Here is a 72,089-nt window from a genome sequence, read left to right as displayed (position 1 = left end):
GCGCTGAGCTGTGTCCATCTGCATCTGTATCCTCTGCAAGGCATATGCCAATATTACCTGTACAACATGTCAGTCATGCAGAGAACCTAAATATCAGTGACTGAAAACTATGTTTGGGTTTATCTGCTCATATCGAAGCTAAGAGTGTTGATTCTCATTTAGCAATGGGCATGTGTGTCAAATCTGCTTTAAACCAGTCTAGTGGTTTAGCAGAAAACGATCGACATAAACACATACATAAAGACATACATGCTTTTATCCTGGTCAGTACCTCATTGACATAGTTTGAAGGATTATAAATCATTCTAATAAAACATTTTTAGTGTTCTCTATCTTAAGGTATAGAAAAGGAATCCATATACAATCACAGACAGTCTGTCTGTCAATCTGTTCAGAACACTCTTTCTCAAAAACAGGTCGACGTATCAAGTAGAAATTAGTGTCACTTACTAGAGTCTATGTTCCTTTGTGGTGTAATAAATCATTAATGTCATACATTTAATAACTCACTCCTGAAAATCTAAAGGGTACTTCCCACTGACTACAGCAAAGAAAAAACCAAAAAATTCTTAATTTGTAAATAAATTTTTCTTCTTCTTCTTGGTGTCATACACTTGTAGTGCGTCGGCTGATCACAGGCGGCGTTACGTTGCTTCTTGAACCACCTCTTCAAAGTTGTTGATGCCAGTCCATGACTTGATATTCTATGACCACGATGGCTTCCTTCGACCTGGTGGGCGCGTTCCTTCTATTCTGCCTTCTAGAATTAACTGCCGAAGTTCATATTTCTATCCTCTCGTAATGTCAACCAGCTACGATGTTCATCTGCTTTTAATTGTTCCCATAAGTCCTCTATCCACCTTGGCTGCACTTAGCACTTCAGCATTGCTCACTCTCTCAATCCATGGTATTTTTAGTAATCGGCGCAAGAACCACATTTCTGTTTTTTCTAACTAAAATACAAGGAAAAGTCTTTTCTCTCATTTGATATCCGACTTGAAATTGAGACAGTCACGGGTCCTGGAATCGATGCTGCACGATGTCTTTCCAGTACGTTTTGAGTCATCAGTCTTCTGGTTGCTTTGGTGCAGCTCGCCACGAATTCCTATCCTGTGCCAAATGCTTTATCCCAGAGTAGCATTTGCAGACTTCGTTCTCCAGATGTACTTCTCATTCCTTACGTTGTCAGTCCACCTAATCTTCAACACTCTTCCGTAACACCACATCTCAAATGCTGCGGTTCTCTTTTCTTCCGGTTCTCCTGCAGTCCATGTTCACTGCCATGCAATGCTGTGTTCTTACCGTATAGTCTCAGAAATTTCTTCCTATGTTTGATACTACGAATAGAAGTCTCTCATTGGCCAGGAATGCCATTTTTGTCAATGATAGTCAGCTTTTGATGTCCTCCTTGCTCCATCCGTCGTGGGTTATTTTGCCGCCTAGGTAGCAGAATTTCTTAACTGCATCTAGTTCATGATTACCAATATATATGTTAAGTTTCTCGTTGTTCTCATTTCTTCCACTTCGCATTACTTTCGTCCCATAGTCCTCAGAAACATTTGAACCATTTGAACTAATCAAACACGCTACTCTTAGACCATGGATGAACTCAATATCGATAACAGGCAAAAACAGTTGAGATTATAAATTCCTCGAATGGACGAACTGTCTACAAACATAAATAAGTTTATACAGAATCATCAGTGTCCTAGTCCTCCTCGACTCGCACCTGGTCAATTTTTGTTAAGGAACATACACATTTTGGGCCACGATTTATGAGTTATGCATATGGTCGTGACGTGCAATCCCACCTGGAGATCTGCTGCGCAGCTCCTAGTGAGGTGGTTAAACTATGCAGTCGTACGAGTCATGTGACGAATATCGGTACCCTAACATAAGAGACCTACACCAGAGTACCTTTGCTGCAATTGATGGACGCTTGTGAGAAACAGGGAGTTTTATTTTCAGATGATACCTTCTTTACACGTCACGTATGTTTTAACTTCAGAAACAACCATATCTGGAACTATGAAGATTCCCGTTAGATTGCACCAATGATGCTTGTCTGTAAACGTGTGGTCAGGAACTATGGGTAATAATAGTCTGAGACTTGTAACACTTCCACCTCCATAAACTTAAAATTCTTGTAAACCACGACCTTCTCCAGAGCTAAAGGGATTTTGACACAATAATATGCAGCATTTATAGAAGCACAGGGTTCATTGTTTTAGTGACTCATATAAATTACTCTCACAATATGCCTTATGTGCATAGAGGGCTCTGGTTCCAGCACGACGGTGCCTAAGAACATTTCCCTGATGATGTGCGAGCATGGCTAACTGTCGATTTTGGGGTACATTGGATAGGATGAGGAGGATTTGTCGTGTGGACAGCGCGTTCGCCTGACTTGACCCCTCTTTATTACTTTCTTTGGAGCATGTCTAAAGTAAGGTTTACGTTACTCCAACTGCCACTAGAGCTGAGCAGATAGCCAAAATCATTGACAAATGCGACCAAATTCCACAGTATTTTTACGTGCTCTCCAGAGCCAGATGGACATTAACTCAACGGTATGCACTGGGTGCATTGTTTGAATGATTCATGTAAATTACTCTTAGAGCATGCTTAATAATAACAAACGGAAATTTTTCAGCATATTCTTCATAATAACCTAAAGGATTTGTTTAAGATTACAGGATCCTTAATAATGAATTACCCGTGTGTGAGCTATCATTACTCAAAGATTGTCGGTCAGATCCTAAAACCTCCTCTTTCTCTCTCTCTCCCTCTCTAATGGGTTGTCTTCTTATACTTTACCACTATTCGTGTTGTTGTTGTTGTTGCGGTCTTCAGTCCTGAGACTGGTTTGATGCAACTCCCCATGTTACTCTTCCCTGTGAAAGCTTCGTCATCTCCCAGTACTTACTGAAACCTACATCCTTCCGAATCTGCTTAGTGTATTCATCTCTTGGTCTCCCTCTACAATTTTTATCCTCCACGCTGCCCTCCAATGCTAAATTTGTGATCCCTTGCTGCCTCAGAACATTCCCTACCAGCCGGTCCCATCTTCTTGTCAAGTTGTGCCACAAACTCCTCTTCTCCCCCATTTTATTCAATACCTCCTCATTAGTTACATGATCTACCCATCTAATATTCAGCATTCTTCTGTAGCACCACATTTCGAAAGCTTTTATTCTCTTCTTGTCCAAACTATTTATCGTCCATGTTTCACTTCCATACATGGCTACACTCCATACAAATACTTTCAGAGACGACTTCCTGACACTTAAATCTATGCTCGATGTTAACAAATTCCTCTTATTCAGAAACACTTTCCTCCCCATCGCCAGTATACATTTTATATCTTTTCTACCTCGACCATCATTACTTATTTTGCCTCCCAAATAGCAACACGCTTTTACTACTGTAAGTGTCTCACTTCCCAGTCTAATTCCCTCAGCATCACCCGACTTAATTCGACTACATTCCACGATCCTCGTTTTGCTTTTGTTGATGTTCATCTTATATCCTCCTTTTAAGACACTGTCCATTCCGTTCAACTGCTTTTCCAAGTCCTTTGCTGTCTCTGGCAGAATTACGATGTCATCGGCGAACCTCAACGTTTTTATTTCTTCTCCATGGATTTTAATACTTACTCCTAATTTTTCTTTTGTTTCCTTTACTGCTTGCTCAATATAGAGATTGAATAACGTCGGGGATAGGCTACAACCATGTCTCACTACCTTCCCAACCACTGCTTCCCTTTCATGTCCGACGACTCTTATAACTGCCATCTGGTTTCTGTACAAATTGTGAATAGCCTTTCGGTCCCTGTATTTTACCCCTGCCATCTTCAGAATTTGACACAGAGTATTCCAGGCAACATTGTCAAAAGCTTTCTCTAAGTCTACAAATGCTAGAAACGTAGGTTTGCCTTTTCTTAATCTTTCTTTCAAGATAAGTCGTGGGGTCAGTATTGCCTAACGTGTTTCAACATTTCTACGGAATCCAAACTGATCTTCCCGGAGGTCGACTTCTACCAGTTTTTCCATTCGTCTGTAAAGAATTCGCGTTAGTATTTTGCATCTGTGACTTATTAAACTGATAGTTCGGTAATTTTCACATCTGTCAACACCTGCTTTCTGTGGGATTGGAATTATTATATTATTCTTGAAGTCTGGGGTTATTTCGCCTGTCTCATACATCTTGCTCACCAGATGGTAGAGTTTTGACATGACTGCTCTCTCAAGGCCTTCAGTAGTTGTAATGGAATGTTGTCTACGCCCGAGGCATTGTTTCGACTCAGGTCTTTCAGTGCTCTGGCAAACTCTTCACGCAGTATCGTATGTCCCATTTCATCTTCATCCTCCTCCATTTTCATAATATTGTCCTCAAGTACGTCGCCCTTGTATAGCCCTTTGTATACTCCTTCCACCTTTCTGCTTTCCCTTCTTTGCTTAGAACTGGGTTTCTATCTGAGCTCTTGATATTCATACAAGTGCTTCTCTTTTCTCCAAAGGTCTCTTTAATTATCCTGTAGGCAGTATCTATCTTACCTCTAGTGATATGAGCCTCTACATCCTCAGATTTGTCCTCTAGCCATCCCTACTTAGCCATTTTGCACTTCCTGTCGATCTAATTGTTGAGACGTTTGTATTTCTTTTTGCCTGCTTCATTTATTGCATTTTTATATTTTCACCTTTCATCAATTAAATTCAATATTTCTTCTGTTACCCAAGGGTTTCTACGAGCCCTCGTCTTTTTACCTACTTGATCGTCTGCTGCCTTCACTACTTCATCCCTCAGAGCTACCCATTCTCCTCCTACTGTATTTCTTTCTCCCATTCCTGTCAATTGTTCCCTTACGCTGTCCCTGAAACTCTCTACAACTTCTGGTTTAGTCCCATCTCCTTAAATTCCCACATTTTAGCTGTTTCTTCAGTTTTATACTACATTGTGCTCATAGTCCACATCTGCCCCTGGAAATGTCTTACAGTTTAAGACATGGTTCCTAAATCTCGGTATTAACATTATATAATCTATCTGATACCTTTTAGTATCTCCAGGGTTCTTCCATGTATACAACCTTCTTTCATGATTCTTGAACCAAGTGTTAGCTGTGATTAATTTATGCTCTGTGCAAAATTCTACCAGGCGGCTTCCTCTTTCATTCCTTCCTCCAATTCCATATTCACCTGTTACGTTTCCTTTTCCTACTATCAAGTTCCAGTCACCCATTACGATTAAATTTTTATCTCCCTTCACTATCTGAATAATTTCTTTTATCTCATCATACATTTCATCAATCTCTTCGTCATCTGCAGAGCTAGTTGTCATATAAACTTGTACTACAGCGGTAGGCGTGGGCTTCGTATCTATCTTGGCCACAATAAGGCATTCACTATGCTGTTTGTAGTAGCTTACCCACATTCCTATTTTCCTTTTCATTATTATACCTACTCCTGCATTACCCCAATTTGATTTTGTATTTATAACCCTGTATTCACCTGACCAAAAGTCTTGTTCCTACTGCCACCGAACTTCACTAATTCCCACTATATCTAACTTTAACCTATCCATTTCCCTTTTTAAATTTTCTAACCTAACTGCCCGATTAAGGAATTTGACATTCCACGCTCCGATCCGCAGAACGCCAGTTTTCTTTCTCCTGATAACGACGTCCTCCTGAGTAGTCCCGGCCAGAGATCCTGACAAGTGAAACATAGATTAAACATAAAAATAAAGCTATTTCACTTCTATAAAGTTATTATTACCTGCATTTAATTAAGTATTCATATACAAAGTAGAAGAAGATGTTCTCAATGAATAATTTCAGATTGAATATAAAATACATTTTACTACTGCTCCTCCATTGTTATAATTGAACAAGGATTTTTTTGGTTGTGTATTGAACTTCTTCATGAACCTGTAACAGCTTTGTTAAAGAGAAACTAAATCTCTTCTTTTCTGGTACTGAAGCTGAAGAAATTAAAATCAGTAATGTTTATTAGTGCAAACGGCCTTGCCGCAGTGGTAACACCGGTTTCCGTCGGATCACCGAAGTCAAGCGATGTCGGCCTGGGACAGCACTTGCATAGGTGACCATCCGGTCCGCCGAGTGCTGTTGGCAAGCGGGCTGCACTCAGTCCTTGTGAGGCAAACTGAGGAGCTACTTGACTGCGAAGTAAACGCTCCGGTCTCGTAAACTGGCCAACTGCCTTTCCATATCCGAATCCAGTGACGCATGTATGCTGTAGATTACACCGCGGTACCGTTGCGCCTTCATGGCCTGTTCGGATGGAGTTTAGTGTAGCTAATGTTTATAAATAGTTTGGAGAGATCTATGTTTTTGAATCTAGAGTTACAATATCTAATACCCTGAAGAGGCACATAGAAGTTGACTGTGGCTGATCACCACATTTTAATTTTAAACTCCTTGGTTTTGAGCAGTCGAAACTGTAGTCTTAAGTGAAGAGTCACGCAAAAAGTGATGTTCTAAGATGATAATGTGTGGAAATACGTAGCTTATGTTGACAGTTGATTTGTTTGTTTTCCAAACTGCCAGCTATGTGAAGAAATATCATTGCTCTTTTTTAAACATAGGCTATTACATATAACATCAACAATATTTTCCATCCAGCTGACATTTTCATCAAAAAGTTAGCCCTAACATTTGGACATTCTATTATATTCACTGACCCCTGTTCAACAACCACATTAACTGTTGGTCATGTCCTGATTATTGTAAATAACTCAATACTTTGTATTTCTCCGAAATGGATGGAAAGTCGATTTGCAGTGCCTACTTATTAACTCTTTGAAAAACTTTATTAATAGTTTCTTTTTGCTGTTCTTCTACTTCATATGATATAACTTTTGTGATATGAAATAAGCACCAACGCTTCTTATGTATGTTCAGAAGAAAACCATGCAGGTATGAAGGGGGTAGGTGTGGACCCAAAATGAACCTGGTGGGACTTCAGTCACGATTTCTCAGCAGCCAAGATTTTTCTGCCATCCAGAATATTTAGCACCTAATTTTTCGTTTATGGTTTTGTTAAATACTTCTATAAATAATTCTATAAATTTGGGCAATATAGAGCGCATGCTCTGCGTGAGTCACTAATTTTTGAAAATCACATAAATAACACCTGGTGGTAATTTGGTATGTAATGTTTGACATTTGGTGACTTAATCTATAAATTTTATTCTCCCATCGAACAACCATTCTCGAATCCAACTGTTACATAATTAATCCCAAAATAAATCTATGAACAATTCACAGTGTGATTAATACTTTAAACATTTAATGTCGGGTTTCTCTGCCTTTATTGACTTATTTGTGTAGGTCAGTGGCCACTGTAACCAGTATAATTTGTGACACTTGAGACGTTTGAACGGTACGTTTTGAACGTTGCTGCCTAAAGAACGGATCACCATCTGCTGTTCAATGTGGACTCATTTTGTGACACTCAGAAGGGAGGTATGAGAGAAATCTTCTCTGATTTAAAGTAAATATCTTATTTTCAGTCACTAATGTCCTCTACTCGATAAAGCTCAACAGTTACCGTTTGCACCACTTTATTAAGCACTACTACCTAGTTCCGAGTGTTGTTCACTGTCAAGTGCATCTGTAAGCATAACAACACACCAAACTGATGTAGGAGTCAAAATATATAAATTTTGTTATACAGGGTGTTACGTTTATAGTTACAGATATTGTGAGAAATGGTACCTTAATATGTACCCACTTCAGTAGGTAAGTTGTTTCGTCTTTGCGTGAAACAGTCTACTCGCAAACACGCCACATAATTTACGTTTCGTGCATTGTCGTAACCGTGCCGCGAACTGGACAATTCCTGTCAGAACAGGTAATTCATTTTGTGTCCAAGTGTTCACACTTCAGTACCAGCCTTCTACCCAGGGGAAATTAAATAATAATGGCTTGTTTGTGCCAAGTGCACTTGGAGGCACTAACCTAACTAAAACCACAATTCTTATAATAGCTTAAATTTGTAGTCTGCAAATGAAGTAAATACTGATGTAACGTTCTTCAGTATAATGTCGTCGGTCATCAATTGAAATATCTGTACTTATACTCGTAAATCAATGTATTTTGACTTCTATTTAATTTTAATTCTATAATAAAATAACGAAGCAGAATTAAATATAAGTCATAATGTATAAGAACTTATAATTTGACTCTCATTTACCTCTGGTGTGCTGTGATGTTTGTGGATGAACTGGAAAAAGAGCGGAGCTCTAAACTATGAAGTACTTGTTAGTAAAGGATTAATTTACAATAATAACATGGTGGAAAGAGGTTACTCTTAAATACTCTAGAACACTCTGTCCCGAGATAAATCTGCATGAACATTATCTTTGTAGACAAATGTTCAGTAATATTTACCTGCATCCTCAAGCAGCTGCTTAGGGATGTAGGTATTGAAACATATTCACAGAACGTGGATTCTGTAATGGAATTTCTTAGAAATAATCAGTGGTATACAGTAATAACTAATGTTATCCATGCCCCCAGTACTAGGAAACAACGTTTCTTCTTTCACTCATCGTTAACATTAGCTTTAAATTCAACGAGGGCACGTAAACACTGCATCCGTAACCTATTATTACTTACTTTACGATATAAATTGTGTTGCCCAACACCCACCTAACGTAACGGAAAACTAGGTATAAAATTTTCTTCTTGACACCTTATTTTGTATTACGAAAGGAATTTTCTTACAATTCGTTATGTAGTTCAGAAGATTTACGGGGTTACTTTTGTTACTACATTACGTATTCTGTACATAACTATTACGCAGTCATATCTAGAAATAAACTGCATTACGTTGGCTATAAAATAACTATATGTCTCTGAATTTCATTCAAAAAATAAAGCAGCTCACTTGGTATGTTAAGCAGGAGGGAACGCCTTAAAGTCTCCTCAATCATTAATTGAATTATCCGTCTGTGCTTGGCAGCACTTGACAACGGTATGAAAAACATTCCTCATAATTACTTAATATGGTCACGTATTTGCTTTCGCGTCCTTAATCCGTCGTCTGGTAAAAACTAAATGTTCCGAACACAGATAAAATGGCGTGCGACATACACGAATTTTACTTATGCGGAAGGTACTAAACTGATAACGTGTAAAACTTTTACGAAGACCATACGGGATCCAGACTGCATTTTCACTTTGCAGAGGGGTGTGCGCCGATATGAAATTTCCTGGAAAATTAAAACCGTATCCCGGTCCGAGACTCGAACTTGCGATCTTTGACTTTCACGTGCAAGTGTTCTACCAAGTGATTTACTCACGCACGACTCAGAACCGTTGCCCACAGCTCTACTTGCGCCAATACCTCATTTCCTACATTCCAGACTTCACAGACGTTTTTCTGCAAAACGTTCGAGACCCTCTGTTACAACTTAAGAAGGTAGGAGATGGGAGATGAGATACTGTCGGAAGTAGAGCTGTGAGAATGGGGCGTGAGTCGTGCTTGGGTAGCTCAGTCGCTAGAGCACTTGCACGCGAAAATCAAACGTCCAGAGTTCGACTCTCGGTCAAGCACACGGTTTTAATCTGCCAGGAACTTTCAACATGCAGGAAGTTGCACCATCACATATGTCGGTAAAAAATTAAACAAAAGTTAAAGTCTCGCAGATATAGACGTCCGTTTTCCAGTATGGAGCCTTTCAGCTGGGAAGCTGACTCACTAAGAACTTTGCGCTGAAGCAACGCATTGTATACGTGCCTTATTATCTTTAATTTTGTAGTCTATAATTATTAGTTTTATGTGTATTTATTGTATATAGAATGCTAACTGCGTGATTTTTCTTTGTTTCATGGTTCAAACGGTGACTTGACAGAGGAGAAGGGAGCTTCCGCCGTAGTTTTGCTGAAGGGAAAGATAACAGACGGGTTTGCAGCGTGCCGACATCTGGATTACGCAAGAACATGTCTTAAATCTACTCAGGACTCCATTGAATATCATCATTGTCACCGGCAAATTGAAGAATGTGTAATACGTTATTAAGGCTTTGTGTCAGTCCTGAATAAGCCGCGCTTGCTTAGGCATGTGTAAGGCAAGGTTGAATACCCTGAGAATAGCATATTTTTGGCGTGGTATTTTAAGAATGTCTGCAGACTAAAGAGAATATAAACGTATTTGTCTGACGAATTATTTTGTAAATAGTTGATTATTTTCTGGAAAGCTCATTCCATGAAATAATTTTAGTGTTCCAAACGTAAAAATCTATTACGGCACTAAAGGAAAGCAGTTTGTTTATATCTAGTTTTAGAAATATGACGATTGGTCACTTTTAACTGTGAATACTCCTTTATATTGAGACGATAGGAACAAGAGAATCACTATCTGTGAAAAGTAATTAGATTTCTCATTCAGAGAGTGATTGGTGTAATATCGAACTTGTAAATAATAGGTTTGTTTTACTATGAAGTAAGTAATTAGCGACTCAGAGACAGTTGCCCACTCCCAGATCTGAGCACCCGCTGTAGAAATAACTACATTTTTATCTTTGGTATTTATAACAACCAGAGTCAACGGTGCTATAACATATAATAGCTTTAGTTGATTCAATTCAAACTTCTGCAATACAAAAATAAATCATTTGCTGCTCAGTAACAGGCGATAAGAGCTGTATGAAACTGTTTCAGTGATGTTTTTATTACTTCGGATGTCAGCTCGGTACGATTAGTGAGTCTTTTTGATAGCTAGCTGTGCTTATTTTATACACAGTGATAAACTTACTCCACATACATGACGGTCATACCACTGAAAATAACAACAGCATTTCAAACTTTCTGTTAAAACGTGGTTTGTCTAAAATTACGGGCAGTCACTATGGTCAGTCACGAAGGTTTATGGCAATTAGTTTATCTGAACATGAGAGAAGCTGGAGATTAAGGAACAAAGACTACATCTCTGTCTAACACGTTTTAACAGAAAAACCACCTTAACTATGTAGGTTGTGAAGTTAAGAAAAGCAGAGAAATTATCCTACTGGAAATACTTGAAATCAATCAAGAAGCGACACAGAGTGCTTGATTAGTATTAAACGCCCAACCTCACCTACCTTTCCCCCTTTGTTAAATTTAGTTTCAATTATGCAAATATTACATTACACTCGTAAATTCAGCTTTATTCTTGAGCTATCTTTAATTGTAAATGATACCCACATTAAAACTTTATTTTTGATTTGAAGAAGAATATAATGATTTGTGTGTGACATAAAAATGGAATTCGTTCCATTGTAAACACTCTATATCATGGCTTTTGTATCTTTTGTACCTTCTATGTAAGTAATATCTATGTAAGTCGCAAAATTAGTTCATCTGTGTTAGCGACGTTGACAGTAGAGTAAGAAGCCAAAAGACGTTTCGTCACCAAATAAATATAATTTTGCAGAATATCGGCAAACTGTTCCTGTTTAATATTTTTTTATATTCAATTAAACCTTCGCACAATTCCAGTATAAATTTCTGTTTTATTCAGTTCTGTTTTTATTTTCTCCTTCCTTATCTACAAGAGCACTGCGGGGGACAATACAAGGAATAAATTTTCATTGCGGAGAGTCCTACAAAATTAGAGAGTCTGCATTCCAAACTGGGTAGAAATATATAGAGTCCTCCAACGTATGTGTAACGTAATGACGACGAAAGTAAAGTCTGAGAGATACGGGCTTATACAAGGACGTACCAACAATATTTCTACCAACATACGATTCAAAAATCAAGTAGGAACGTTGCACAATGCCTTCCTTTTTATGTGTGGCACTGCAGCGAAAAGGAAGCGACTCTGCCTTCCTTCTATGGTTTCTTTCTACTAACCTGGTGTCTTGCTGCTTCAGTTCTCCCTCGTAACAGTAGTAGCGCTCAGGCGCCAGGTTCAATGTTCGTTTGTGCTCGTGCTGAAATGGGGTGTGTCGGGATGCCAGTTGTTAAAGGTTAACAACGTTTTGTAATATAATCGTTTTAATGAAGAAGACTTTAAAACACGCGTCACAAACTTTCCAACATGACAGCTCTTGGCTGAGCTGTTACACTCAACACTACACAACACCTTTATCACTTTCAATACTGGTTATAGATACTGCCCATGACACGTGGCGTTCACTGATAAATAATACCGTTCACTTTTAACTTCATATCTTGTTTATCACTTCCATATTTGTGCTCAGTGGTACATTCTGCTACTGACACTCCTACTCGCAACCATCCTTTTGGAGCCGCCTTTGGTTACCAGTTCTAAGTACCATGGGACTTAACATCGGAGATCATCAGTCCCCTAGACTTAGAATTACTTAAACCTAAGTGACCTAAGGAAATCACTCACATCCATGCCCGAGGCAGGATTCGAACCTGTGCCCGTAGCAGCAGCGCGGTTCTGGACTGAAGCGCCTAGAATCGCTCGGCCACAGCGGCTGGATCTGGTTACTCAACTGTGCGTTTTGAGTGGTGCCTTGCTACTGACTTCACACCGTCTTCCCGGCGCACAAGAGAGACCCGCCCTCCTTTCTCCCTCAGCCAATAGGGACTCTCCAATCGTCTCCTATGGATATAGATATCAAAACTCTCAGCCAATGGGTGTTCAGATCGCTGTTGCCAGGCGGACCTGACGTCACGTTTGTGGATAGTGTGACGAAAGTTTGTCTCGCAACACTTTCTGAGATTGTAAGATCCTACTCCCGAATAGTCGGATCTTGTCCCTACAAAGGTTGCACGACATTGCCTCTTATGATGTTTTCGTTAATGCTCCTTGCTGCCGCGTAATTGTCGGGTGGACATGTATCCTGGCTGCTACAGAGCATACCCGAGCGTTTAGGTCTCGCAAAGGTTCATAAATGTGCGTAATAATTAGCGCAAACACATGAAAAGAATGAAAGTATGCATTACAGTGGGATCATTATACTGGTGCAGTACCTGCCTTTCACCACATTCTGTATGACAACGACCGGGAGAGCGGTGTGCTTCCTCCGTACCCGCATCCACTGACGCCTAAGGGCTCAGGACTTCACGGTGGCCAGTCGGACTTCTAAGGCCTGTTAGAATGGTGTTTGTGGTTTTCAGAGTGCAGTTATACGTAAGAGAACCGAGGTTGATAGTGAGCTGTTGTAGGGTGCTACATCGGTATTATATCACCTGGTATTTTTTAGTCCAAAATGGTCTCTTGTCATTTAAGGACGATATGACAATAATGAAGATGTGCACACCGATAAAATAAAAATATCTTAATGCGGTCTTCAGTCTACAAACAAAAGCCATCACAAAATGAACATAGGGACATTAATATCGTCGATGTGGCATCTAACGTTGTAATACACGGGGAAACAATTTAAACGCGTCCATGAACAGTAAAGTTCTGTTGCTGAATGTTTGATGGAGTTGCTAGACGAAATATTTGAAAAAAAAGATTAAAAGGTGATGGGCAAAAAAATATTATAAATGGCGCCAATAAGAAACTGCGTGAGAATACAGCGTCTCCAAACAGCATCATGACACTTCTCTCTATGTAGAAGACGTTATTCTCTATGCTATATCACTATTAGGCGAAGATTTACATATTACTGCATCCTCAATGTTAAATTTCTGACAGTACTGAACTGACTTCGGAAGCATCTGCTGAGTTTCCTCATAACTAGCACCCAAGTCTATCACCTATGTCTTACACCTTGCACGACATTTTCATGTCGCTATTAGAAGTAACACTTCAAAAATCGTTTTGTTTGTTGAGTAAATTCACATATAATACTGCTGGAGTCATCACCATGACTGCGCCGCAAGTAAATGTTAATGAAAACAAGAAAAGCATGAGACGTGGCTCTGATACACTATGTGATCAAATGTATCCGGACAACCTCAAAAACATACGTTTTTCATATTAGGTGCATTTTGCTCCAACCTACTGCCCGGTACTCCACATCAGCGACCTCAGTAATCATTAGACACCGGGAGAGAGCAGAATGGGGCGCTCGGTGGAACCCACGGACTTCGAACGTGGTCAGGTGGTTGGGTGTCACTTGTGTCATACGTCTGTACGCAATATTTCCACACTCTTAAACATCACTAGGTCCAACTGTTTCCGATGTGACAATGAAATAGAAGCGTAAAGGGACACGTACAGCACAAAATCGTTCAGGCCGACCTCGTCTGTTGACTGAGACCGCCGCCAGTTGAAGAGAGTCGTAACGTGTAATAGGCAGACATCTGTACAGACCATCACACAGGAATTCCAAACTGCATGAGGAGCCACTGCAAGTACTAGGACAGTTAGGCGGGAGGTGAGGAAACGTATTTCATGGTCGAGCGGCTTCTCATAACCCACACATAACAGCGGGAAATGCCAAACGACGCCTCGTTTGGTGTAAGGAGCGTAAACATTGAACGATTCAAGAATGGAGAAAAATTGTATGAAGTAACGAATCACACGGTACATAATGCGCTTATCCGATGGCAGGCTGTGGGCATGGCGAATGCCCGGTGGACGTCTTCTGTCCGCGTGAGTAGTGCCAACATTAAAATTCGGAGGCGGTGGTGTTATGCTGTGGTCGTGTTTTTCATGTAGGGGGCTTGCATCCCTTGCTGTTTTGCGTGGCACTATCACGTCACTGAACTACATTCTTTCAACATTGCTTCTTTCAACATAATCCAGCCCCTGTTCATAATGCACGGCCTGTGGCGGAGTAGTTACACGACAATAACATCGATGCAATGAACTGTCCTGACCTGAATCCTACAAAACACCTTTGGGATGTTTTGGAACGCCGACTTCGTGTCAGACCTCACCGACCGACATGTATGCCTCTCCTCAGCGCAGCACTTCGTGAAGAATGGACAGCCAGTCCCCAAGAAACCTTCCAACATCTGATTCAACGTATGCCAGAGTAAGTGAAAGCTGTCATCAAGGCTAAGAGTGGGCCAACACCATATTGAATTCCAGCATTACCGATGCATTACCGATACTTTTGATCACATAGTGTATGTAATATCACAGACCTCACTCATTTCTGAGTCCTTAAGTTCTGATTCAGGAAAGGGAAACCTACGTTTCTAGCATTTGTAGACTTAGAGAAAGCTTTTGACAATGTTGACTGGAATACTCTCTTTCCAATTCTAAAGGTGGCAGTAGTAAAATACAGGGAGCGAAAGGCTATTTACAATTTGTACAGAAATCAGATGGCAGTTACAACAGTCGATGGGCATGAAAGGGAAGCAGTGGTTGGGAACGGAGTGTTACAGGGTTGTAGCCTATCCCCGATGTTATTAAATCTGTATATTGAGCAAGTCTCCCCCCATGAACCATGGACCTTGCCGTTGGTGGGGAGGCTTGCGTGCCTCAGCGATACAGATGGCCGTACCGTAGGTGCAACCACAACGGAGGGGTATCTGTTGAGAGGCCAGACAAACGTGTGGTTCCAGAAGAGGGGCAGCAGCCTTTTCAGTAGTTGCAGGGGCAACAGTCTGGATGATTGACTGATCTGGCCTTGCAACATTAACCAAAACGGCCTTGCTGTGCTGGTACTGCGAACGGCTGAAAGCAAGGGGAAACTACAGCCGTAATTTTTCCCGAGGACATGCAGCTTTACTGTATGATTAAATGATGATGGCATCCTCTTGGGTAAAATATTCCGGAGGTAAAATAGTCCCCCATTCGGATCTCCAGGCGGGGACTACTCAGGAGGATGTCGTTATCAGGAGAAAGAAAACTGGCGTTCTACGGATCGGAGCGTGGAATGTCAGATCCCTTAATCGGGCAGGTAGGTTAGAAAATTTAAAAAGGGAAATGGATAGGTTGAAGTTAGATATAGTGGGAATTAGTGAAGTTCGGTGGCAGGAGGAACAGGACTTCTGGTCAGGTGACTGCAGGGTTATGAACACAAGATCAAATAGGGGTAATGCAGGAGTAGGTTTAATAATGAATAGGAAAAGAGGAATGCGGGTAAGCTACTACAAACAGCATAGTGAACGCATTGTTGTGGCCAAGATAGATACGAAGCCCACACCTACTACAGTAGTACAAGTTTACATGCCAACTAGCTCTGCAGATGATGAAGAAATTGAAGAAATGTACGATGAAATAAAAGAAATTATTCAGATAGTGAAGGGAGACGAAAATTTAATAGTAATGGGTGACTGGAATTCGAGTGTAGGAAAAGGGAGAGAAGGAAACATAGTAGGTGAGTATGGATTGGGGCTAAGAAATGAAAGAGGAAGCCGCCTAGTAGAATTTTGCACAGAGCACAACTTAATCATAGCTAACACTTGGTTTAAGAATCATGAAAGAAGGTTGTATACTTGGAAGAACCCTGGAGATACTAAAAGGTATCAGATAGATTATATAATGGTAAGACAGAGATTTAGGAACAAGGTTTTAAGTTGTAAGACATTTCCAGGGGCAGATGTGGACTCTGACCACAATCTATCGGTTATGACCTGTAGATTAAAACTGAAGAAATTGCAAAAATGTGGGAAATTAAGGAGATGGGACCTGGATAAACTGAAAGAACCAGAGGTTGTACAGAGTTTCAGGTACAAAGACGAGGGCTGCTAGAAATCCTTGGGTAACAGAAGAAATATTGAATTTAATTGATGAAAGGAGAAAATATAAAAATGCAGTAAATGAAGCAGGCAAAAAGGAATACATACGTCTCAAAAATGAGATCGACAGGAAGTGCAAAATGGCTAAACAGGGATGGCTAGAGGACAAATGTAAGGATGTAGAAGCTTATCTCACCAGGGGTAAGATAGATACTGCCTACAGGAAAATTAAAGAGACCTTTGGAGAGAAGAGAACCATGTGTATGAATATCAAGAGCTCAGATGGCAGCCCAGTTCTAAGCAAAGAAGGGAGGGCAGAAAGGTGGAAGGAGTATATAGAAGGTTTATACAAGGGCGATGTACTTGAGGACAATATTATGGAAATGGAAGAAGATGTAGTTGAAGACGAAATGGGAGATACGATACTGCGTGAAGAGTTTGACAGAGCACTGAAAGACCTGAGTCGAAACAAGGCCCCCGGAGTAGACAACATTCCATTAGAACTACTGACGGCCTTGGGAGAACCAGTCCTGACAAGACTCTACCAGCTAGTGAGCAAGGTGTATGAGACAGGCGACATACCCTCAGACTTCAAGAAGAATATAATAATTCCAATCCCAAAAAAGCAGGTGCTGACAGATGTGAAAATTACCGAACTATCAAATTAATAAGCCACGGCTGCAAAATACTAAAGCGAATTCTTTACAGACGAATGGAAAAACTGGTAGATGCAGACCTCGGGGAGGATCAGTTTGGATTCCGTAGAAATGTTGGAACACGGGAGGCAATACTGACATTACGACTTATCTTAGAAGAACGATTAAGAAAAGGCAAACCTACGTTTCTAGCATTTGTAGACTTAGAGAAAGCTTTTGACAATGTTGACTGGAATACTCTCTTTCAAATTCTAAAGGTGGCAGGGGTAAAATACAGGGAGCGAAAGGCTATTTACAATTTGTACAGAAACCAGATGGCCGTTATTAAAGTCGAGGGGCATGAAAGGGAAGCAGTGGTTGGGAAAGGAGTGAGACAGGGTTGTAGCCTCTCCCCGATGTTATTCAATCTGTATATTGAGCAAGCAGTAAAAGAAACAAAAGAAAAATTTGGAGGAGGTATTAAAATTCATGGAGAAGAAGTAAGAACTTTGAGGTTCGCCGATGACATTTTAATTCTGTCAGAGACGGCAAAGGATTTGGAAGAGCAGTTGAACAGAATGGACAGTGTCTTGAAAAGAGAATATAAGATGAACATCAACAAAAGCAAAACTAGGATAATGGAATGTAGTCAAATTAAATCGGGTGATGCTGAGGGAATTAGATTAGGAAATGAGACACTTAAAGTAGTGAAGGAGTTTTGCTATTTAGGAAGTAAAATAACTGATGATGGTCGAAGTAGGGAGGATATAAAATGTAGACTGGCAATGGCAAGGAAAGCGTTTCTGAAGAAGAGAAATTTGTTAACATCGAATATAGATTTATGTATCAGGAAGTCGTTTCTGAAAGTATTTGTTTGGAGTGTAGCCATGTATGGAAGTGAAACATGGACGATAACTAGTTTGGACAAGAAGAGAATAGAAGCTTTTGAAATGTGGTGCTACAGAAGAATGCTGAAGATTAAATGGGTAGATCACATAACTAATGAGGAGGTATTGAATAGGATTGGAGAGAAGAGAAGTTTGTGACACAACTTGACTAGAAGAAGGGATCGGTTGGTAGGACATGTTTTGAGGCATCAAGGGGTCACAAATTTAGCATTGGAGGGCAGCGTGGAGGGTAAAAATCGTAGAGCGAGACCGAGAGATGAGTACACTAAGCAGATTCAGAAGGATGTGGGTTGCAGTAGGTACTGGGAGATGAAGCAGCTTGCACAGGATAGAGTAGCATGGAGAGCTGCATCAAACCAGTCACAGGACTGAAGACAACAACAACAACATTGAGCAAGCAGTAAAGGAAACAGAAGAAAAATTCGGAGTAGGTATTAAAATCCAGAGAGAAGAAATAAAAACTTGGAGGTTCGCCGATGACATTGTAATTCGGTCAGAGAGAGCAAAGGACTTGGAAGAGCAGTTGAACAGAATGGACAGTGTCTTGAAAGGAGGATGTAAGACGAACATCAACAAAAGCAAAACAAGGATAATGGAATGTAGTCGAATTAAGTCGGGTGATGCTGAGGGAATTAGATTAGGAAATGAGGCACTTAAAGTAGTAAAGGAGTTTTACTATTTGGGGAGCAAAATAACTGATGATGGTCGAAGTAGAGAGGATATAAAATGTAGACTGGCAATGACAAGGAAAGCGTTTCTGAAGAAGAGAAATTTGTTAACATCGAGTATAGATTTAAGTGTCAGGAAGTCGTTTCTGAAAAAATTTGAATGGAGTATAGCCATGTATGGAATTGAAAAATGGACAATAACAAGAAGGGAATAAAAGCTTTCGAAATGTGGTGCTAGGGATGAATGTTGAAGATTAGGTGGGTAGATCACGTAACTAATGAGGAGGTATTGAATAGGATTGGGGAGAAGAGAAGTTTGTGGCACAACTTGACTAGAAGAAGGGATCGGCTGGTAGGAGATGTCCTGAGGCATCAAGGTATCACAAATTTATCATTGAAGGGCAGAGTGGAGGGTAAAAATCATAGAGGGAGACTAAGAGATGAATAAACTAAGCAGATTCAGAGATGAATAAACTGAACAGATTCAGAAGGATGTAGGTTGCAGTAGGTACTGGAAGATGAAGAAGCTTGCACAGGGTAGATTAGCATGGAGAGCTGCATCAAACCAGTCTAAGGACTGAAGACCACAACAACAACAACAACAACAACAAGTTCTGAAATTACGGTAGTTGATTAAAGTTAGAAAATTGGAACATAACAAGTGTATTTTATTTAAGGTCGATTCGTGAAAACCGAATTGTGATCCGAGTGCCTATGGACGGTTTAGAGCACACGATCGCTGAATTTCTGGAGGAATGGAGCAGAATACGACAGGCAAGAACTAAAAGTTTCAAGCACTTTGCACCCCTCCCCCACTCCCCCTCGTCCTCATGTCAGACTCCACCCTTGCAACCTTGAAGCATGGGGAAGAAGAAACTGTTCATCCAAAATAGCGATTTGATTAGTTAACCTGAAGGGAAAGTAAGTAGTGTTCCGAATGAACCTCCACTAGTGGAACTGATATAGGACACTACATTACTAAATAGGGAAAATGTTACTGAAGTTGCTTGTCTGACACCGCAGTAGTTCAAGAATATATAAATGGGGATGACAGAGAACACGTTGCATGTTGGTTGAGGCAGCACGTGTGTCAAACGCAGTTCCACCTCATATTCGCAATAAGCTTTATATTTGTCCGTTTTATGTCGAAAAAGTCAGTATGTTATGTAAATCGAAGGTGGAGGAGGAAGGAAGGTTGGGAAAGGGAAGCAACTACTGATGTCAGCCCCGTCTGGACTTAACGCGGAATCAACGACGACGAGTGAAATCCTCTACAAGGTCGTAATTCGAACTCGAGATCTCCTGTTCACTGGAAAGTTGCTTCCGCTCAGTGTTTACCGCAATTGCGCGGACAAACTCGGCACGCCTCCCAGCCGACCCACACGCTCATCTAGTGTCACCTATTCAGACTCCCCGTCTATGTCCTCCATCTTCGTTACTTAGCGATTACTGCAGGAGGTCGATGTAATTATGCATCCGCCCTGGAGGTGGTGGATTTATTGTCCATTAAGGCGAGTCAGTTATATGAATGCGTGGTGTCTTTTATTTCGGACATATCCGAAAGAACAGACAGCAAGTGGTCTGGATCCTTACAATTGTCTTGGTTGTGTCTTTAATTAGTGTTGTTAATGTATATTTGATGGCGACTATAAGGTATTTGACGGTCAGGATGTTGGCGGGGCCGCCCGATGTGGCCGAGCGGTTCTAGGCGCTACAATCTGGAACCGCGCGACTGCTACGGTCGCAGGTTCGAATCCTGCCTCGAGTATGGATGTGTGTGATGTCCTTCGGTTAGTTAGGTTTAAGTAGTTCTAAGTTCTAGGGGACTTATGACCTCAGCAGTTAAGTCCCATAGTGCTCAGAGCCATTTGAACCATTTTGATGATGGCGGGTGGGCGTGAGGGTCTTAGGGCGAGCCGGTGATCAGCATTTGAACACGGTCGAATAAGTTTCTTTAACTTTTACTAAAAACGCGTTACATACGTACTCAGAAGCGGTCAGTGTCCTCGCAGCCTAACGACCCGAACGCGACGCGGAAGCCCGGTGTCTGACGACGCAGTAGGGTGTCTGATGACAACAGCCGCCCGGCTGACAGAAAGACCCACTTTTATTCTACGTTGCTAGCTGACTCGCGCGGGCAGCGACCCGCAATGCTGAATCAGCGGTGACGGAAATGTGTACCGCGCTGGAGGGTGAACGATCGCTTCCCTACTTCACCCGTTCCCTTACAGCGACAATACTTACAGCCTTATACGATAGTACGTGATAGACAAAGTTTAAATTTCATAATACGCCATCACTTAACCTTATTGTCGATAAGCTGGATGATGTTGATTATCTAGTTGTCTCAGTGTTATTAATAAGTCATCACTGATGAACTTATAACATCCTGGACGTGATTATGGGGTTATATTACTTGCAGTCTTAAACAATATCGTGTGATTTACTGCCTGCATTTAGTTTCTAAGGTCCACGCTGCAGAGCAGCAGTGTTGTGGTCATTTGATAAGCAAGCAGCTATTTCGGAAAAGGTAGAAAGAACTTGGTAATCAGAATTAATTTTCATTCACGTAAGCTCCGAAAATTCCTATTAATGCCACTTGTTTTCGCGTAATTGTTGTAACTAAATTGCAGAGCACAAAGCTCAACATAGCCTGTAACGTTAATATTTTACCAGTGTAGCTTGTTATTCGTCCCCGGACTCTTGTTGCCTTAGTACAACGGTTGATAAGTTTCACACATCGGAGCACAGCATACGAACATCAGTATACTGTGTAAGGGCAGGTAAGATCGGGCTACACTTCTAGCTCACAGCTTAGGAAGGTAGGTTTCGGTTGTAATTCGGTTATGCACCCCTGTAATTCCTCAGCCTACTGTTTCCGGCAGTTTCCTCTACATTATGTTCCAGGATTGAGTTTTTGGCTTTCCTTATCTCACAGAGTAAACCAATTTCTGACTGGGTCAAGAATACGTAATACGCTATGAGTCAATAATGGAAGGTATTATTCCTATTACTTAAAACGGCATAAATAAATTTAAATTCTTATAAAGGGGATGGGGGGTAATATGTCCCAGACTGTATTTCAGGTACGTCTACACCGCAATCAGTTTTCTTCTAAATGGAGTTCAGATGACTTGCACTTCAACAAGACAAATATCTGTAATGATAAGGCTGATAACCACCGAAACATGCATATCATATAATATACAGGGTGATTCAGAAATGCATGTAAATATTTTAAGGGTGTATTGGTGAGGTAAATATAAGACAAAAATGTTCTATAAATGTTTTTCCATAAACGTTTAATTCCAGAGTTATCGTTAAAATACGAAAGTCATGTCCGTATCAAAACGACGTCAGTGCAAGCAGCAGGATGCCATATTCTGGTACGTAATGCACATACGTAGCTCCCAACAGTTGATTCGAAACTGCATGAATAGTGTTTGTTTGTGTTTGCAATTGCTGTTTACTCCTACTGTACAGAAGATGGCGCTGATGTTGTTGGTAACGGAAACGTACTTCCTGTCGTTCATTCATCGTCTGAAGGCTACAGGTTTCGTGCACATGATGTGCTCAAACAGTGAGTATGCTGATATGCACCTTGTGTATGGTGCAGCAGATGGAAACGCACTTGCAGCAAGACGAAGGTACAGTGAGCTGTTTCCAAGACGACGGTTACCAAGTCATCAGACGTTTGTATCTGTGGACAGACGTATGCGGGAGTATGGCATTCGTCCTGGGCCACATTCAGGTCGACCACTTGAGCATGCAGTGAACGTCGAGGAACATGTTTTGACCTGGTAGACCAAGATCCAGCCATCAGTACGAGACAAATTAGTGCAGCTGTACGACTTGCACAATCTACTGTATGGCGGCTGCTTCGGAGACAACAGTTGCATCCATTTCACCTGCACAAAGTGCACGAATTGACACCTGCAGACTATCCTCGCCGTCAGCAATTCTGCCAGTGGTTACAAGAGCGTCATTTTAATGATCCAATGTTCATTCGGCGGATATTATTCACAGATGAGGCCATGTTTACTCGTGCGGGTGTAATCAATTCGCATAATATGCACCAGTGGGCTGTCGAGAATCCTGGCGCGAGAATTGTGCGTGGATATCAACATCAATTCTCCATAAACATTTGGTGTGGTATTGTGGGGAATGACTTACTCGGACCTCATGTTCTACCTCCAAGGCTGGGCACGCTTACCGCGAATTTTTGGAGGGGGAATTGCCCGGATTGTTACAGGATGTCCCTCTTGCAACACGAGCCACCTTGTGGTTTATGCACGATGGTGCTCCTGCCCATTACAGCCTCAACGTAAGGGCGTACCTCAATGATGCGTATCCACATCGATGGATAGGTCGCGGAGGACCAATTGCTTGGCCAGCCAGATCACCTGACCTGAACCCTGTAGACTTTTATTTATGGGGCCGACTAAAGACATTGGTGTATTCTTCTGCAGTACCGAACAGAGAAGTGCTACAACAAAGAATTGAAGGTGGTTGTGAAATTATTCGTGGAGAGTTGAACGGACTGTGTAATGTGCAGAGATCATTGCGGCGACGAGCACGGGTCTGTCTGCAAGTTCAGGGACAGCATTTTGAACATGCATTGCATTAAGATTTGTGTAAATACAGTACAGTACAGTCTGTAAATTCTTCACGTATTTTCCTTAGTTATTTTGCATTGATTTAGTTCAATCAACAGGAACTAAAGTAATACAGTATTCGCGAGGAATTGTTTCAGTTTGTTACGTCACGTTTATTTACCAGTTTGCGTTTTTAGTCCAAATGCACTGTAATTAAACTGTGAACTCTGGGAAGTAAATACTTTACTTTACGTTGTTTTGTTCATAACTCTGTAATAAGCCAAGTATAGCAAAAATTGTATAGAACATTTTTGTCTTATATTTACCTCACAAATACACCCTTAAAATATTTACATGCATTTTTGAATCACCCTGTATACATAATAGGTGATACGTAATTTATGCCGCAGGTTCACTAACAATCATCATAAATAATGGGTACCAAATGGTACAAATGTGCCACTGTCATGTACAGTACAAGAGAAACAAAAAACAACTGCTTACAAAAATTTTTACCGTCAATACGTATGTAAAGCAATAATTATAATTACACTAAAAGATCTTGACTGATAGGTACAAAAACGAATATTACAAAATATCGTGCCGTTATTATACAGGGTGGTCAGAAAATGTGTGAAATGCTTGTAGGGATGTTACAGGGCAGGTTGTACTGAGACATAAATGTTAAGAAAAAAATTCGATACGTTGCTCCGTTCCGTAGCAATTTCGCGTAGAATTTAGCCAATCGGGACGTAACGCGCTCACACTCAAGCGACCTGCCAGAGGCGGTGTTGCCCGAGTGCTTTGTCTCGTTAACTGAAACTTGAATTTACGCGAGCGACGATCTGATTGGCTGACTTCAATGCTAAATAACCCGGAAACGGCGCAACGTATCGAATTTTTTTTTCTTAACGTTTATGTCTAAGTACAAACTGCCCTGTAACATCCCTAAAAGCATTTCACACATTTTCTGACCACCCTTTATACACATAAATTTGAATTTCCCATTTGGAAGAGCTCGGACGTCTCGTTAATAGTAAAAATTAAACAAACGCAGTTTCACGTAATAAATGGAAACAGTAATTGTGATCATTCAACATGTTCGTTACAGATCAATAAAAATGATTACAAAAGGTCGTTTGTCATTAGGCTCAAAACCGTTTTGATTACGGAATTGGACGGGTTGAGTCGTCTGTTTATAACGTCGCGAGTCAATACGCAATAGCATTTTTTCCACTACTTTGCAGTACGACTCGTAGCTTAGGAGCTGTTGGCGGTGATAAAAACAGCTGCTTGTATCTTAGCGTGACTCATTCGCACCTGTAGCTAGCATAGCCGTGAGAAGTCAATTTGAGCGGCAGAATATTCAAGCCCTTAAGAATCTAAATTAACTGTATTAAATATTATTCAATTTAGTTAAAAGTTAATATACTGCCCTTTGTTATTAAAACGAAGATTGTGTAAAAATCTCAGCTTTCTAGCTGGCATTCTTTCAGAGTTAGAGAAAATTGCCTAAAACACCCCAAACCGACACTTAGACTAAAAAACTCAGTTAGAAATAATGACAGTTTGTCTTTTAGTATAATTTTAAATCATTACTGGAGTTCACAAAATGTCTGGTCAATTTATTTGGATTTTCATATTTAAAACGTTACCTGCTTTACATTTTCGTAATATAAAGATCAGACAAAATTATTATTTGTGTGTAATATTGTTGTAGGAGTAAATGAGAGTAAATGAGAGTGAATGAGAGTGTGTATGTAGGACATACCTTAAAATTCAATATTAAATTTATGTAATACATTGCGTAGTCATAGCGTGGGAAAGATGTTTGTGTCCATTTTGCTGATGACATATGTCTAAGTGTACTTGCTTTTGTAAGGAAACAGCCTGAATAACAGTTGAAAGTAAAATCATAGTCTGAATTTATTTCAAGTTAAGTTTTTTTTGTTTGCTTTTGTTAAACAATTCTATTAATATTTTCATGATGAAGTGACGTAAATGCATCTGTGGATATTGATTGCCGTAGGGCAGTTTTAGCGCGAAAAAGAACTCGAAGGATTGTTTTGATTGGCTGGTCATTTTGAACAACCAATCAGATTTAAGCATTTCCCGAGCTCTATCAAGTAGTTATAGGCCCTGGAAGGAACGGCAGGAGGAGTCTTTGGTTAGCTATCGGACGTACAGGTCATGTTGGACGTGTCAGTCTAGTGGTATTTGGCGTCCGGATGGTATTGCCGTGAAAGCTGTTGCACTTACGGACAGTTCTGTGAAGTTTGCAGGTTCTAGAATTATTTTGTTGGAAAGAAACGCGTGTGAACATTCGGCCTTTGTAAAATTCCGCGTGGCGTGTTTCGTATCTGTATATTGAATATTTGATGAGCTATTTATTTAACAGAAATCCACTGAAAAGAACTGAATGTGAAACTCAGGTATAGTAGCGAAATATTGACTGTGAAATCGAGTAATTCTTCGGGTTGGACTTAAGCACGTTTCTGGCAGTCTTGCATGTGTACTGGGTTGCATGAATTGTGAACTGAGGACAGTGATGTTACTCGCTAATTACATGTGGGCTGATGGCCGGTATTTTTTTTTAACTTAATTGGAACAAAAGACTCGTCTCAGAATTTGGTCATTTTACTGAGAGAACGAAGCAACCACTTTACGCCCGAAATATTATAAGAATTTACAGGATAGCTTGCTACCAGAGTTTACATGGAATTTGCAAGTATTTGTCTTCAAAGCTGCTGTTACGTCGTCAGCGCAGTACATATGTATGCAGAGAAATGGGCTGGGGACCTACTGCCGTACTGAGGTAGGTGGAACTTTTGCATCACCAAATATGCAACGCGACTTATTAACCCACCCCGCCGCATGCTGTTAATTACAATGAATTGGATTTGTATTAAACTTGCTAAAATACAAGAGCAAGACCACTTCATCATTAAAATAACATGAACTTTAATTCAAGTAGTGAAAGGAACCGTAGGTGTCCATACAACTTCGAAAAACTGTGTAAGACCAGACTTGTATATTAACCGAAGATGATTACACTAAGTTTAATTATAAAGCAAGAGTGGCTGTTTCCTTTAAAGAACATTAAGCACATGAGTGACTCACCATAACATGGTAATGAAAGATGGATAAATTTCCCAAAATATAGAAACTCATTGACCGTTTTTGGGAAAAATAACAAAATAATAAAAGAGAGGTATGCTAAAAATGTAGTATTACGCTTACAAGAAGATTGTACTACTAACTGAAATTGAAACACTAACGTAATAATTCAAAGAAGTTGCACATTAACTTAATCAGAAGAATCCTGACTGATACCATCTATTTTATTAACTGCAGCATCTCTTCATATCACCAGACTTCGTATCAATTATGCATCATTATGAGACGTCCAAACTGAAATGCGATACTAACACACAAAAATCTTCAAGCAAAAGATAAGCTACAATACTCGTGCTCGGACGTATAATACAGGTGCACCAGATCTACTGAAGAACAGAAATGAGTCACCGTACTTAAGCTAGAAAATTTTAAGAACTCGTAACACAAATACTCCAGTGTGTCACCGCCACATACACAGAAAGGTTGGTGTTTTTATACAGTGTAAGGCATTGTTTCGTGTATTCTATAGCTACATGAAACTTTCTTCTTGAAAATAGCGATTTTTCAATAGTTTGTAGAGATATGTGAAGATAGCCTCACTAATACGAAGTAATACTGTCATCTGATTAACGGATTTAAGTGATCAGAGCCAAAAGGAATTCTGTAGCCAGATTTTCTGCCACTGTAACATCCTGTAATTCATAATTATGTCCGTATGGTCTGATAGGTTAATATTAAACACACATAGTTGACCTATGAGGTATACAGAATTGTTTCCTTGTGTCTTTGCATCCAAAGTTCCAATTATTCGCCTCTAAAAGCGCTCAGCGGTGATATAAAACCAGTTGTTGACTTCTTCGAATTTCATCACTGGCTAACAATATAGAAACGTTGCACAAGGATCCCCCAATTTGTATTTTATGTAATCTTAGGTTGATAACTGTCAGAAAAACAAGGCTAACGGTTAATTGTTTTCGTCTGGCTGCCGGCTGCTGTGTGTATCCGAAGAGCGAGCAGTACCGCAGAAGTAAAGGACTCATTCGGTTTGTCTAAATGAGCCTGCGGCTTAGGCGGACTTTCAAAACTAGGCCGAAACTCCCTTCTCTGAGCTGCCAGTCGCAGGCGAGAGCGAGCGAGTAGCAAGGAATTCCAGCAGAGAGCCACGGCAGGGCTCCAGCGAAATTTCCATTACCGTGCGGCCCGTTAACAACACAGGCTCAGGTAGACTTTCATCAGGTGTTGCAAGGAACTGTGATTTTGCCTCAGTTCTCATAGACTTCATTAACAAAATAGCTAATTGAAGCTTGCTGGAAAGACAAAGAGGTTAACGCTCTACTAGTCACTTTATACTCGTATATTGAAATCTGACAGGGTGACAATGTTTCTTCATTATAATTAACTAAAAAAGTGTTCCATAAGTTGTAAATTTGTTACTTATAGAGGCTTGCCACGAATCGTTGTCTATAGCGTGGCTTCCTGTAACACTTCTTTCCTGAAAGATGTCTTGAGATGTACAGGAAATGGACGTAATAAGACGCAGTCATTGTATTGATATGGGATATAGCTTTTGAAGCATCCAAAACAAACTCTCACTGATGGTTCCTGATTTTGACGAATAGGATTTTATATCATTTCACAAAAATAATCAGTTCCATTTTCTTGACGGATGCTGAAGCAGTGTAAGTGAACAAACCTCATCTCCCCCAACACAAAACACAATAGCCAAGCGACATTCCAGTTTGACAAGAAAAGCACCTAAGACCATTACAAAGTTCAACATGCCAAATATAGTCGTTTCGTGCATTTTGAATAGGTAATTAATCCCCAAGAAAAAAGTTTGCCCCTACTGGACACAATACCTGCTCCATTGGAGATGGGTAGCAACCTAAAATATTTTCATAGAATTCAGTTTCTTTCTCAGAAGTCATGTAAAGCCACGTTTTGACAGCCGAAATCATCATAAAACCTCTGTTTTGCTTCACAGTTGGAAGAAGAGTGTTAGTTATACGCTTCCTTGATGTCTTATCTTCCGAACGATCTGTACTAATGTATGTCAAATTAAACACCTTTCAGCCGTCAATCGTCAACCTCATTTCAGTAGGCAAAAGGTTTCAGCGTTTTACTACACCATCTTCAGGCCCTTGACCCACGTGTACGAATAATCTACCTCGCTTGTGATCACCTGCCGGCAGGTGATGGTTGAAGTGGTCACTGTAACAAATTACTAATACCATTGCTTCTGGCCCCTGTTTTGATCACGAGCGAGGTAGATTATTCATACACGTCGGTCAAGGGCCTGAAGATGGCGTAGTAAGACGCTGAAACTAGTTGCCGCAATAAAATAAGATCGGAAATTTGTTGGTTAAAAGGTGTTTAATTTGACATCCTCTATCGAACAACCCAGTCGGCAACCATCGGTAGAAAGATGGATACACAGAAACAGGATCTGTAACATATGACAGCAGAAGAAGTTTCTTGAGCGAGAGAAGATTCCGTTTTATTCTGCTCATTGCATCAAAGCGCGATCGTTATTGCATTTCCAGTGCTTAACACGAGGCTAATAAATGCAAATCCTTCAATTAAATGGATACAAATTTTCTTCTTGGAAAACAATAATGCTCGACAAATTTACAACAACACGAGTAAAACAATTCCAAAGTTTTAATGGTGACATATGTCTCAAAATACTTCGTTGTGCTTTATATGTCAAATGTAAGCTCTGGAAACAAGTTGCTCGTAATTTTATCACCTTTACTCGACAGTAAATATCTCTGCCATTACTATCGTTATCCATGTCTACGATCCGCATCAAACTTATTCATGCCATAAATATTGCTCCGCACATCAAATGGCACTTATTTTTCCATCGAACCGTCTTTTCATGGCGTCGTTATTCGATAAGTTTCTGGGCCGGTTTTGAAGCAAGTGTGCAGTTTCCAGTATAGATTTCATGAAGAAGCGAGTAATCCTTTGCACATAATTTTCATCTATAAATGTGAGGCCAAGGAGCAAATCTCAGAAGTGAAATGTAAAGTACGGCGGAAATGTACCGACGCATCATTTGTTGTAGGCGAGATACTTTCTTATTGAAATGCAAAGTACAGTGGAAATGTACGATGAACATTTGACGAGGCGAGATATTTTCGAAGGGAAATGTAAAATATCAGCACATCATTCGTCGAGGCGAGATATTTTCATAGCGTCAGCCAAGGAGGGTTGTAAATGAAGAGATTGGCTTTGAACTCGGTTTGGATTTAAATAGGCCAATTTTTGAGACGTAACAGATGCGTTTTGGAATATACCTTCTTGATCGAGCAGTATAGGCGGCATCATTTCCGCTATTCAGTCTCCTTGCCGTCAACACTTCCATCAATATTAAAAGAAACATGCATAATTTTATCACAGAAAACGCATTTATGCTCCAGGCTGAAGCTGAAGCACATATAGCTCCTACGATATGGGCAAGACGCAATGGGATTAATGGCAATGCTTCACACAGCTGACACAGACTGTACACAACCGTTTAATGCGCACTCCAGTGATAAGAAAAAAGGATAGTTAAACAAATTTCTGTCGCAGCACAGATGTGAAGAAAGAAACACACAAAATCGTAAGGGGAACTTAAAAATGTTGAATAACTTCTGTTACGAGGGGTGGTCTTTCTCTTAACTGTAGGAAGCTAACAATGAAAACAATATAGAAACATGTTTAAAGTTACACTGCGCAGCAAAATTAAAGGAAAAGTTTCGGAAATCCCTTAATTGTCTCCCATTGCGACACTTAAGTTTGGAATTTGACACAAAGGCGCCTAGAATCAGTGTGTGAAATGGTACCAAAGCATGACACCCTATGGCGTCTTCTTCGGGCTCAATATCAATTCAAACAGCAAGGAGTTGACACATGTCAGAAAATACTACAGCTCAGAATTTCATGTGAGCTGTAAAGTGGTTTAATGCTCTCCATTGGTACCAAAATTTAACCACAATTCTGTCCAATCACACCATGGACGTGTCACACGGTGAAAGATCGTCACACTCCATCTTAGCCCAGATTTACCCTTTGTTTTGACGCCTCTGCAGTGGAAATCAGAACTGCAATACCCAGCGTTGAAACCACGTGATTTCTTCATAGGTGGTCGAAGGAACTACACTACTGGCCATTAAAAACGCTACACCAAGAAGAAATGCAGATGATAAACGGGTATTCATTGGACAAATATATTATACTGCAACTGACATGTGATTATATTTTCACGCAGTTTGGGTGCATAGATCCTAAGCAATCAGTACCCAGAACAACCACCTCTGGCCGTAATAACGGCCTTGATACGCCTGGTCATTGAGTTCCTGCTGCTGCAAACGTCGTCTAACTGTTCTTGCAGTTGGTTGTTGCCTTGCAAACGTCCCCATCTGTTGACTCAGGTATCGAGACGTGGCTGCACGATCCGTTACAGTTATGCGGATAAGATGCCTGTCATCTCGACTGCTAGTAATACGAGGCCGTTGGGATCCAGCACGTCTTTCCGTATTACCCTCCTGAACCCACCGATTCCATATTCTGCTAACAGTCATTGGATCTCGAACAACGGGAGCAGTCATGTCGCGATACGATAAACCGCAATCGCAAAAGACTACAATCCGACCTTTATCGAAGTCGGGAACGTGAAGGTACGCTTTTCTCCTCCTTACACGAGGTATCACAACAACGTTTCACCAGGCAACGCCGGTCAACTGCAGTTTGTGTATGAGAAATCTGTTGCAAACTTTCCTCATGTCAGCACATTGTAGGTGTCACCAATGGCGCCAATCGTGTGTGAATGCTCTGAAAAGCTGATCATTTACGTATCACAGCATCTTCTTCCTGTCGGTTAAATTTCGCGTCTGTAGCACGTCATATTCGAGGCTTAGCAATTTTAATGGCCAGTAGTGTATTTCAGACACACCACCGCTGAGAATAGACACGAAAAGGCCTCAGCAAGTGGCATATAAAGCGTCAATGAAACCACCCTTTCCCTTGCGTCGTTGATTTCCATATATTTGACTGTGGGATGGGCGATGGGCGACAGGACGACGTTCTTGAGAACGTTCAACACTCTTGGCACACCGTTGGCGTTTCAGCCCTTCTGTAAGGACATCGATGACAATGTGGGGTTGCTGCTACCCCGTGAGCATTTCAGGACTACTCTACGGACATCAAAGACATTATGGAGCTGCTGCCACCACGTGGGCGTTCAGACCTACTCTAAGGACATCGTGGACGTTGTGGAACCGCTGCCACCCCACGGGCGTTTCAGCCCTATTCCAAGGACATCGAGGACGTCGTGGGGCTGCAGCGCCATTGAACACGACTGACCCTTTTGGAGTGCAGTGTGAAGACAATTTCTGCCCTGGTGTTCAGGACAGAGCCACTAGGGACTGTTCAAAGGGATCCGACGAAACTTGAACTTGATCCGGAACAGCAAAAGAAGTTTATTCTTTTTCAGCTCTGCTGTTTCGCTTCCTTCTGTGGAGTGACCACTGGCGGCAGTGAGGAGGGGGAGTGTGCCACAGTAACATTTGCGTGATCAAAAAGGCGAAAGGTACCTCTAAGGCTCCCCTTCCCCCTAGTTCGACGACACCTTCTTTGCCACCCATGCACCTTTGTTGAGCAAGTGACAAATGTACATGTCAGAAACTTCGACACCAATTCAGCCTCTCAGCTGCTCTAGCTGCTGAGATGGTACACAACTCCTTCGACACCCATTAGGTGGGGTTTGTCTACCTTCAGGTGGCAGATTGGCGGTGTCGAAGGGCAAAGGGACATAAGGATTATGATGTAATGAAACATTATATCACGCTAAAGTAAAACATAAGTGACAAGAAAGAGATAGTAGATCCTAATGTCCTACACTGGTGCATTATCTGACAGAACTGCACAAGCCTTCAGCAGAACGCAAGTAAAAATAGAATTCTGAATGAAAGATACAGTGGTGGTGGTGGTGGTGGTGGTGGTCAGTGTTTAACGTCCCGTCGACAACGAGGTCACTAGAGACGGAACGCAAGCTCGTGTTAGGGAAGGATTGGGAAGGAAATCGGCCGTGCCCTGTCAAAGGAACCATCCCGGCATTTGCCTGAAGTGATTTATGGAAATCACTGAAAACCTAAATCAGGACGGCCGGAGACGGGATTGAACCGTCGTCCTCCCGAATGCGAGTCCAGTGTGCTAACCACTGCGCCACCTCGCTCGGTGAAAGGTACAGTTAGCTCTAGGCTAAACCACAAATATGGCACACAACAGCTACAGATGTTTAGAATGTGCTTACTACAGGTTCAACTGCCAAGACTATTTTGGTTCTATATTGGTCAGATGGGAAAGAGTCTTAAGACTCGTTTTAGTGTCATTGACCATCGGCACTTTCATTAGTAATCACTGTCTTGTTAATCATCTTGAAATAACGGTTTTTTAAATTGTTTTCTCATTCTGAATGGCTTTGTATTATAGATGTCATATTATTTTTAATCTTTTAATTATCATTTTTACACAGTTCCGTGTTACGCATTTTGCCTCCATAGGAGTTTCCCATTATTACTATTCACATGTTTTAAGTAGATTTAATTTATGAATTTTGCTATCACATATTGTATATAAGCTCTTTTTATCATATTAAGTAATTTTAATAAATGTCTACGCATACTGTGTTGCCACTATCGAATTTATGATACTGGTTACTCATGAACCTAGAATTAGTGCCCCCTACTGGCCTCAATACAAGGCTCATCCAGGCCTTTACCAGCACATAATATGTTCTAGAAATGTAGACTGACAGTGATACTTATTTCAGACAATTTTTATGAATGTATGGCTGGTATGCATGGCTTTTAATCAAGTCAGTATTTTTTACTGTTATTATGTATCACTAGGTCTGTTGTAGAAATTCCTTCAGCTAATTCAACTTAAGTTTTTACAATCCAGTTTCTCTATTTATAATAGACCTGAAGATGGAAATGACCGAAACCAGATATTACGAATATTACAATTGTGTGTTCGAAAGTGACCTTTACAAATGAAGTGCCATAACACGATTACGGATTCATTTACAGACTCTATGTCTCCAAATGACATATAAGACAGAGCAAAACCCAAAAAGGCACCATTTCCAAGGCCTAGCAGTAAGCCATCAAATGCATTTTTATAATGGTGATGAGACCAGACTATGTTGCCTCCAGGTGATGCTTCTGTTGCAAACCAGCCAGGCGGTGTGATTTTGTACAAAATATGGATAAAGAGATCTTCAAATTGGAAGAATGACACAAGAGTGACCTATTCGTGCATATGAAAAAGATAATGTTATCAAAATACTCAGAGAATGGCAAACACGAGTCACTAAAGGATTGGCTAAGGCCAGTTATAAATCACTGGAATAAGAAATTGAACGAAGATCTCTTCATTGAAGGTACAATGGAGGCTAGGGAAAAACTTGTGTTGGTGTTAAGTGAGTCAAGAACAGAGATATCGAAAGTGTTGCTGATAAACAGCACTTGAGACGAAACAGCAAAGAACTTGGAAGCTTCCTAGGAACGCCAGGAGTGTGTCAGTACCCGTCACTGATTTCTCGTGAATCATTCTAAAGCAGATTGTCCAATAGTTGCTGTTGAATGGCATAAGGCAACTAGGAGGGCAACAGAGAGGGGGGAAGATTGGGAGGGAAGGTTGAGGGGGAAGATTGGGGGGAAGATTGGGGCGAAGATTTGGGGGAAGATTGGGGCGAAGATTGGGGGGAAGATTGGGGGGAAGATTGGGTGGTAAGATTGGGGGGAAGATTGGGTGGTAAGATTGGGGGGAAGATTAGGGGGAAGATTAGGGGGGAATATTGGGGGGAAGATTGGGGGGAATATTGGGGAGGAATATTGGGGAGAGACTGGGGGGAATATTGGGGAGAAGACTGGAGGGAAGATTGGGGGGAAGGTTGGGGGAAGATAGAGGGGAAAGGGGGAAAGGGGGGAGATGGAGAAGTGTGGGGAAAGGAGGTGAGGGAGAGGAGGTGGCGGAGAGAGCGTGGGGGAGAGGGCATGGGGGAGAGGGTGTGGCAGAGAGGGCGTGGCGGAGAGGGCGTGGCGGAGAGGGTGTGGGGGAGAGGGCGTGGGATGAGGGCGTGGGGGAGGGGGTGGTGGAGATGGGGTGGGGGAGATGGGGTGGGGGAGATGGGGTGGGGAAGATGGGGTGGGGAGAGGAGGTGTGGGAGTGGGGGTGGGGGAGAGGGAGAGGGGGAGGGAGAGGGGGAGGGAGAGGTGTGAGAAATTACACAAAAAGACAGATTTCGCCTTCAAATGGAAGTCACCATACACTAGATGAAAGACAAAAGAACTGGAGGCCCAGATAAAATCAATGCGAAACAATAAAATATTTAGAGCCACTGGTAAAATAGCGAACGACCAGTCTGATGAATAGCTGCCTCTGAACAGCATAGTCGCCAATGTTCTGGAAGAAGAAACATATTGCCCCTGTAAAGGAAGCAGCATGCCAGCACTAAGAACTTTCTGTCTCTACCTCTTTTGCACCGACTGTAAAAAATCTTTAAGTTGGTTTTCAGTGGGCCCGTAGCTGTTACTGAGAAAGCAGGCATTAGGCTTCGTTGTAAACAGATATTAAATCTGAACTAGCACATTCGAAGGAAATCGATCACTAGGGCTATCTTCATCGACCTGACACCTAAAAATGACGTGACAAACAATCGCAAACTAGCGAGGGAGCCCTATAGCCTGGTAAGGGATTTCCGTCTCACTACCCTCACAAACTGTGTGCTCCAGAAGTAAATAATCTGTACAGCACTACTAGGAAAGAAGAATCGCTTAGGAAACCTGAACAATGATTTGCCTCAAAGGAGTGCTCTGGCAGCCACAATGTACAGAGTTTATACGAACACGATCCAAAGCCTCAAGTAACAGAGAGATCCGTCTATACTTACGACGAAGGGATAACAACGAAAAGCAAAACCAACGACGAGGTAGGGGATCAGCTAACATATGCCCTGGAACGTTTCACTTCATACTTGAAACTGGATCTCTCAAGGCTTTTCCCAATTATAGCCACGTACCTAAGATATAAATAGCCAAATACACATCTTAATGTGATCTATTAATGCACCTAGGTATTAATCATAACCCTCATTTCAAGAACCACTGTGTAGAAACAATAGGAAGTAGTAGCACGAATAATGGAACACTCTGGTAGTTTACAGGAAAACAGTGGGGAATCGATCCAGGTCCTCTAAGGATGCCGATCAAGGGTGTAAGCTGTCGTTAGATGAATATGCAGCACCAATGTAAGAAGCATCGGACCTCACAAAACACGTTACAATCGGATTCAATCCAACTGAAACAATTATGGCTGTCTGTTTGGAAACTCGCGCAGTAACTAAACTGCACCGTCTTGCTGGTATTGGTCCTCCAGATGTAACAAGAGTTATAACCAGAGAGCATGAGAGGAAGGAGCAGATTTCAGACCCTAGGCATCCCGTTACAAGAAGCGCATCACTCTTCCACGACTTAATCCAGAGAATGAAACTACCAAATATATCCTCAGGTCAGTTTAATGAATGAGTCCTTACAGTTAGCTGAATATGGGCCCTGTATTGGCCAGTGTCATTGGCATTACCACCGCAGCTGTACATACAGTAAGTGAGCCTGCAGATGCGAACCCATTATCCAGCAATGGTCTGAACGTAAGTCTCAAAGTTGGCTAGATGTAACATACCCAAGAACAGTGCCCAAACAGGTTAAAGTAATATGGGCATCTGAACCAGATGTCACTTCGTTCTAAACGTAATTTCGTTTTCTTCAAAAACGATTTTTTTCTGTCTGCGTTGAAAAGCTATACGACGATGTAAAAATATTTCATTAGATCTGATAACCAAATTAAAACAATCAAATTGACCTGAACGAAGACCAAATCGACACATTTAAAGTGATGTTTCTGTTACTTCTGATTGACGTGTGACGCACATTCATTGCATCTGGAGCACCCGAAAATTTTTTTGTGATCAGTTGTGGTTCACATACAGGGTGTCCAAAAAATTCTGTACCCAAAATAACATGTATGATATAGTAGACAAAAGCAAACATATTTCGCAAAGCAGCTATGTGTCTGAAAGCCACACTGTTTGAGCACTGACCATGCATAGGTAATACATAAGTGAAGCAGATAAATTCGTTCTGTCTAACGTTGTTACACTAAATGTGGATGGAGATACGTAGCATGTTGTAATGTCATGACGCTGAGTCGGTAAGCAGAGGGTCGTACTAGACTTGCAGGACAGTATTAGTGTCAACATGGAGCGCTGCACATGGGAAGAACAGCCAGACACGTACTTTGTTTACTGTGCGGCTGAAGGAAACAGTCGAACAACTTAACGAATGTACCCGGAACGTTTCCCTACACGCAAATATCCACTTTGTCGAACCACGCATGGCTGGATAATTCCGGCACATCAACGTGAAGAAAGGCTAATGTGGACAGACCATGGTACACCTAACTATGAAGAAGGAGTGGTTCTAAACTTTGAGAACAATCCAGACACAAATACACTTGCAACAGCTGCTGTTCTAGGTATTCACCGCAAGTTAGTATGGGATGTGTTGCGTTAACAGCTGCTTCATCCTTATAGTCCTGTGAGAGTTAAGGCCATGGGGCCAGATGACTATCCACCTATTCGTAAGTATATACCCTGGTTTCTCTAAGAGGCTAATGAACATCTCGTTTTCCTTAAGTCATTATGCTTGCAGACGACGCTAAATTTATTCGGAGAGACATTTACAATAGTCACAATTCGTATGAGCTGTTGGGTGAAAACCAGTGTATAATAGTTGTGGGAGGGCATCAGCGATGTCTTGCAGTAAACAAGTGGGTCAGTTCTGTGGCCAGCCACTTACTTGGGTCTTCCATTTTGCTTCCTCGACTCAGATGGCCAATGAGCAGAGTGTTGTTGGTTTCACCTGTCGGCGTTGTTGGAGGAGAGTGTGGGGCACGATGGGCCCCAAGCACAGTTTGCAGAATCAGTCCGACCAGTAACAACCAGTACTGAGATTCGTGTTTGACGTCCAGTTAATTAGAGATGGAGCACAAGCTCGGAGTAGGGAAAGACAGAGAAGGAAATCCACCATGCCCTTTCGGAGGATACATGCCGGCATTTGCCTTATGAGATTTAGGGAAGTCAAAGACAACGTAAACCTGGATGGCCACCATTGCGTTTGAACCATCTTCCTTCCGAATGCGAGTCCAGTTCTCTAAACACTGCACTACCTAACTCGATACGGAGGAACTGTACATTGGCATCCGAGACCGCCGTATCTCACCTCATTAGACTTCTTTCTCTCGGGCTACATGAAAGCCGAGGTGTATTCTACCTCTGTTGCCTTGAAAGTGGAACTAATTGCAAGCAGCCACACAAATATAGAACACGCCACACCTTTTCCAGTGGACACAGGACTCCCTGCTACGTCGATACCGTCTTTGTGCTGTGGGACTCATGGTGTTGACTTTGAATGTCTGTAGTAATGTAATAGCGACCAAAACAGTGAAGCATGAAAAAGAATTAACACCGTTTCTGACACATGGTTGCTTTACGGAATATGTTTTCGTCTCCGTCATCATCCCTGTTATTTTGGTCACTGAATTTTTGAATAGCCTTTTAATGATCATTGCATCGTAACACCGGTATGTTAAAAAGATGAAAGCTATTACATTTAATCCTTGGTATTTTTTATTTCACCAATTATTTTTCATTTAAATTCATATTACAGGCAATTTTTATTGACAAGAAGGATATTCCCGTAACGAGAGTTGCATCAATGATATTATCAATAAAATATTTGGAAATGGGATTGCACTGAAAGTACAAGAGTAAATTCCTACTGATGCATTTAGCCTACTAGTCGAAACATTAACAATAATAATTCCGCCAGGATATTCATAATTGCTACTGTGTTTTGCCTGATGCTATACCTGTGGATTAAGCGGACACAAAAGGTACAACGGCGACAATCGAATGCTTTGCTGAGTGCTCTTGCTAAATCGACTTAATACCCAACATTTTCATTAGTTGTGGCATTAGGAGCGCGCACAGGTTCGATGAAAGAAACACCCAACCCTTTTTTCTGCCTTTCCCTCAACTCTTCCTGTCCCAGCAGCTCTTTGTAATCCTGACAAAGGTACGACAGGAAACAGGGTTACGGTTTAGAAAAGAGAGGCTAACAGCGTCAGCGGAACTTAAAAAACCGTAGCCGGGGGGCACACGCTGGGTTAATTTTATTTTCTGCAATCTAATCCATTAGCAAGCAATAGCCGGCGGGGGTGCGATCGAAGGCGCGGGGTCGGCCGGCCTGGGGGAAACAAAAGCGCGCCCTGTCGGCAGATAACGCATTTACAGCGGCAGCTGGCGGCCGGACAGGGCGATGGCCTGCCGGCAAATCAGATTTTCGTTTCTTTGATCGGCGGGCCAATGGCGCCCCGTGCCACTCCCCCTCCCTCCTTCCCACCTCTGCCGCGGTGCCACCTCGCTGCTGCCCGCACCCACCACCAATTGTGGAGTGCGTTCGGACGACCGCCACTGCCCATCACGTATCGACAAGGAAAGTGGCTGTCCTCACCCGTGGGCATGTGTATAAGGCGTCGTTTTCTGCCAAAATATTTTCTTTATTTTTACAGAGACGTGTTGTTGTCTTCAGAGGTTATTGTTATCTTGGTAACTAGTTCTTTGAGTCTAGGCGGTGGTTGTATTACTGGGCTTTAGCCGGCCGCAGTGGTCTCGCGGTTAAGGCGCTCAGTCTGGAACCGCGTGACTGATACGGTCGCAGGTTCGAATCCTGCCTCGGGCATCGATGTGTGTGATGTCCTTAGGTTAGTTAGGTTTAAGTAGTTCTAAGTTCTAGGGGATTGATGACCTCAGATGTTTAGTCCCATAGTGCTCAGAGCCATTTTTTGAACTACTGGGCTTTAGTTTTAACGTGGAGCCGCGCAGGGAGCCTGCCACAATTACGTCACTACGGGGCACGTCTTGGATACTAAAACAACACCTGCGTGTTGCTAAAGCTTCATATATTTGCGCATTTCCGGCGTAGTCCCAAATCATATCAGGCAAATAAACATAATAGACAGCATCCTGTAACGTGATTTCAACTGAGCGCCAGCGTTAAGAAATAGTACTCTGTATTAGGATACTTTATTTAATTTTCTGGCGATGGGCAGTAAGTAAATAAAGTTGTAACCTCAAGTGCATTGTAGTTATATTGCGAGCACAACGCGGTAAAAGGTAGTGTTCGGCAGTAGTAACTAGAGCATTTATACCAGAAAGAATTGTGTTACTTGTTAGTGTCATTCAAATCAGACTATGTAAGGCCATACCAGAGCACATTTGATTTAAATTCAGAGAAATTGTATCGACAGGAATTGAGAGATATACACCAAATAGATTAATAAAATATGGAATTAGCTCCTCGTGGAACACAAAACAGGTCAGAAAGCTGTAGCAGAAGCAACGGAAAAAGCATGCCAAATTTAAAACGACACAAAATCTCCAAGACTGACACAGCTATACAGAGGCTCGAAATTTAGCGCGATCCTCAGCGAGGTGTGCTTCTAATAGTTTCCGCTACGAAACTGTCTCTAACTCTGGCAAAGAACCTCAGAGTGACTCTGATCGTATGTAACCAGCGGCATCATGAGTAACTTAGCAACAGGCATCCTCTTTAAGGCGAAACAACTTAAATCAGTAAATAAAGGCTAGGCCTCTGGTCTAGATTGTATGCCATTTACCATCCTTTCAAAGTACTCTCATAAAATGGTTCCATGCTTGGAAATCGTATTCAACTGCTCACTCGTCGAATTATGCGTAGCTAAGGACTGGAAAGTTGCACAGGTCACAGCAGTGCAGTGCCCAAGACAGGAAATACGACTAATCCGCTGAATTACGGAACCAATTCACTAACGTCAGTTCGCTGAAGGATTTTGTTCAGACATTATAAATTACCTCGAATAAAGTTATTTATTCAGAAAATATAGTTCCTCTAAATCACAACTAGTTGTTTCCATTCTTACGAATTACTAGTGCTATCGACTGGGGATGTCAAACAGATTCCATATAATTTGATGACCAGAAAGCTTTTCACGTGTTCCAGAAGGCGTTTAGCACCGTTCCTCACAACATCATACAAAATTGTGTGTCTATTAAGTGTCGACTGGATCCGTGATTTTCCTCAAATAGTTCACATTTCGCATTAATTGACGGAAGGTCATCGAATATAACAAAAGTAGTATCTGGTGTTTCCCAAGGAAGTGTAACAGGCCCTCTGCTCTTCCTGATCTGCACAAACGATTAAGGAGAACCTAAACAGCACTCTTAGACTGTTTACAGATGTTGCTGTCATAGACCGTCTAGCAAAGTCATAAGCTGGTCAAAATCAATTGCAACATAATTTAGACAAGATATCTGAATGGTGGAAAAAGTAGCAGTTGACGAAGTAATGAAAAGCGTGAAGTTATCCACATGAGTGCCAACAGGAATTCCCTAAATTTCGATTACACGGTAAATCACTCAAATCTAAATCCCGTGAGTTCAACTAATACTTACAAATTACACTTACAAATAACTTACAGTAGAACTAACACATACATAATGTTGTGAAGAAAGTTAAACAAAAACTGCGTTTTATTGGCAGAACACTTAAAAATATAGCAGTTCTACTAAAGTTACTGCTACTCTACACTTGTCCGCCTCATCTCGGTTACTGCTACGTGGGTTGGGATCCGCATCAAACAAGATTGTCGGATGGCGTGAAACAAGTTCACAGACGGTCATTTCGTCTTTTAACTATCGCGAAATAAGGAGGAGAATGCCACAGATACGATATGTAAACTGGAGTGGTAATCATTAAAACAAAATCTTCTATCGCTACGGCAGGATCTCATCAAGAAATTTCAGTTGTCAACTTTCTCCTCCGAATGCGAAAGTAACCGGCAGGTGTGGCTGAGCGGTTCTAGGCACTATAGTCTGGAACCGCGCTACCGCTACGGACGCAGGTTCGAATCTTGCCTCGGGCATTGATGTGTGTGATGTTCTTAGGTTACTTAGGTTTAAGTAGATCTGAGTTCTAGAGGACTGATTACGTGAGAAGTTAAGTCCCATAGTGCTCAGAGCCATTTGAACCATTTTTGAATGCGAAAATATTTTGTTGCTGCCCACCTACATGATGATCACAATAAAGTAAGAGAATCAGAGCTCGCACGAAAAGATTTAAGATTCGTTTCCCCCGTACCCTTCAAGAGGAAGCTAGAGAAATAGCATGAAGGTGGTTCGATGAACCTTTTGCCACGCACTTCGTTGTGCATTGTAGAGTAATGATGCAGATGCAGTAGTACTACCGTTATAATTGCACCTAATTAATAGGTGATAAAGAAAACTGTAAAATTAGCCACTGTGGATTGAAGCAACGAAAACCTTTGGCCGTTTTTCCTTCACGGTGAAGAAACTTCAGAGGCAGAGTAGAAAAAGATGCTATAGGAGAACTTTAGGTACATAGTGCACAGGCAGCCACGTAAATGTTTAAGTGCTAGTAATGGAAACAGAGATAAAGAAAAGCATTATGGTAGACATTGTAAACTTAGTTCAATATTCAGAATAGAAAAAAGATATTGCTTATTTTAAAGCTTCATGTAAATAGAGTATTATCTGTAATGTCGTTAAGAAACTGGATTAGAACGCACAACAAAGTTCTTTTCCTGTAAGCAGAGAATGTTTTTTACTACTCTATATCACAAAACGAAACTGTATAATAAACCTTTATAGATAATTTCAAATTTGTGTCGGAATGGGATTAAAATTCGGATTTCCTGATTTTTACGAGAAGTCACTTCAAGATGTTTTTAGTACCTCTTTACTCTCCTTTCAGGCTACCTTCTGTTCACCTAAATGCTTTCTTTGGTCCGAATAAGTAGTTAAAAAATAGAACTTTCTGCTTAGTTTAATTTCTTGAAACAAAGTCTGCACTTAATTTGAATGAAAATTCTTCTCTTGTAATAAAAACAATCTGTTCGTCGGTGAACGTGACATTTCCTTGCTAAATGTTTTATAAAAATCACATAATTGAAGGCCCTAAATTATTTCTGTAGCTTCTTCATGGAAATGAGCTTCTTGATTAATGTGGCAGAGAGTATCACACTACAGAAATTTTGGTTTCACTTACTGCATCTAGTGCTGAATTTATTTTGAAGCTCCCGGTAATTTTCTTCAAGGTAGAGATATAAGTTTTGTGAAATTGGTTGCATTAGGTTCAAGATATAGTAGGTGAAGTGACCTATCATCGAAGTATAGCTGTTCTGTTATGTCTTCGAGTACGTGTCCCAGCCAGAGTTCACACTGCAGTTCGATTTATTACCGCTAGTTTCGTAAGGGTCCTGTTCCAAACTTGACCACGACCTTTACAAGCAAAAGTATGAGGTAGGGAATCTATCGCTGCACACTTTTCTCACTGAGGTTTCCACCTATGATTTTCGAACACTGCTACCAGGCACCATATACATAATTCTTCGTTGATTTCATACTCATCGAATGATCATTTCACTTCAGTTCTTGTAATTCGTTTTGTAAGTAGGTTGTTTAGGTTTTTTATTGGTAACGCCACGTAGCGCTTTGTATGAAAATCACTGTCTGTGCTGTGTGCAGTCAGTGGCTAGTTTGCATTGTTGTCTGCCATTGTAGTGTTGGGCACTTGGCTGTTACCAGCGCGTAGCGTTGCGCAGTTGGAGGTGAGCCGCCAGCAGTGGTGGATGTGGGGAGTGAGATGGAGGAGTTTTGAGAGCGGATGATCTGGACAGAGAAATGGAATCTTGCTGCTTACTTAGTGACTTATTTCCTTACTTAAGAAAATGTGACTACAACAGGACTCCACGTTTCTTTTCTGATTTCTGGACATAGTTTGTAGGCGTCTTGATGTCCTAGTATCGGAAATAATACTGAGCGACTGGAGAAGACCGTTTTCAATCGCAATTTTGTATTTGGTCCAATATAATAGAACAGAGGCGATTTTGAATAACATAGTTTAATTCAAAAGCATTTCAAGGTGATGGATTTATGTGTTATAGCTTTGTACATACCACTGTTTAGACGTCAGTCTGATTTGCAGTATTATGTATGACGTACGGAAATGACCTAGTAGATAGTGTCGGAAGTTCCATGCGGCTTTTCGCGGATGATGCTGTAGTATACAGAGAAGTTGCAGCGTAAGAAAACTGTAGCGAAATGCAGGAAGATCTGCAGCGGATAGGCACTTTGTGCAGGGAGTGGCAACTGACCCTGTAATGTAATGTATTGCGAATACATAGAACGAAGGATCCTACATTGTATGATTATATGATAGCGGAACAACCCCTGGTAGCAGTTACTTCTGTAAAATATCTGGGAGTATGCGTACGGAACGATTTGAAGTGGAATGATCACATAAAATGAATTCTTGGTAAGGCGGGTACCAGGTTGAGATTCATTGGGAGAGTCCTTAGAAAATGTAGTCCATCAACAAAGGAGGTGGTTTACAAAACACTCGTTCGACCTATACTTGAGTATTGCTCATCAGTGTGGGATCCGTACCAGTTCCAGTTGACGGAGGAGATAGAGAAGATCCAAAGAAGAGCGGCGCGTTTCGTCACAGGGTTATTTGGTAACCGTGGTAGCGTGACGGAGATGTTTAGCAAACTCAAGTGGCAGACTCAGCAAGAGTGGCGCTGTGCATCGCGGTGTAGCTTGCTCGCCAGGTTTCGAGAGGGTGCGTTTCTGGATGAGGTATCGAATATATTGCCTACTTATACCTCCCGAGGACATCACGAATGTAAAATTAGAGAGATTCGAGCTTGCACGGAGGCTTTCAGACAGTCGTTCTTCCCGCGAACCATACGCAACTGGAACAGAAAAAGGAGGTAATGACAGTGGCACGTAAAGTGCCCTCCGCCACACACCGTTGGGTGGCTTGCGGAGTATAAATGTGGATGTAGAAGTAACCAATCCATATTAGGATTAACAACTTAACCACTTTTCGCGACAAATCGTGTGACCACGTTTCCCAAGCGGACTCCATGTCGGCAGGCGTGGTCTGTAGATGACAAACAGAAAAAAATAACCAGGAACTGCCATTGAAGGACAAAAGACGTTGCTTAAACACTGATATTGTACGAGAGTCATTCATATAGTAATGCAACACTTTTTCCTGAAAGCAGATTTATTTTATTCAGAAATCCTATGCACCATATTTTTTCCGACTCCTTTGACTACAAAATCTTATTTTTCAGCAGAGTCCCCGTTCAATGTGACGATCTGACACTACTGCATTGGGAGGGCCTGTATGACGTCATGGTACCACTCTACCTGTCGACGTCGGCGCCAACGCCTGCCCACAATAACCTCTCAGTCATTCACTTTCTGCTACCCGCGAAGGGTATTCTTCATTGTGCCAAGCAGATGGAAGTCGGAAGATGCTAGATCTGAGCTGTAGGGTGGATGAGGAAGAACAGTCCAATAATATCTCGTGAGCTCCTCTCGGAGTGCGTAGACTTGTGTGAGGCCTTGTGTTATTATGGAGAAGACGAAGTTTATTTGCATTTTCTTGGCTATAAACACCATGATTTCCCTGATGTTAGCACAATACATTTCCGAGTTGATCGTGGCACCGTAAGGGAGGGAGTAAAACAGAATAACCCCTGCAGAAACCTTGAAGTCCGTCCTCACGATTTTACCGGCCGACGGTGCGTCTTTGAACGTTTTAAGAGATCGACAACCTTATACTCTTAGCTGCTAAGACATGGTGACGTGCTACACCAGGAAATACGATATTCAGGAAATAAATAAGATACAACTGTTTTACAAGAAATTGCATACTAAATTTATTGCGCTTCTGTAGCTTGACAATGTGTGTTCATTACAAGATCGGAAATATGAGGCGTCAAACTGTTCGCAGCGTTAATGCGGAGGATGGCCTTCATTTTTGCATCCTGAAGAAACGGTCGATCCTTACTTTTTACTCTTTTCATTGCCGAGAAAAGCTAACCACAACAATACGTAGTTCCAAACATGCACATGATCTGAGCGGTATTGTTGTGAAGCTTGGGAAATGTTTTTGCTGTAATCAACGACACCATCGTGACAAATCCTACGTCTTGTAGTACCTCTCTTTCAACAAAGTTGAATTTTGCAAATCAATAACCTCCAATTGAAATGACGATGTCAAGTCATCGGTGGAAACTGAAAAAGGAGTGCTGAACACCTTAAGTTCCATTTCCAAACTAGTGAGGTCTCGGAATCGTGTTTCAAACGACGTGATGAGCTGCTTTAACTTTGCTTGGTAACAGTATAAAGTAGTACTTCCAGGTAGTTTTAAAGAAGCAAGACGATTGAAGAACTCTAAATGTCCATTACTCATCTGCCTCTCAAATAAACGTAACTTTTCCATGAACACTTTGATCTGCTAGTGCATGTCAACGACCGGCTGCCCTTTGCCCTGCAATGACAGATTTATATTATTCAGATGCATATTTATGTGAGCTAGGAACGCCAGGTCTGATATCCATTTTATATCTTTCAGACATTGCATTTCTTCCCCTTTCATTTCGAGAAACAGGGATATTTCTTCACGAATGGCAAAGAAAACATCAAGAACTTTTCCCCGACTCAGCAAACCAATTGTACTGTGGTAAGGTATATCCCCATACTCCGCTTCCATATCTTTCAGGAATCCTTTGAATTGGCAATGATTCATACTGTGACGTCGCACAAAATTCACACACTTCACGACATCTTTCAATACGCCACCTAGCTCTACTGTTTCAGCACACACTGCCTCTTGGTGAATAAAACAATGAAGAGTCAAAATGTCTTTCCCGAATTCGTCCCCGAGTTTACTTTTGAAACGAGAAGCAAAACCTTGGTGACGCCCGATCATTTGTGGTGCACTGTCTGTAGCTACAGAATAGAGCTTATGCAACGACAAATTCCTACTGTGCATTGATTCAGAAACAGCTTCAAAAATGTCACACCCACTTGCGGTGTAATCGAGTGCTACCACATCCAAGAGTTCTTCATTTATTTGCAGCTCCATGTTGACACCACGCACAAAGACTGCAAGCTGAGTACACTCCGATATGTCGGTGCTTTCGTCAAACGCTAGCGAAAATGCAACAAAGCTCTCCGTCTTTTTCCTGAGCTGTGTCTCTAAATCTGCTGCCACGTCTAGGATTCGACAAGACATTGTTCTCTTCGACAGGGAAACCCCTTCAATTGCCTGCACCTCCCTTGGAAACAAATATTCTGCAACCATAAATGATTTTACGATTGGTCCCACCGAAAACGGCTTGCCACTCATCGCAATGATGTGAGCGACCCTGTAGCCTGCTCGAATTGCAGATTTAGTAGCGTTTTCTCCGCTCTCATTCACCTAAAAATTATAAGCACATACAGAACACGAACTATGTTGCATGTTTTGATACCCTCCGTATTATGAAACCGTTTTGAAACTTACATCTCCTGGTATGTCGTTCATAAGCGTGGCTACCAGTTCTCTGCGTGCAATGCCTTCTATGTGATCGTAGTGCGCTGCATGAAGACGTGTATAATGTCGTTGCATATTGTACCTCTTCGCAGAATTAAATACCTTATGACATACAAGACACTGCGCACGACCATCCCTCTCAATTGTCATTGAACACCGATTATTGCGTCAGTTGCGGCTGCATGCGGCCAGGGAGCAGTGAGTTCGCTTTCCCCCTCCACGCGGGCTCCGAGTTGCCGCAGTGAGCGCTCCGGAGCGCTCTGGCTCCCTGGAGCTTGGTTGGAACAGCCTGCCTTGGATTATCGTTTTCTTTCAGGTTTGAAGTGATGTACCCATGTTTCATCGTCTGTGACTATGCTGCACAAAAAATTCTCATGATCAGCCTCGTAACACAGTAGCAATTCCACACAAACAGTCCTTTGTCGCTCCTTATGGTCTTCCGTTACCCGGCGAGGAACCCAGCTGACACACCTTCAAGTGCCCCAACTGGTGGACGACTGCCTCAGCGCTACTAACAGAGACGTCCAGCTGGGCAGCAATATGTCTGAATGTGATCCGCCGACCATCTCAAATGACAGTGTCGGCACTTACCAAGATTGCAGGAGTCACAGTTGTGTGCAGCAGACCGGCACAAAAGGCATCGGACAGGTTCGCGCGACCTTGTTCTGATGTGACTGTTCAGTTTGATAAAAGGTGGATCTGAGATCAATAGAAGACAACACTTTTACACCATTGAAAGTTTGAAGAAGTTCTTCCAGCTTCTGTGGCCTGTCTGTATCAGGAATGGTTATGGTATTTATTTGTATAGAATCTAAAGACAAGCCTGAGCGATCCGTTTTTCTTCTCAACAACATGTAATGGATTATTGTATGAGCCTACCGCTCTTCCAATAATGCCCACGTCAAGCATGGATCGTATTAGAAGGAAGGTCAGCGTTGGCCGTGATTTGGATGGTTTATTGACAGGAAACTCGATTTTCAATCACATAGTGATCATCTTCAGTGCTGTAGTGTACAAATTAAACTCATAGGCACTGGTGTCAAGTTATTATCAGTAACCAAAGCTATGAAACGATCACATCGGCCAACGTTAACCTTCCTTCTAATTTCACGTATATGATCGTTGTGCACACAGCACTCTAAAGGAGTCGCCAATCAATACATTGTATTTCCATTCTAACACGGTCTCTATAATGTTCCATAATCACGTATTGGCTGACGCAAAATTTAGTTTGCTCACGAACACGAAATATGTATTGAAATCATTTATTTGTTCCTGTTTTGTGACTAAAAACTGTGGAATGTGTTTGTAAGACGTCAAATAGGTCCTGAATATCAGTGTCACTATAGTTGTCAATAGTTTGAATTTTTCTGAATTAAAGCGTTAGTATCTAATATGTCATCAATATCATCCCTGTCAGTACTTTCAAAGTGACTATTAGTGTCAAATTCCGTCGAAATTTCCAACTGTGATCTGACAAAAGCAAAGCCGACTGATTTTTTCGTTATGCTTTGAAAGCCAAACTTCAAATTTCAAAGCTATTGGGTTACTTTCCCTCTCTAATCTTATTCCAGCGTCGTGGAAGTTAAAATTTGCTTAATACTAATTCAAAAAATCCACACCTAATATAATCCCCATCGACAATAAAGGAACAATGAGAAAATTTATAATAAATCTGTAGCTTATCAACATAATTATAAGTTTGTTTCTTGGCGTCATCTGCACTTTTTCCAAAAATTGCACCTCATAATTTAATCTTACGTAAACCAAGTGTGGGGAAATCGTTTGATTTGTAGCATTTACTGAAAGCTGTTTCACTAATCACCGTAACAGGACTTACGGAGTCAAGTACTGCCGTAAATTTTATGTCATTTGTTCTGATGTGAATCATAGGATAAGCAGTATTGTTCTGTTTCATGTCATGTTCCTGGAGTAATATGTCCCTAATGTCTTCCATTTCAACTTTGTCTCTGTCATAGCCACTACCACTGAAGTGTGATATTTCTCTGTAATTATTGTTATTCTGCCAATGGTTGTCATCGGGTGGTGTGTTTTGGTCACGATTTGCGTTATAATGGTAGATTTGTCGTGTCCAGTTATTGTTTCTGTCGTCATGAAATTGTGATGGATTTGACCTGTAATTGTTGTTTTCCTGTTTTCGAATATGCGAATGTCCGTATCGATTTCCAATTCTTGCAAAAGTCCCTGAAAATTTTCCATATATCTTTGCAATGTCCTACCAAAACAATATGTCTTAGGCGCTCAGGAAATTTAATTAAGCAAATACGAATAGATTCCGAGGGGCTGTATAGGTCTGACAAGTACTGGTTCCTGTGTAAGATATCTTCAAAATATTTTACAGGGTTGGAAAATTCAGACTGTTCGAAATGCTTCATCATTATAATACTGTGTTTTTGTCGATCTTCGGTAGCCTGAGACCAATATACAGAAAGGAAGGCATGATAACTATCTCCTTCACTTTGACAGTCGCGAATAACCCATAGCATTCTTACAAATGGGTCATTTTCTAAATAACCACATATATATTCTGATCTATGCTCTAATGAGCAATTAGGAGGAAACAATGTGGAAATCGATGAGACCAAGTTTGTGGATGTATGTCATTACTAGAATCCTTGAATGTTTTAAATTTACGTGATGTAATGAAGAGCTTATAGCCAAAGTCATCGTGTCGCCTAGTCGCAAGTCGGTCACTGTTACGTCGTGTCGGCGGTTCCATCTCAAGGCTAGGTACACCCCGCAGATTCCTTTCAAAATCTCCGAAATACCATCTATTATTACTTTGTGACTTTCCGGCCGGCCGCGGTGGTCTAGCGGTTCTAGGCGCTCAGTCCGGAACCGCGCGACTGCTACGGTCGCAGGTTCGAATCCTGCCTCGGGCATGGATGTGTGTGATGTCCTTAGGTTAGTTAGGTTTAAGTAGTTCTAAGTTCTAGGGGACTTATGACCACAGCAGTTGAGTCCCATAGTGCTCAGAGCCATTTGAACCATTTTTTTGTGACTTTCCCGTATTTCTAAATCCCACTTTCCATGCTGGAGCGCGAGTATCCTTTGAAATATGTAGTTCTTGTACCACTTGCGCCAATTGATGTTGTTGTTGTTGCGGTCTTCAGTCCTGCGACTGGTTTGATGCAGCTCTCCATGCTACTCTATCCTGTGCAAGCTTCTTCATCTCCCAGTACCTACTGCAACCTAAATCCTTCTTAATCTGCTTAGTGTAGTCATGTCTTGGTCTCCCTCTACGATTTTTACCCTCCACGCTGCTCTCCAATACTAAATTGGTGATCCCTTGATGCCTCAGAACATGTCCTACCAACCGATCCCTTCTTTTGGTCAAGTTGTGCCACAAACCTCTCTTCTCGCCAATCCTATTCAATACTTCCTCATTAGTTATGTGATCTACCTACCTAAACTTCAGCATTCTTCTGTAGCACCACATTTCGAAAGCTTCTATTCTCTTCTCGTCCAAACTATTTACCGTCCATGTTTCACTTCCATACATGGCTATACTCCATACAAATACTTTCAGAAATGACTTCCTGACACTTAAATATATACTCGATGTTAACAAATTTCTCTTCTTCAGAAACGCTTTTCTTGTCATTGCCAGTCTACATTTTATATCCTCTCTACTTCGACCATCGTCAGTTATTTTGCTCCCCAAATAGCAAAACTCCTTTACTACTTTAAGTGTCTCATTTCCTAATCTAATTCCCTCAGCATCACCCGACTTAATTCGACTACATTCCATTATCTTCGTTTTGCTTTTGTTGATGTCCATTTCATATCCTTCTTTCAAGACACTATGCATTCCGTTCAACTGCTCTTCCAAGTCCTTTGCTGTCTCTGACGGAATTACGATGTCATCGGCGAACCTCAACATTTTTATTTCTTCTCCATAGATTTTAATACCTACTCCAAATTTTCCTTTTGTTTCCTTTACTGCTTGCTCAATATACAGATTAAATAACATCGGGGAGAGACTACAACCCTGTCTCACTCCCTTCCCAACCACCGCTTCCCTTTCATGTCCCTCGACTCTTATAACTGCCATCTGGCTTCTGTACAAATTGTAAATAGCCTTTCGCTCCCTGTATTTTACCCCTGCTACCTTCAGAATTTGAAAGAGAGTATTCCAATCAACATTGTCAAAAGCTTTCTCCAATTCTACAAATGCTAGAAACGTAGGTTTGCCTTTTCTTAATCCCTCTTCAAAGATAAGTCGTAAGGTCAGTATTGCCTTACGTGTTCCAACATTTCTACGGAATCCAAACTGATCTTCCCCGAGATCGGCTTCTACCAGGTTTTCTCTACGTCTGTAAAAAATTCGCGTTAGTGTTTTGCAGCTGTGACTTATTAAACTGATAGTTCAGTAATTTTCACATCTATCAACACCTGCTTTCTTTGGGATTGTAATTGTTATATTCTTTTTGAAGTCTGAGGGTATTTCGCCTGTCTCATACATCTTGCTTACCAGATGGTAGAGATTTGTCAGGATTGGCTCTCCCAAGGCCGTCAGAAGTTCCAACGGAATTTTGTCTACTCCAGGGGGCCTTGTTTCGACTCATGTCTTTCAGTGCCCTGTCAAACTATTCACGCAGTATCGTATCTCCCATTTCATCTCCATCTACATCCTCTTCCATTTCTATGATATTGTCCTCAAGTACATCGCCCTTGTATAGACCCTCTATACACTCCTTCCACCTTTCTGCTCTCCCTCTTTGCTTAGAACTGGGTTTCCATCTGAGTCTTGATGTTCATACAAGTGGTTCCCTTTTCTCCAAAGGTCTCTTTAATTATCCTGTGTGCAGTATCTATCTTACCTCTAGTGAGATAAGCCTCTACATCCGTACATTTGTCATCTAGCCATCCATGCGTAGCCATTTTGCACTTATTAATCTTATTTATGAGACGTCTGTATTCCATTTTGCCTGCTTCATTTACTGCATTTTTATATGTTCTCCTTTCATCAATTAAATTCAATATTTCTTCTGTGACCCAAGGATTTCTAGTAGCTCTCGTCCTTTTACCTACTTGATCCTCTACTGCCTTCACTACTTCATCCCTCAGAGCTACCCATTCTTCTTCTACTGTATTTTTTTCAGCCATTCCTGTCAATTGTTTCGTTATGTTCTCCCTGAAACACTATACAACATCTGGTTTAGTCAGTTTATCCACGTCCTACCTCCTTAAATTCCCACCTTTTTGCAGTTTCTTCCGTTTTAATCTCCAAGGAAATTAAAAGATTCCACTGAAGTAACCTGGCAGGGTCACCAAGTGAAACTTCTAAGTGGGGTTATACTACCATTGAATGTACTGAGTAGGTGAAACTACTGTGTCTTTACTTAATTCTATGATTTGAACACTAACCTACAGAATTTTCCCAGACAAAGAGAACTCAAACTTATCTTATTCGTTTATTACCCACAACACACAAGTTCACAGCAATCTGACTGATATACAGAGACAACATGGCCTCAAATAATTAACACAAAGGAATGGCCCTGAATTGCAAGAAATTCTAACAATAAGCCACACTTTTTCATAAGTCACTTACCTCGCAGAAAATCTTCATAACACAAATTACGACAATTACGGCAAGCAGAAACGACATCCAGCTAAATTAATAGATTATAACTACTATAGTCTAACTATTAGGAGGCATATTGTTAGCAAAAGAATGATTTTGCTGAAAAACAAACAACGTATTTAGAAGATTTTACCTTACTCATGTGACATCCAGTTGCAAATATTATACAGTCGTCAATAATTCTACAACCAAAACACTAGAAACAATTTAATTCTCATTTTACAGTGCATGTCCTACTAACCACAAAATCTCTTGCCGAGCCAAAGAGTGCTGTCAGCGATTTAATACAGTCTATAGTGCTGCAACACACAAACATTCTTACAGGCTACTTAAAAATCTACCTACTAGATCACAACTCGAAGCTGAAAACTCGCCTTGTACATAAATAAAGACAACACTTCCGAAATTTTCCATCCATACCTCGTATGATTTGAAGAGGAACAACTGGATCGAGAAAAAAATCTGAGTTCAGAAGATCGCTAGTAGATAAAAGGAGGCTAGCATAAACTGTTACTGCAGGCAGTATCATTCTGAATGCAGGAAAGGACAATATTATTTGTTGTTGTTTATCTTCTAAACCCTAGCCACAAGTACTTCTTGCTCCCTTGGAACATAACAAAGTTTCCCCGCGAAATGCATTGCGATTTAGAATTTTTCTCGGATAATTAGGTGGAGGCGTTCAGAATGCGCGATATTTCGGCAAGCCGACCTTTCGCTGTCAGACTTTGTTGATGCCAAAATACCACAATTTCTGGAAGATTCTAACCAACAGAATATCCGAAAAGAAATTTAAAATCTTTCTATGGCAGGAAACGTAAGCACACCTATTGCGATTCAAATGTTGAAATGTGTGTAAATTTCTAAGGGCCCAAACTGCTCAGGTCGTTATCCTTAGACTTACACACTACTTAAACTAACTTGAACTCACTTATGCTAGGAACAACCCAGACACTCATGTGCGATGGAGGACCCGGACCTCCGACGGGAGGGGCCACGCAGTCCGCGACATGGAGCCTCAAACCACGCGACCACTCTGCGCGGCTATTACGATTCAGTTATACCATGTTGTCATAATGATATTGTCTCACAGATGCTGGAACCAGATTAGACGTGCAGGTGGGTTCTTACTGACTGCAGGAATAGCAATCAGCCATCTTTAATTCAAAAAGACAGGTTCAAGCCTTACTGCTCCTTATACTGATGTTTTGGATTTTACGGGGTACTGGCTGTAAGATACCGGCCGTTGCAGTCTAAGCTGAAAGGTTATTGGGATGATAATACTTACGTATTGTGGCCAGTACATTTCAAATGACATAAAACGAGCTACCTGAAGATTGACCCTGTGTTATTCTGCTTTCAGTGAGAATTCAACTGTACTTTTGTATAAAGACAATCCGATTAAGTTAGTCTTGAACAACACAGAATATCACAAACATAAGTGATGAGAGGGGGGGGGAGGGGTGGAATTCTCTTTACTCTGAGAAAAAGTAATAATGGAGTAACAATGATTAGCACACTTTATTACTAGAGACGTACGACTTAATTCCTTGTACGGCGGTCTCGAATTTTCTTGCTTGTCTTTACCTTAGAGTGAAGCTTCTTTCGTATGGCTAGTTGTGTCAAATGAGAAAAAAGGAAAAGTTAAAAAGGCTATTTTCGCTTTCTCGGCCCTATTTTCTCACATCTAGTTCAAAAGATATAACCTTTCACTACAAACAGTTCACAGAAAGACTCTCTGTCAGAATGTAATGAGACGACTCATACCGCTCTGTGAATATGAATAATTTTTTTTATTTGTAATAGCCCTAGTAAATGGATTTGGTTTTTAGAATAATATTTTGATTAAAATTAGTGCCTAACGCATCATTTGCAACGAGTAAACTCATTTCAAACCAATTAAATAAACCAATGACATCATTTGGCTGTTTACCCTCCAATAATACATTATTATGTGGAACCGCACAGCAGATATCAAATCAATTCGTGTTAGCTGGTCAGCAGGCACAGGTCGCATCACAGTAATGGACAGCTGAATAAGTCGAGCAAAAAGCTGAAAAATGCTGTACCACGTAAGAATGCATTCAATATTACTTCTAGTAACTTCAAAATTATGGCCATATACTTGGGTGCAGTATAAGGATTTTTACAAAGTTACGCATGATTAATGTACTGAATCATCCGACACTGTTTGAGTCCACTAAAAGTACCTGAACCATAACTGAATAGTGCAAACGATTGTGTCAAGGGCGTTTAATTCGTGCTTCCAGCGTCTGAAAACGTATGAATTAGTAAAGGGAACTAATCAAAGTCCACTTCTGTCTGCAGTAGCGCAGGGCTAAAACTCAGGCGCTAGAAGATGGACCGTCGAAGAACCTTGCACACGTGGTTGCTTACGGGCATACTGAAAACTTGATACATTGCGTAGTGATCCAATAATGCAGTCGTAATCTTGAAGATTCGTCTTCTTGAATATTCGAATTATTGAATATATACGAATGTATTCAGCGTTGTCAGAAACAATGTGGCAAACTTATAGGGAAGTTGCAAGATAGGTTATGCTAAGAAATATATGTCAACAAAAAAATTGGATACGTTGCGCCGTTCCCTATTTAATTAGCATCGCAGTTAGCAGTCAGGCGTTGCACAGACAAATTCAAGTGGTATAGCAGATCTAGTTACTGTCTATCATTCTCATAGCGCAGGTCAGAAATTTCTCAACCTATGGGGGGCCTTCCCCCCATCCCCAACCCACCACCACCACCCCATAAGGTAACGTGAAAACACTGAATGAGGGAAGCGAGCTTATTTAAAAGAAAAAAGTTAATTTACTGAAAGGAATATAATCCTAAATATTTTCTAACATAACAAAATATTAGCTTTCTGACTTACTCCGAGGTAATGGATTTAAATAGGACACTCTCAGTACTTCATAACACAATCAATAATTAACTTCTCAGTATTTAATTAAAATATAAATTTAGTAATTATTAATGGCTCTCTAGTCCCAGGCTAACAGAGCAGAAGTTTTCGAAGCTGAATTTCATAACAGATACAGATAATATGTTTACCTGACATCTATAGTTCGTTTTCAAAGCAGCCAACGCAGATTACCCGGTTTCGCGAAGGTAGGATGTTGAAAATGGTAAAAGCATACAAAATGCCTTTGTTTGCAGTGCAGAAAACTCATCCTTCGCCCCTGCCAGAAAGTCTTTATTAGTATACCGTCTATTCACTTTGCCACTTGTCACGAAGTCTACAGAGAATTACTTTTCACAGTTGTGAGATCTCTTAGAGCTAGGCTTGTAACTTGGCAGATTCAACGTAGGAGCATTCACAATACATTACCTATACATGGTGAAGAAGCATTTGCGCACTCGGACTTCACAGTGCGAGTCATCACATACTAGCATTCCAAAATGGCCTATCAGAAATTTTCGTCCTGCGAATATTTCGGACAGTTATTGGATGTTTAAGATTGGCCATCTGTCAACAATGTAATCACGTCTAGAATAATTACCTCTGTCAGGATATACCACTACTGTCATGCAAGTGGTACGGTGGCTAACGTTTTGTGTTTGCATGCAGGAAGTCTAGGGTTGGATCGTGGATCGAGGTTTGTATTTTTTTTTTAATTTGCTAAAAGTCGTCTGCATGGTATGGTATCTGATGTCTTAATCGTCATATAGCGATTACAGTGCGTAGTCTACAAACATTTGCAGATACGTAATAGAACACAGAAACGGAAATAAAATCGTCTTCATTGGTCAGCTTTTAAAGAAATCTTATGCATGTCGTGGACGTGAATTGTTTCGCAAGATTGCATCTACTAGATTCCAAATTTGTTGTGTGTGTACCCTCCCCCTCCCCCCCCCCCCCCCCCCCCAGTGGTGCCATCGATTAACAACTATTATTCTTGCCACGTTCAGGTCCGTTACACTCCGTTATGGCCTTCCGTCACCAGCAGGGCTTCCAGTGTACTTTGAAAATAATTTGGGTGGGACCACGGAGAGAGCGTACACAGAAAACTGGTTTGGCGTCTAGTAGATGCAGTGGCGCGAAACAATTCGCGTCCACGACATGCAAAAGGATTCTCTGAAAGTTAACAAATGAAAACGATTGTACTCCCATTCCTTTGTTCGTAGTACATAAATGTTAATGTTTTGTAGAACACCCAGTGTAATCTCTGTGTGATGATTAAGATGCCACATACGGTACCACGCAAACGGCTTTTCGAAAATAAAAACAAATAATCCTCGACCCAGAATCGAACCCTCGTGCACCTGCAGGCTAACCCAAAGCCAGTTGCACAGCACTGCTCTAGCTGCTAGCAGAGATAGTTACCGTACATATGATTACAGGATTTCCTATCTTTAATGCCCTTTTACCGCCCGTAATATGCGCATGACGAAATTTTGCTACAGGCATTTTTGTAGATTACAGTATGTGAGGAATCGCGTCCCACATCCATCCTTATTAGCTTTCCAGCCTGCTTCGGAATTCTCTCTGTATGAATTGTTTTATGGAGACAGATGTGAAGGTGAAATGTAAACGTCGAGTGGAGTTGTTGGCTAAATAATCCCGATTTTAATTATTCTCACCATATGCGCACTTTTCATTCGCAAAGCCTCGGTATTTTGTCACGGGAGTATATGACGGGCTTGATTCCATGTATGTCTAGTGTAGCATTTTTTAATTGATGATGAACCAAAAAATTTACATAAGCTACAACTTTACAATAGATCCAAGAGGACCTCGAGCTAAACGTCCCTATCCAACGGGCGGAACACTATCTTCTGCAACTCACGTCCTCACTTTATGAAAACTGTCACATGTTTGGAGCTAGGTTCTCCAGGTAATAGTGCTGTAAGAGATTGTAACCTCGTTAGCTGCAACAGCAAAAAATAACAATCCTGGTACAAACTCGAGGGCCGGTCGGGGTGACCGAGCGGTACTAGGTGCTTCACTCTGGAACCGCGCGACTGCTACAGTCACAGGTTCGAATCCTGCCTCGGGCAGGGATGTGTGTAATGTTCTTAGGTTAGTTAGATTTAAGTAGTTCTAAGATCTATGGGACGGATGACCTCGGCAGGTAAGTCGCAAAGTGTTCAGAGCCATTTGAAGAAACTCGAGAATAGCACCTTTAGATTTTCTCGGCCAGCAGACAGTGTCACCAAACCCCTTGCGATGAAAAATTTTACAAGTTATTACTCTCCACTTTTACATACTTACCATCTCCAAATACCATTGTATGATGATCACCTCTGAGGGCAACTACGTATTACAGTATATAATGCCATACCTTCCACAGTAGCTGTGGTCAAGAAATTGTTCCATCATTCAACTCTGTTCTTCAGTGTTTGAGGGACTCCTCATTGTGTACAAAGAAAGAAGATTACAGCTCACGTATCCCTCTACAGGGCATGCACAAAGATATGGAAACATCATAAACATACTACTATGCTTCCGGTCGTCCCAGAATGAATAAATGCAGGTCCTGTATAGTATATATGGTTCTCGGGCGAGACGTCGGATGTCATAGTGAAAACTCCACAATATTTCGTCAGCGCAACTGGCCGACATCTTCAGGTGCGACGAACACACTGGTAAGGCAGGTTTTTTCCTTTTATTGTTATTTTAAAACCTGTACAACAGGCAGGCTGTCAGCAGCATTCTACGCTGCTCTTCAGCCATAGAATACACAATGAGAAAAAACAAAAACAACACACATAAGTTACAGAATGGTGGACAATAAAAAGCAGACACATAAAGACAAACACGGAACCGCTCACACTCGTCGAGAATCCACACTTCAAACTGTTGACACGACGCACAAACACTTTAGATGGCGATGCCACCGGTGAACGATGGAGTGCAACGGTGAACACTGCACACTAAACACAACGGCACACACGAGACACTGATGGCGATGATCTCCGGCGCGCGAATGTCCACGTAGCGTGTGCGAGTCCAGGGACCTGCCAAGAGGGGAAGAAAGGTGAAGGGGGTGGAGAGGGGAGAACAAAGATGCCAATAACTGAGGAGATGGGAGGAGAAGTAGAGGGACAGGGGAGGGGAAGCCTGGGGGAGGAGGGGGGAGAAAGGGAGGAGGGAGGGAGGAAGGGTGCCCAAGAAGCCGACACAAGAAGAGGGAGGGAGGATCAAAGTTGGTAGGAGGGGTATATGGAGGGGAGGAGGACATCACCAGGGAGGGGGAGCTGGCGGAAGCCACCTTGGGAGAGGGTAAGGACGGTGGAGAGATGGAGACCGTGCGGGATGTGGGAATACAGGTGCGGCAGCAGGCTGGGGCGGAAGAGGATGGGCGACACAAGCGGGTGACGAGGATCGAGTTTGCGGGAGGTGTATAGGATCAGTATCCTCTCAAGGAAAAGGTGGAGATTGGGGAATGGAATGAGATCATACAGGATCCGCGTGGGGGAGGGGAGACGGATGCGATAGGTGAGTCGGAGAGCATGACATTCAAGATTTTGAATGGGATTTATAAAAGGTAGGGGGAGCGGAGATCCAGGCCAGATGGGCGTAAGAAAGGATAGGGCAGATGAGGGATTTATAGGTGTGGAGTATGGTGGAGGGGTCCAGACCCCACAGCCGGAAAGGAGCTTGAGGTGACGGAGTCGGGAGTGTGCCTTTGATTGAATTGTCTGGAGATGGGGGTTCCAGGAGAGTTGACGGTCTAGGGTGACGCCAAGGTACTTAAGGGTGGAGGTGAAGACGATAGGACGGCCATAAACAGTGAGATAGAAATCAAGGAGGCGGAAGGAAGGGGCAGTTTTGCCTACAATGATCGCCTGGGATTTGGAGGGATTGACCTTGAGCAACCACTGGTTGCACCAAGCGGAAAACTTGTCAAGATGGGATTGGAGAAGGTATTGGGAGCGCTGCAGGGTGGGGGCAAGGGCAAGGAAGGCGGTGTCATCAGCAAACTGGAGAAGGTGGACGGGGGGTGACGGTGAAACGTCCCCTTACAACAATTATTACACGACTGTGCTTAAACTGACTCACAATATTTTTAGCGCAACGCAATCTGACTTCCAAAAATCCCTACGAAAGAATGGCCCTGACTAACATTAACCTATACGTTTCACAAATCACTTACCTCACAAAAATCTTCGTTACTCAAGCTACTGCAATACAGCGAGCGCCACTACTGCCAGCTAAATAAAAGATTCAAACTACGGAAGGCACTAACTACTGATAGGTATAGTTAGCAAATGAAAGATTTTAATAGAGAACAAACAATGTATTTACCTTAGTAGTCATAATATATATATCACTTCATGACACCAATTCTTACAAATTTCAAAACTCCGCCATCTCTCTACCCACGTCCACCACTGCTGGCGGCTCACCTCCAACTGCGCAACGCTACGCGCCGCTAACAGCCAGCTGCCACTGTCCAACACTACAATGGCAGACAACAATGCAAACCAGCCACAGACTGCACACAGCACAGCCAGCGATTTTCATACAGAGCGCTACGTGGCGTTACCAATAAGAAAACCTAAACAGCCTACTTACATAGCCCCCATGCTCCCCACAAAAAAATTTACAAATTGTTTTGGGCAGTGGCCAATACAGATTTGAATTTTTTTTCATAATTACAATGACAAAGATATCAAATGCACACACTTATTGATACAATGTTGGTCAGAAGCTAAAATTTTCTCACAGTCCATAAAGTCCATTGCAGTGTTTTTCACAAAGTCTGAGTAGTAAAAGAAAATGCACTTGGAAGTAGTGGATTTCTAAGCAGTCTTGAAGAAGTAGTGTTGTCCTTCCAATGGACAGACAGTGCTGACTCTTGACATGCAGATAGGTAATGGGCCACAGCAGAGTCAGTCGACTTTGAAGACTATCGGTAGGTAGGTCATCACAGAGCAGACCCACTGTAGTCCTGGCAGAGATTACTAGTGGTGGGCCACCAGAGGTGCAGACCCACTGCAGTCCTTGTAGAAATAAAGGTATTGGTGGGTCATCAAAGGTGTAGACCCACTGTAGTCCTTGTAGATATGGCCAGCAGCCATCTGTTTGACTGTGCAGGCGCACAATCACCATTGAAGAGTCTTGCGGATAATATAGCAAGTCCATAACCACCACTTGTGCACTCACAAAAATTGTTTTTGAAATGTCCTCACAACCAGCAATGCTGTTATTCAGTCCCTTACTGAATTATTAACACACGTGCAAACACTGTCAGTCCCTACTTCTCACATATTGTCCATATACTATGACCAACAGAAATGTGTGCAGTGAAATGTAAGTTACAAGTTACTTAATTTGATGAACTGGTGTCAATTACAATTTTATAACATGAGAATACAATAACAAAGGTACAAAATATATAATTAAAGAACATAATAGTACAGATAACATTTGCAGTAATACAGACTTTACAAAAGAATCGAAATAGCAAATACATCAGTGTTAAAAAAATTGCGACATAAGTACATACATAAAAGATCATAATTACTTTTCAAACATCAACTTCACACATGAGCATTAAAATAAAATAGAATAGATAATGTCTAAGCATCTTTACAAAGTAAATAACATATTATTACTGCAAATTATATTTGAGGATAACAGTATTCCTCATCATAGTTCATGTAGCTCAGTATTAGAAAAATTCTGCAACATAAGTCTTATCAGATAAACATATAAAGACCGGAAGAACATAAATACACAAGGGTACACAAACACATAGTGGGATAACACAAGGAAAGGACAGGATTTGTTTTCAGTGTAACATTTGGTACTGCAGTGCAACCCAAAACTTCATTCCATAGATCTTTCGTCTTATTTCAACATTTGTTTCCACCAAAAAAATTCTATCCAAGCATGCTTTTTGTATTTATATGTTCACATATTTCTTACCTCATTATTTGTTTTCCATTATCTTACCTCATCATTTATTTCCAAGAAAATCCTAACTAAACCTGTTGTCCCTACACCCTACTTTTTTTGTTCCTATCCTCTTTCAAAATACTTTTTTGGCCAAACCATTTTCTTATAGCTTCTCAATGCATTCCTTCAAATTCATCGCAACTCATTCTCTTATATAGTCTACCCCCTCTTACGCTAACTTAAATCTACTGAGCTCAGATGCTAAACTAAGGGACGAGGCAATGCAGCAGCACAAAACAATTAACATAAACAGCAATGATAAAAAACTGGAAATTGGCAAAAAAAGGCAGCAATATTACAACTTATATAAGGCAATGCGCAGCAAACAAGAAAAATAAATCATTTATAAAATTGTCTTAACCTAGTAATACAAAGTGACATTCAGTAGCACTATGCATGGAAAACAGCAGCAGCAAATGCTACAACTTATACCTAAGCATGACAAAGCTCTTGCAGAAAAAATGTTACACTAAAGACAACAATGCAGATAAGGACAATGTCTATTCACATCTTAATGTCTATGCAATTAAAGTGGTGGACCACAACTTATTCTATGAAATAAATTACCAAGTACTTGAAAAGAAAATTATTATGCAGTTCCTGTTACTAGTCCCTTCTTATTGTTCTTTCCTTTCCAAGTGCTCCTTTTTTTTTTTTTTTTTGAAGAATGTGGATCATAAAATTATTATTTAACAGATCTTAATAGTCATAATATATATGATAGTTCATGACATCCAGTCTTACATATTTCAAAACTCCGCCATCTCTCTACCCACGTCCACCACTGCTGGCGGCTCACCTCCAACTGCGCAACGCTACGCGCCGCTAACAGCCAGCTGCCACTGTCCAACACTACAATGGCAGACAACAATGCAAACCAACCACAGACTGCACACAGCACAGCCAGTGATTTTCATACAGAGCGCTACGTGGCGTTACCAATAAGAAAACCTAAACAGCCTACTTACAACGGCGGCGGCATGTCCGCCCTGTATAAAAGGTACAGAAGGGGAGAGAAGACGGAGCCTTGGGGCACACTGGCAGAGGGAAAAAAAGTGTAGGAATCCGTATTATGGATGGTGACGTAGGAAGTACAGTGGGAGAGAAAGGAGCCGATCAGACAGTCATAGTGAATGGGAAGGGCGAAGGTTTGGAGCTTGAAGAGGAGACCGGAATGCCATACACAGTCATAAGCACGTTCGAGGTCCAAGGAGAGGAAGATTGTGGAGCGACGGGAATTAAGCTGTTCATAAACGAGATGAGTGAGGTGAAGGAGAAGGTTGGCGGAAGAAAAGGAGGGCCGAAAGCCACACTGGGTAATGGGAAGGAGGTGGTGCTGGCAGAGATGCTGGTGGATGTAGCGGGTTAGGATAGATTCTAGGACCTTGCTGAAGACCAAGGTAAGGCTGATGGAATGGTAGGAGGAGATGGCGCACGGAGGTTCACCAGGTGTAAGGAACATCAGGATACAGGAGGTTTTCCACAGCTCGGGGTAGTAACTGGTGGACAGGATTACTTTGTAGAGCCTGGCCAGGGTGGAGAGGAAAGAGACAGAAGCTTTACGAAGGTGACGGTAGGTGACACAATCGTGACCAGGAGTGGTGTTGGGTTTCATGCGGAGTGTAGCAATGAGATACTGTGTAGTGATAGGGGCATTGATTTCTGTGTGTGCAGTGTTGTCCAAGTACTAGAAACCGGGTGCGAGTGGAGGGTCAGAGGTGTCAGTTCGATCGCGGACATCCGGGAAGAGAGAGTAATGGAACTGAGGATCATCGGCGATGGAAAAGACATCGGAGAGGTAAGAGGCAAGGGTGTCAGGGAAGTGGTGATCATCATGGAGAAGAGGATAGTAGGGGGAGGGTTCAGTTCCGGTAAGGCGAAGGAAGGTGGACCAGAACTTGGACGAGTTTATAGGCAGAGTAGCATTTAAACAGGTGCATGTCTGTCGCCAGTCCCGGCGTTTCTTAGCTGCGAGCAAATTTCGAATGTGTCACTGGAGTTGCGGTGGCATCGGAGTGTGTCCAGGTCATGCGTATGGAGGAAGGCACAGTAGAGACGGTGGGATTCATGGAGAAGGAGGACGGCCTGTGGGGGTAAGGTAGGGCAGTGGAGGTGGATGGCAACAGTAGCGACATGGGCCTCCACGGTCTCAGACAACGTCTGCTGAAGAAAGGAGGCGGCATGGGTTACATTGTCAGGGTGGTGGTAGGTGAAGGGGTGGCTATCGACCTGGGTGGAGAGGGTATCCCGGTAGGCATTTCAGTTGGCACAGGAATAGTCATTGACATACTTCAGGGGAGGGTCATTACGAGGGTCGGGGCAGGGGCGACGACTGTCTGAAATGGCGCGGAGGACAGGGAGATGGTCGCTACCAATAGGCTCCAGGGCATCCATCATTATGTGGCCAAGGAGGTTAGGGGAGGAAAGGATAACATAGGGAGTGAAGTTGGATTCAGGACGGGTTTGCTAGGGGATGGGGATGAGGTCGCCTTGAAGGGAGGAGAGGAACCGATGCTTCTGCCGTAACTGGGCGACGGAACGACTATGGATGTTGAGGTCGGCGGCGATCACGTAGGAGGAGAAAGAACGGTCAATGTGGGAGAAGAAGTCGAAGGGAATAGGGACGGTAGGGCGGACATATATGGTGGCGCAGGTGGTAAGGCCAGGGAAGAAGAGACTAAGGGTCAGGTTTTCGATGGGGTCGGGAAGGAGACGTTGGAGCCGAACTGGGATCTGGTGGTGGTGACCAATGGAAACTCCGCCATGGGCAATCGGGAGGGGATTATCAGAGCGGTGAAGGAGGTAGAGCGACGTGTGGATCGTGTGGTGGGGTTGGAGGAAATTTTCATTGAGGAGGAAGGCATCGATGCAGTGGGTGGCAAGGGTGTGCAGGAAGAGGTCCTTGTTGGCGGGAAGGGAGCGGATGTTGTTGAAAAGGATATGGTGCTGTCTCGCCATGACAGGGATTTAGACAAGGGTGTCAATACGGGAGAAGGTGAAATGGGCCTGATTGTTGGAGTAGGTGGCATACATTTTTAAGTGGAAAATGGAAAGGGTGGCGAGGGAGACCTGTTGGAGGGTTTGAGGGCGCTGGAAAGGGTGGAAGTTTTGTAGAACAATGGCAAGGAACCTGATGATGTCCACAGCGGTGGGGGGGGGGCGGAGGGGGAGAAGGGAATTGCCAGGAGGAGTGGAGGCGTCCAGAGGACAGGCAGGTACCGTGAGTTCAGGAGTGGTCGTAGGGGGTCGGGGTTTACACGTTTGAGAGTAGGTGGGATGGGGGAGATTGCGGGCATTGCAGGAGGGAGGGGATTGGGGGTTAGGGCACTGCCAGAGTAAGTGCGCTTGTCTACAATGCGGGCAGGTGGGGGCCTCGCAGCACTCGCTGTTGGGTGTGCATTAGAGTGCAGACACCTCTGGCAGTGCAGGGATTGAGGAGGGGAACGGGAGGGGTCGACCTTATAGCGCCGGGTGAAGAGGAGGGCACCCTCCTTCAGGAGACGGTCAATGAAGGGGGCGTCCTCGGAGAAAACCCGCATAAGGCGGGTGGGGCCGGCCGAGTTGAAAATGTGGCGGACCGTCCGCACCTCCAGTGTGGGATACGCCTTGAGCTCCACCAACACCCTCCGTGATTGATGGACTGAGCCGCAGGGGTTGGGGTTGGTGGGTCGGAGATGGAGAAGGAGCATGGGTGAGGGAAGCATTGGGGCCAAAACGGGTGATGGGGAGGCGGGAGAGGATGTCAGTATGGAGGGTAGGGCTGGGGGAGGAAATGAGAATGGAAGCCCGTCTGGGAGTGAGGAGAGAGATGGGGGCACCAGGGAAGGGTTGGCGGAGGAGTAGGGAGAGATTCTTGGCCTGAAGAAGGGAAGGATCAGGATGGGAGAGGAGGTATTTGAATAAAGAGGGAGGAGGAGGAGGAGGAGGAGGAGGCGGAGGGAGCAGGGACAGGTGGGGAGACATCCATGGCATCCTGGGGGGGGGGGGGGAGGAGGACAGGGTGGGGCCTTTTTGGGAGCAGAAGAGGTGGTGGTGCCACTAGGGCGTTTAATGGCGGCAGAAGGGTGGGTGGTGATATGAGGGATAGGAGCAATAGGGAGGTGGCGGGAAGGGGCAGGTCCCAGCGTGAACGCAGCAGCCGGCGCCGGAGATGGTGACGGTGAAGACGACGGCGACTGCGACGGCGGTGGCGGCGATGGCGAAGGCGATGGGTAGAGTGGGGCTTGAGCAGTGGCCCGACGGGCCACCACCCTAGCTGGTGCTGCGGTGACAGGCTGGGGGAGTGGGGGGAAAGGATCAGAGGAGGAAGCTGGAGAGGGGGCGACAGAGAGCGAGGGCGAAGGGAGAGTGAGAAGAGGAGGGATGGAAAGAGGGGGGTGTGACTGGGCACACTATGTAATGGTGGTGGTGGTGGCAGAGGGGGAAGTGTAAACTATGACTGTGATGGTAGTGGTCGTAGTGGTGGTGGGGGCTGACATGACGACAAGGATAACCAAAAATTTACAGGACGAAAAGGAAAGGGAAAAAACTGGGGACAGGCGGAGACGAAGACAAAGACGGAAAAAGACGAAGGCGGATGAATACGAAGACGGACGAGGACCACAGTCCCACGCTGCTGGGGTGACGCCGGCTGGCAGGAATGCCGCAGCTGCTGCTGCTGCTGCCGCGGACGGGGCCGGGGCCGGGGCCGGCGCCGGGCCGCTGCTGCTTCTGCTGCCGCCGCAGGGCTGGCTGGCGGGCCCGCTGCTGCTGGCCGGGACCGCTGCTGCTGCTGCTGCTGCTGCTGCTGCTGCACGACTGGACTGCTGCTGCACGGCTGGACTGCTGCTGCTCGGCTGGCTGGCACCTGAAAACCTAGCGCTTCGATTAGTGCGGAAATGGCACAAACGAAGGGCGGCAACCTTGCGGAGTACCGCCGGAGATGATAAGGCAGGACCAGGGCCCCTTATTTATGCCCGTCTTAGGCAGGAAGTGCGCATGCGTGGAGACGCTAAATTCGATTGCCAATAGCGACGATATCAACTGATAGCTGGAAGGACAGTAACGCCACGTACAGGGTGAAGAACCAAATACTTCGGCGCACGCGCGGAGGCTGCCGCCGCCCCGTTGAGCGCGTGATGCCGATGAGTGCGGACAACGGAACGCGCGCGTCCGAGCCAGCCGGCTCGGTCGCACCAGGGCCGGCCGCTGGCCGGCCACTGGCCGTTCGGTGGGGCCCGCCCCGAGACAACCGATTCTGACAGGCAAGATAATGAGGACAGGGCCACGGCGAGCGATAAGCGAATGCAGAGCGGAGGACAACATACGTCAAACCCCTACCACGAGAGACATCAGCTAACACAGAACGATCGGCAACAACGGGAACTAAGACGTGTAACACATGATTCTGCAAAGTCAGGAAGTATACGTCAACCGGACTAGTACAGTTCCTACTTCACAGCCTGAAGAACAAGTAGACGACGTGGAACAATTCTCTCCACCAGAAGACGACGACGAAATGGAGGGAGTCTCCTCTGAAGAAGTTTGCACCATGCAGCCCATCGACGGAGAGGGCGATTTTACACTAGTTCGCCAAAGAAAACGACTCAACGCTTGTCCTAAGCAGAACAACTCTCGGAAGCGACAACGACCAGAAGAACTGAAAACTTCCAACCGTTATGCGGCTATTGCGACGGAAGATACTATGGATGCTCCAGAACGTATGGACCCGACGAGTGACGTCAATCTCGAAGCAGATAAAGAGGGGAGAGATGGCTCTGGCCGGAACTTACAACGCAAAGTCCCGCCCGTTACTATTTACCATACCAAGAACTACATGGAACTCAACAAGGCGCTGAAAGCGAATATTGACGGCAGTGTAAGGCCATCTACCAACGAGACAGGATCAAATATCACTTTGACACCTATGACGATCAACGACGGGCCATCAATTTCTTTGTGCCCAATGACGTCCACTTTTTTACACATCACGCCGCAGAGGACAAGGAACTCAAAGTGGTTGTCAAACGTCTACCTGCCGAAGTTACGGAGGAAGAACTGAAAGACGCACTAATAGAGAAGGGTTTCCCTGTCATCTACTTCCACCAATTTAAAAATAGAGACGACAACAGGAAGGAATTACGACCTCAAGTTGTTTACTGTGTCACATTGCCAGCCCAAAAGGAAAACTACAAGATTTACGACATCAAATACCTTCTATATACTATTATTTATTGAAACCTACAACAGACAAGATGGACCTGTTCACTGTCGCCACTGCCAGCGATTCAAACATACAGCTAATTATTGCAGCTTGCCTGCTCGCTACGTTCGATGTGGAGGGCAACACCGATCTTCAGCATGTGCTCATCCCCGAGGAGCTCCGCCGAAATGTGCTAACTGTGAACAGGATCATCTTGCCACATGGCGTGACTGCCAGAAGTACCAGGAACTTCTCAGGAAATACAGACAACGGTCTTCCCGGCAGCCCTCTCAACGGAGGACTCGTGTAATAGGAACTCCAACCGAACGTCACACCCTCCGCTCCTCCGTCAGCAAACGCCAGAAGAACAGCCGGCGGCGACACGGCAGCCAGTAACACAGCCTCCTCCTGAAGGACTTCCACCTCGACAGCACCGCCAGCATTATTCATACGCCCACGCAGCATCACCACGCCGACCGGAACCGGAAACCTACTTCTCACCAGCTCATTTGAATCTATAGCTCCAGCGCTCTCTGATGTCGCCAAACTTCTCACCGCCGTGCAGCAACAACTCGAGGGGATACTTTCTTTAATCGAACGTTTATTGAAGGCCTTTGGAACACCTTACGATGGATCGCCCCGGGACCATGAGAAACCTGAAAATCTGCATATGGAACGCCAACGGAATGAAACTCAAGAAAACAGAATTCACTGAATTTTTACGTCACAAAATCGACGTCGCACTTGTATCGGAGACGCACCTTCGTCCAACAACTGAGCTCAGATTTCTAACATGCACGTCTATAGAACGGACAGACAAGGCCAACGAGGTGGAGGGACCGCAGTTCTGCTTAAAAGGAAACTGCGGCACCATCATGAAACATTACCACACCACCAACATCTGGAGGCAACAGCAGTAACGGTTTGATCGGCGGCACGCAACATCACTTTCATTGCGGCGTACAACAGCCCCGGTAAAAACCTGGTGCCAGACGACCTACTGAGTATCTTCACCAATTTTGACAAAACCTTCCTAGGAGGTGACCTTAACAGCAATCACGTCGCGTGGAATTCCCGGCGTACGAACCCTCGTGGACGAACATTGATTGCCATGGAAGAAGAACTAGGCATCACAGTCCATGGCCCACGAAAGCCCACACGGATTCCTTACGTCGCTCGGCAAGAAGCAGACGTCCTAGATATTGCTATCATCAAAAGAAATTGAGACGAACCTCCAGCTTCGCACCATCGACGATCTTTCGTCTGACCACCGACCTGTTATCAGCACAATGGAAAACGCAACGACCAACCTTCCACCCCCAACCTCACAAACTCTGAACTGTGGTCAATTTCGGACATATCTTGACAACAATATCTACCCGCCGCAGGACGTTTCAACACCGAAAACCATCGACATCGTGGTACAAACTTTGACGCAGAAGATAAAGGTAGCCAAACGAAGGGCAACTACTCACACGGTCTACCCTGTAGTAGCTTTCGACGAGTTCCCGGCTCTACTCTAAGAACTGAAGACACAGATAAACAGGAGCAGGCGACGTTGGCTCCGCTGTAGAAACCCGATCGATCGACGAGAAACACACGTCTTAACACGAGAACTGCACAGGAGAGTGGCCGAGTGATGACAGCAGTTCTGGGAAGATAAAGTGGATGAATTCTTACTTCGAACCAGGTAGTGAAGAACATACGACACCTAAACGAGCCATAAGAGGACCAGATGGCCTTCTCTATGACGAACTCGCCCAGGCGGAGCTGTATGCTACGACTTACCAAGAACAGATGTCTACACCAGCGACCCCCGTGAACGACGTCCGCCTGCAAGAACAGGAAGCCGTCGTTACAGCAGAATGGACTGCTTTTCGTACTGCGCCTGTGCAGAGCCGCCCACAACTCACCACACCAGCAGAGATCCGTAAAATTATCCGGAAGACTCGGAATAATACGCCGGGCAACGACTCCATAAGCAACACCGAATTGAAACAGTTGCCCAGGAAGCCAACTGTGCTCCTTACCCGAATTCTCAACAGCTGTCTTCTGCAGGGACATTTTCCTACGGCGTGGAAGACGGCTCGAGTAGTTCCAATAGCCAAGCCAGGTAAAGACCCAGCAGAACCCAGAAGATACCGGCCAATTAGCCTCTTGCCGTCCCTTGGCAAGGTGCTCGAGAGAGTGCTGTTGAAGCGGCTCCATGACACGCTTACAGCGCATTATGTTATACGACTCGAACAATTCGGTTTCAAGGACAAGTTATCTACCGAACTTCAACTTCTACGGATCACTGAACGGATACAAAAAGGATACAACAAGCAGCACTTCACGATTGGTGTCTTCCTTGACATCGAAAAAGCTAACGATAAGGATTGGTGGCCCAACCTTATCGTCAAACTGCATCGTACTACCCCTATTGCGGATTGTTACATTGGACTCATAGACAGCTTTCTGCAGGACAGGAAACTATATGTCCGAGTCGACGATAAGAACTCCGGAATGAAACTGATCTCCGCAGGAATTCCGTAGGGCTCTGTCATTTCGCCTCTGCTCTTCAACTTATCTATAAATGACATCCCAACAGTCCCCTTGTTACGGCGAGTTTTTATGCAGACGATACGGCCTTTCTGACAACTGGAAGACACTTGGACCAGCTAATTGCTAGGATGCAACGGCAACTTGTAATGGAACGCTGGGCGCTGCAAATTAGATAACGATCAACCCGACGAAGACGGCAGCCCTTCTGTTCACACGAAGGAAACCAGTTCTGAACAACAGAGTCCAAATAGCTGACCAATTTATCCCATGGTCGCCGGGAGTGAAGTATCTCGGTGTCTACCGTGACAAAAAATTACGCTTTACGGAGCATATTGACGACAAGAAGACGGCAGCCCAGAAGATGGCCAGGTCATTGATTCCGTTCCTGAAGAGTAAGTATCTCAACCTTAAGACTCGACTCCAATTGTATAAGGCGACGGTGGAACCCACAATATTGTATGGCTCCACCTCGTGGGGAAGTACGTGCTTCTCCAACTACAACAATCTCCAAGTGCTGCAAAACATTTGCTATCGATGGATCACAGGAGCTCCATGGTGGGCAAGAAACGGCGACATCCGCACGGCACTCCACGAGACCACCATTACAAGAGAAGGTCCATGATAAGGCTCTACGAGTTTGATAAGATCGATGCCCTTAGGGACGAAGTTCGACAATTAGAATCGGTAGGAACGGTAAACCCTGCAAGATGGCACAAGTATCGAGTACCGAAGTCAATAACGTTTCACCCCCATAGGCAATCTGTCATAAAACGACGAAGCAGTCACACATAACAGCCTTGACACATTTCACCCTCCACAGGAGGTAGACATCACCAAAGACAGCAGGCTAAAGGACCCATTGCGTGCCCAAGCCTAACTGAATGTGTAATAAATAAAGTGTTTTCCTTTTATCGTTACATCCCAACCTAGAAGTATAAATCATCAAGGATGATCTCTTCAGTCCACACTGCACAAAAAAAAGGCGGCCGCAGCTGCTCTGCGCTGCCATCTGCGGCCCCAGCGACCTCTGCCGGAAGCCGCAAGCAAAAATGCGCGTCGACGTAGGCGCCTTGACTATGCTCCCATTGTCAACAGAAGATTTGTGTTGGTGGTGAATCGTCGTCCGTCTTATGACTAATAGTAGTCCTCTCTGCTCGAAGCGACTTCAGTATGGCCAGTGCTGGATCCCAAGCTGTACTAAGCTGAAAGCCCGTGGCTCTGTTTACAAGATTCTTCGAGCTACGTATTTCCACTGCTGCCTTAATAACACTGTCCCAGTACGAACTCGTCGATTCTAGAATTTTTGTGTGTTGATAATTCATAGAATGGCCTGTACTGAGACAATGCTCGACCACTGCAGACTTTTCTGGTTGCTCCAGACGAGTATAGCGTCGGTGTTCAGTGCATCTCTCTTCTGCAGTGCGACATGTTTGTCCGATGTACGACATGCCGCAGCTGCAAGGACTCTCGTAAACACCGGGTCTTCTTAGGCCAATGCTGTCCTTAGATGAGCCCAACAGAGCTCTGAGTTTTGCCGGCGGACGAAAGACACATTTAACTTTATGCCTCTTCAATAATCTTGCTATTTTTGAAGATGACTATTCCCCTTTGTTCTTCGCCTTCTTCCACTTCCTCACGTTGTGTAACCCACTTCGGTTCTAAGGCACGGCGAATCTCCCGTTCGGAGAATCCATTTTTTTGGAAAGTGGTACGCAGATGGAGTAGCTCTTCGGATAAGCTGTCTGAGTCTGATATGGCTCGTGCTCTGTGGACCAACGTCCTC

Source organism: Schistocerca gregaria, chromosome 1, assembly GCF_023897955.1.
Source record: "Schistocerca gregaria isolate iqSchGreg1 chromosome 1, iqSchGreg1.2, whole genome shotgun sequence".
NCBI classification, from domain to species: domain Eukaryota; kingdom Metazoa; phylum Arthropoda; class Insecta; order Orthoptera; family Acrididae; genus Schistocerca; species Schistocerca gregaria.
The sequence above is the reverse complement of the archived record's forward strand: the minus strand, read 5'-3'. Positions refer to the sequence as shown.